This window comes from Polypterus senegalus, chromosome 1 (assembly GCF_016835505.1).
Source record: "Polypterus senegalus isolate Bchr_013 chromosome 1, ASM1683550v1, whole genome shotgun sequence".
In the NCBI taxonomy this organism is placed as follows: Eukaryota; Metazoa; Chordata; class Cladistia; order Polypteriformes; family Polypteridae; genus Polypterus; species Polypterus senegalus.
The window spans coordinates 293,742,759-293,814,847 of NC_053154.1; positions in this window are offsets into that span (position 1 = coordinate 293,742,759).

A 72,089-nucleotide genomic window follows, 5' to 3' on the forward strand; every position below is an offset into this window, starting at 1 on the left:
GTAGTTTATTTTGTCATTAAAGTAGAACATCATAAAGTTCATCTTAACATTGTTTAATTTATTAGTTTCTCAAATCCCATCGTAACTAAAGTAGCACGTTATATACTTTGTTTTGTATTTGATCTTCTATGTGCTCTATGTGTGTGAATCACTGCGTGCTTCCGGGTTTTGTCTTCCTCTGACAGGACAGAGAATCTATTACATTCGTAATATTACAGCTCTCTGAATAGTTAAAATACTGAGATGTACACTTGATATAATTTTCATGATGATAGGAGTTAAAGCATGTTATTAAACATTTGAACACGGTGGCGCAGTGATTGTGCGCAACCTTCGATGAATTTATTGCAGCAGTACTGTCTCTTTCAAACGTACTAACCCCCAATTCCTGTCCTTACCTTTCTTTCTCCAAATACCCAATCGCCAGACAATCAGCTCTGTAATAGACCTTAAGCCATCTGTAAGCTTATAACGCTGATTCTTAAGAACTTTTAAGGAACACTGAAATATCTTCATAGTGCATGTTTAATTATTCTATCCTTCACGCCAGTCCCAGTGAAGCATACGGTAGGAGCGCCAGATCCTTGCTAGCGTAGCGACACTGTGTCCTTTAATTATTAACAATATAGATTATTTAAATGAAGTTCAAGTTTTATTTGTATACTATAATAAACATATTATATATATCTTTAAAATGATATCATCATCATATGTAAATATGCACTTTATAAAGTGGCTCTGGTTGTGCAATATAACTGTAATTCAAGTTTACAGTGAGGCGATTGCACTAATAAGTACAAACAGTTCTACATGGAGTGCGTTTAGAGCTCTTGGGATGAAATTCTTTCTGAACCGCAAAGTCTATACAGGAAAGGTTTGAAGCAGTTGTCGAGTGAGAAGCAGTTCAAATAGAAAGCATGGCTGATGCAGCGTGTGCTTGATGTTGTATACCGATAATTCTCTTTCTGATCAGCTTCTCCAAGTGGTGCAGTGAGAGTAATATGGAAAAAGATGTGGCGACCGCTAACGTGAGCAGCTGAAAGAAGAAAAAGAAGGTGCAGTGAGAGTAACAAAGCTAAAGCAGCTATGGTATTTGGAATAGTTTGGTCATTCTGTAGACCATTATATTGTTACAGGTTAATTACAATCAGATGCTTTAAACTAATAAACAATGTGCAGTTAATTTCAGTTTATTTATAAAGCCGCATCAGGGATGTGTATCTGAAAAAGAAAGATAGACCACACAGGAACAGTAGCACTGCTTTGACGCTGGGTGCCGCCAGTCTGCAAAAGCGAGCGTAGAACTTGCGTACGACAGGGTATGAGGTATAGTGGAAATGTGCGTGGCTTTACAGCAAGTTTAGGTTTTATACATCGCGATTTGAATGTGGAAATGTTCTTACACAACATTTCTGTGCAGACGCACCGTTTATACATGAGGCTCCAGATATGTAAAGATACAGGAACTGGAAAAAATAAAGGAACAAAATGAAGAATAATATCTTTAAAATAAATGTAACTTTAAACGCATATCCTTATTCATTACTAACTGCTCTCTAATTAAAAAAATGTTTTAGTTGCAGGTAGAAATCCAACTATGATTCAAGTCTTCTACAGAAAATTAATTCCCACTGCTTTATCTGTAATGATGTACTTAAACATTGTAGCATTCTGCTCTTAATCTGATATTATACTTTAATATACCACATTGCATTTACCTACAATATTATATTTATTTTAGTTTAAGTGAGTATTCTGTTTCAATTTCCTGACAAGATTAATTCAAGGGAAAAATATAAAAGTAATGAAGAAACGTAGTCCGATCTGAATAAAAATAAAATAAAAAAAAACACCTACTATAGGGGCCAAAATAGAACTTTATTCAAATAAAAGTAAATACATGAGGGCGCGCGCATCATCACGTGTGCTTAGCCTACTCTGCGTTCACCGTAAAATGCAATATATACGTTTATATTTGCATATGTATATTTTTAATATTAATTTATTATTATAATATATAAAAATTATTTTTTTGAGCAGCTGGGATGGTTCCCCCCTGGGAGTTGGTGCCCTACGCAGACTGTGTATAGGGATTGGCGGTACTGTTTATAGTACATTTTCATACAAAGCATGAAGCTCAAAATGCTTAAAAGATGCCAAAGAAAAAGTTACAAGGAGTAAATACAAATTAGATATAGATAAAAATAAGAATGAATAAATGACATGCCCAAAACAACAGATAAGAATAAATCATTATGCATTCTAACATAGATATGCAGGTAATAGAAAAATTAGATTTAGACTTATATATACTGTAGATTAGTTTTTAAGTCTCTACATATAAGTTTTATGCTATGGTCACATGGTTGGAAGGACAGAAAAAAAAATTTAAACTTGAGGTGGTGAGTTCCTGGAAAAAAACCAACTCAGTACAAAGGCAAATGATGTGAAAAACATTAATGGCAAAAAGAAAAAAATCCTTTTGCATAATTTAAAATATGTGCATAATGTGGAAAGTGCATGCTTTTTTGCTAAAATACTGTTAAACAGATACTTTCAGAGCAATCAACACACATCATAAGCAGGGAACTAACACCTCATGTCGGGCTTCTTTTTGAAATGAAGACCTGCCTCTTCCTCTCATTTATTTTTTAACTGAATATCTGGCTCTTCTTCTCATTCATTGGTCAAGAGTCCTGTCTTCAATTCAGAAAGTCGTTCCCATTTAACACTGGACACAATTGGCATGTATTACATAATATTTTTTTTCTCTTTCTGCCCGAAAACATCAGATTATTTTTTTTCTCGGCTATCATTACAAACCATATGGGGTAAGTAACTTATAAAAAAAAACATGTAATTGTTTGTTGGAGTATTCTTTTATGACCTCAAAGACTCAGGTTTGCTTTGAATTGAAACTAACGAGTAATTTAAGGAACACCATCCCCATCCTTGTCAAAACTAGCATCTAGCATTCAACAGATACTCTATAAAAATAACACATGAGAATCACACTTTGCAGATCTCAGCTGTTGTACTTGTCTGCCATTGGCATACAGTAATGTCCTTCTTTATTTGGAAGTGGGGTGATTATACATATGAGTGAGCAAAACTGAACAATGAAATGTGAATGTGATTACAGTCCGATTGTCACAAGCATACATTTTTCAGGAAAAACATGCATTATTGATTCTTACTCTTGTAAACTGTGATGAACAATAAAACATTTTTCTAAAATACAGAATCCAGTGCAGCGCTGCAGGAGGCCAGGGTTTCCCATTACAGTATTCAATGGAAGATAGGAGGCAAGTGTGGTTGGGATGCAAGGTCAGTTTAGAGGCACACCTCTTTGAAATAAAAGTGAAACTGGAGTATCCAGAGAAAACAAATGTGAAAACTCCAAACAGAAGGTACCATTACTGTTACCATTAACCTTAAATGCTTGCACTCTCTGGTGTGCACTTCTTAAATACAGTGAATTACATTACAGATAATGATGTTTTACTCTAGATGTACTTGCTTATGATTTAGTTTCCTAAAATAAAGTTGTTAATAAAGCAAGGTATTATAATGTCTACTGTACCTGGCATGAACCTGTATTATATATGATGCCAAAATTAAAACTAAAATATCTGTCTCCATTTTCCTTACTATTAAGTGTCATCAGGATTTTTTAATTTCCTTGTATTTTGCCAGCAAAATAATAATTGCTAATGTTAAACCTGAGTGTGCTTCAATTAGGACTCAAAAGGTTATGGCATGCAATTCTCTTGTATAGTCAGGTCCATAAAAATTGAACTGGATAAAGACCATTTACTTTGCCATTTGATTGCTTCCACTAATTAGTTCTTTCTGGCCCTTAATCTCTTTAATAGAGGCAAGAGCAATATCTTTGCTTGGGTCTTCTACTGGATAAATGCCATGGCCCTGTTTCTCAAGGCAATGGAACCCAGAGGTATGAAAATGCAGTAATCCAGAGGAGCTAAAATGTGTTTGTAGCAGACAATTAATTTGTTAATTCCCCTAATTTCTTTCTTTTACTCTCTGTGACCTTAAAAGCTCAAAATTCACTGCCTCATATAAATAGAAATAAAATAATGTCTTTAAAAAATCAAATACTAATGTCTAAAATAAAATAGCATGTCCAAAAGATATTTTGATAAAAATGTATACGTGCTTTAATTACTGCTGATATTTAACTATTATATAAGAAAATACTGTAAATGGTCAAATGTAGATGTCAGATCAGGTCACCTTTAAAATCGCTTACTCCAAACTTTATATCACATGAAGACAAAATCCTTGCTTGCTCAGTATTCTCTAGATTCCATAATGCCTTGAAAATTAAGAGAACCAAAGGAAAGTGCATTGCCAGTTATTACAGATTAAGCAGATATACACTCTTCTCACTACAGCCACTGTTTTAGTAGAGTGAAAGGACAGATGAAAGACCAAGATCTGGTTCTACTTGAGGGACCACACCAGAGTCCCAAAGACCTCCCAGCATCCACAGGGCATTACACCAAACACATGTACTAAAGTATTTCATTATTGTTTTGATGCACCATTCTAGGAGATTAGATGTAATGAATCCAATTGAAAGTTGAAATATCTACATTCATTCCTGCTTAGTTAGAGGTATGCATTCTGATAATTTTATTATTAATAATTATATCAAACCCAGCAACATCAACAGCTGCAACCTTAAACTTGTGATACCTGCTTCCACAAACTCAAAAATGGAAACAGGTCTCAAAAAGCCAGAACTGCTATCCTCTTTGCAGGACTGCATCAAACTATTAGACCTCATCACCTAAGTCTGCCTAGTGCCAAACTCAAATGCATGGAATACCTGCTTTTATGAGCCTAAACTTCCCTGCTACAAAAATACAAAGAGGAATAAGGAGAATGATGTAGTCAAAAAGATCCATGCAAAAAGATCAATTTACTGTATAAAGGTAACAAAATTGAAAACAGAATCAAAGTCAAAAGACTTTTTCACAAGTTTATTATCAGAAGATACAGAACAAATGAAATCACATGAAAAGGTTCAAAGAACAATCTCAGACAATTAAAAAAAATGCTTCTGACAAACTCTGGGGAAAAAAAAAAAAAACACAGAAATGAAACAGTTCTCTTAATGACAGGGTGCACGATAAATCATAATTTTAAAGCCAAAGTTAAGAATTTGATTAAGATTTAGAAAACTGAATGTATGGATAATGTTTGGACAATTTATGAAGGATTTTGGACTGTGTTATTATACATTTAGTGGAATAGGTGTTTGTCTCTTTAAAATAATGTAAGTTATGAATGGAAAAAGTGTACCCATGCGTTTGCCTTCAGGCTTTTATCCCCTACCCTAAACCTAACCTCCACAGGTAGCTGGAAAGACTTGGAGATAGGTAAAAAAAAACAGTAAAATAAAGTCAAGGCTCCAATATCAAAAAAAGAATGTAACAAACTAACCAAGATTCCTTTAACAATAAAAATTTTATTAAGGAAGATTTTAAAAAAAGAACACCTAAAACAAAGCAGGAGAAAACAAACCAAAACAGATTTTGCGAAAAACAAACTAATCCAAATTAATCACAAATTCAAAAAGCAGTGACTTCAAAAGTGAGTGAGTGTCAAAAGCCAGAAATCTCAAATCCAGGGGTCTTAACACGTTGCTCGCAAGCTACCGGTAGCTCTCAGCCCCTTTTCAAGTAGCTCACCAAAGGGTTAATGAATCCTACATAAATTTGATTAGTCAAATTAGTCATATCTTTCCAAAAAATCATATCATGACCTTTTTAACACAAAATCAAGGTCCACAATCTGAATTGCAATCTGTCTTTTAAATGTGGCATACACTTAAAAGAATATCCGGATTCAAACTCATCAACACCTACAATAAGTAACACTTTATTTTAAATATCAAACAAAGTTGAATTCAATTGTTCTCTCATTTACTAGCTAATGCGGAGTTAAGGAAAACACCCCGAAGCTGGGGAGTGGGTCAGGAAGGCCCTGTGCCTCGGCCAGCTGCCTTTTTCTCAGATTTGCGCAAATAAATCAGTACCGCAAGTGAACTATAATACATAGCAAAATGAGAGAAGTTGCAAAATGTTCAAGCAAATTATAAAAAAAATACTGATCTAAATCCGTTAAGTAGTTCTCTCGTGAAAAGCGTACAGAGAGACATTTTATTTTATATATTAGTAAACCTTCAAAATAATGTGCTGTTAAAGTCTCGACAGCATTCTCAGCATTTCTGGAGCTTAGTAGAGCCAGATAACTATAAGAATCTTAACCAAGCAGCTCTGAAAATGTCTGCTTTGTTTGGGTCTCCATACCTCTGTGAGTCGGCCTTTTCTGACATGAATGTCATGAAATCAAAGTTCAGAACAAGACTGACAGATGAACATTTAAATGACTCCATAAGTGTGAACTTAAGTGGCTACACTCCACCATACACCTTTTTTGTTGACTCCATGAAATGCCAGTCATCTCACTAACTAAAAAACACATTACACATGCAACTGGACATGTGAATTCTTTTGTGAAGTGAAACAGTAACATGTAACAAAATGACAAATGAATAAGTAATATCTGTGTATTTGTAACTACATTTTTTTTATTTTGACAGCATTCATGTTTTAATTCAATAGTGTGAGATACATTAGAAAATGCATTAAGACATACACAATGCACTTGCAGGTGAACTAAATATTTTTTGTGATGTTTTAATTCAAAATGTGAGTTGTGGACACCAACATTTTGTAAATGTTCAGGCAAAACAAGCTTATTCAGTTTGTTTGGGTTGAAATAAGCTATGAGAATAAACGTTAGAAAACAGGAGTAGCTCTTGACCATTTTCATTTTGTAAAAGTATCTCTCAGGGGAAAAAAGGTTGGAGACCCCTGCTCTATTCCAAATATAAAATTCATAAGAAAGAGGAAACAAAATCACAAATGCAACACTGAAGTGTCAAAGTAATTCGTAACAAAGTACTTTCTCTTATGCATTACCTGGCATAATAGTAGCCCAGCTGCTGAATTTGGTGGCCCTGCCTCCTTTGGTGCAACAACAAGGAGACAGGGCAGATAAACCAAACTAAAATGCTGAAACTTAAAAATAAAAAGTGATAAAACATACTGTCAAATAAATAATACAGAAAGAACAATAACAAAAGTAAAAATGCAATACCCAACATTGCATTTAAAAAGAAACAAAAAAAGATTAAATAAACAAGAATTTAATGAGCCAGGGCAGCAACCCTGGCTGGAACATCACAGGACTGTCTTGTATTGGTTCCGGGAGAATGTGAGCATTTAACACCTAACTGGTTAGAAGTTGCCACTGGTAGGCTGAAAAAGACACAGATGGTAAAAGTATTACACTTGTCTACTAATAAAAAAAGTAAGTAATAACATTTTATTATCTTCCTTATACTTTGTTTTTTTTATTTACATAGTTATAGATCCTTGTATTTCTGGTAGATGTAAAATACAAATAACATTTTTATTTGGCTACCAATCAATGATCAGTAAGCCGTTATGTCTGAATATATGTAAAATATATGTTTTCAAATTGGAAAATAAGATGTTTTATGATTGAATCACTTGTAACCTTACAAACATTTAGCTTTAAACAGCTTGAAATTCTGCATTAAGGTGGGTTTGTTTAAAACTAAAAAGCTCACAATGCATTCTTTCACCTTGTGATCTTGGGCTGGCAATTCCCCTAACAATTACAAATCAGATATTTTTGATGACATATACATTTTGGATCAAAGCATTAATTAAGTATCTCTTTATCTGTCTCTCTATCTATCTAATGCACAAGACATCATTCACGTAGCTTTCTATTTTCTGCTACTCGCTTTTGTGAACCTGCTGCTCAGTATGACAAAATGATGAAACCATGACAAAGACCATCCATACTTGTTTGTGTTTTTTAACAGCTCTTAACATATTAAGCAATGAACAAATATAAAGTAGATATTTAGATATGTAAAATAAGAAAGGTTTGAAGTATCCCTCAACACCCCAATTCGTAATTTTTAATTAAAAAATGAATAATTTTTTTTCTTCAATTACCAGATACATGCTAGGGGAAAGAAACAAAATATAAAATAATATTTAAGTTTTTTTAAAAGCCTCATGTCATTTTATTTGAGTTACATAGCCTTTACAGGATGTCTAGCAGCACTGAATACTTCAGAGCACCTGAGGCACTCTTCTGTAGAGTGACAGCTGTCAGCTGCACACGCTGTGAAGCACACTTTTTTGAGATGGAAAGGAATAAAGACAGCTGCCTACATTTACTAATATTATTAAAGACTCTTTGCTAGTTATGGAGGGGAGAAATATATTCATACATTCTAAAAACAGAAACAGGAACATTTTACAGGATGTTTTAAAATGTTACTTTTACGGACTGAAGCACTACTGTACTTTCTTTAGACATTAACAGCTCGGCAATAAAATGTCAAGTGTTTTGGCATCTGAGATTTTATTTGTCTAATTTCCAATCTATGTAAGAATGATGTCCATTAATTCTTACATTTAATAAGAAAACGCTGCAAGTGCAATAGGATGCTTTTTTAAAATTGTTAAGTGTGCAGCATACAAAAACATTTAAAGCTGTAAAAAATCTTATATAAGTTAAATGAAAGCAGCAATTATTTACTTGAGTGTTGCTCTGTCAAGGCATCAGTTCAAAGAAAAGCAAACTAAAGGAATTAACAAATACACAAGTTTCCATGTGCCATCTGTGAAGAACATGATACCACTGGTATTTAAGGGATTCCTGGGGGATTAGATATTCCTTTTTAATTATCATGAAAAGATTTTCACTATGAAATGATATAGGATATTATGGACAAAAAACTGCAACCTAGCTTCCAGTTTTTCATAAGATTTATTATAAAAGATGGATGCACCCCTTCAAAGAGTGTAAACTAATATTTTGAATTCAGTGGGTACTATGATCATTTATGTAGATGCCCCAATCCTCAGCCGCTGCCGCTGGTGTAGGGAGTCTGCAACAGCCTGTAGTAAAAGAAGGCTTGTGGCAAACTAAATTAATATTTTGAGACATTTCAAAATCTCTTGCAGCCTTGCAAATACTCCGAAATGCAATGTCTTTCAGATATCCAAAAGTCATTTCAAAATTTCTCAAAATACTACTTTATCTTCTAAAGCTTTTCCCACTGTTGCTATATTAGTCTCCTCCGATCTTGTCTGTTGTGTACTTTCTCGCCTGATAATCTTTACTTCCTTAGATCCTCCTTCACACAGTCCCTCCACCTTCTTTTTGGTTGTCCTCTTCTCCTCCATATCCATGATTCTTCTTCCCACATTATTTACCTCTTTTCTCATTACATGCCCTTACCACTTAAACCTTCTTTAGTGTATTTTCTTAGAAATTTCCTGATGTCTAACAGTACCTCTAATTCTCTCATTCCTGATATTATTAAGTATTGATACTCCATGCATACATCTTAACAAACTTGATTTTGAAGCCTCCAGTTTCCTTTCATGCATGTTTTTAGCTGCCCAGGGGCCTCATGTATAAAAGGTGTGTACGCACAGAAATGTTGCGTAAGAACGTTTCCACGTTCAAATCGAAATGTATAAAACCTAAACTTGGCGTAAAGCCATGCACATTTCCACGGTACCTCATACCCTGTCGTACACAAGTGCTCGGTTCTGCAGACTGGCAGCACCCAGCATAAAAGCTGTGCTACTGTTCCTTTGTGGTTATCCTTTCTTTTTTAGATCAACATCCCAGACGCGGCTTTATAAATATACTGAAATTAACCGCATATTGTTTATTAGTTTAATGCATCTGATTGTAATTAACCTGTAACGATATAATGGCCCACGTAATGGTCAAACTATTCTAAATACAATAGCTGCTTTAGCGTTGTTACTCTCACTGCACCTTCCAATGTGCACTGCACAGCGGAACATCTTTTTCCATATTACTCTCACTGCACCACTCAGATTATTCATATCACTGTATCTGAGTAGGAAATCAAAGATCTACAGAAGCAGAGAAAGAGAATTATCAGCATACAGCATCAAGCACACGCTGCCTTAGCCATGCTGTCTATTAACACTAGAATTACCAGAGCCTACGAAAAAAACTCGTAAATCTGTCCCACCTTAAATCGCTTCTTAATTCCCTTCACACCTCTCCGCCAGCGTCCTTTGTCTTCTAAATGTGCTGATAAAGAGATGGTAGACGCAGCATGCAGATTACTGTAGAAACGGAACAGACATGAAATGCGTGTGTTCCAAATAATGATCTATTATTTTCACTCTAAAACTCCACTTCACTCCCAGATACTCAATCAAGGCATGGGCTTGGAGAAGTTCATGCACGTTCTAAATTGGAGGGGGGATGGAATAGCCAGCTGCATCTACCTTCTCTTTATCAGCACATTTAGAAGACAAAGGACGCTGGTGTAGAGGTGTGAAGGGATTTAAGAAGCGATTTAAGGTGGGACAGATTTACAAGTTTTTTCGTTGGCTCTGGTAATTCTAGTGTTAAACTGCTTTCACAAGGCAAACGTTTCCAAGCCTTTCCTGTACTGACCTAGCGGTTCAGAAAGAGTTTCATCCCAAGAACTATAAAAGCAATCAATCAAGTGCTCCTTGTAGACTTATAAGTAGAATTAACTTATTGTAAACTTGCACTACAGTTACAATATTTACATGTATTTACATATGATGATGATATCATTTTAAAGATGAAATGCAGCAAAATATGTTTATTATATTATACAGACAAAACTTTAAGTTCATTTAAATAATCTATATTGTCAATAACTAAACATGCCAGGACATGGTGCCGCAGCGCTAGCTATTAGCTTTGCGCTGTATTCTTACTGGGACTGGTGTGACACTGGAAGGATAGATGGATAGAATAATTAAACACATGCTACAACGATATTTCAATGTTCCTTAAAAGTTTAGAAGAATCGGCGTTCTAAGCTTACAGATGGCTTAACGTCTACTACAGAGCTGATCATGTGGCGATTGGGTATTTGGAGAAAGAAAAGTAAGAACAGAAATTGGAGGTTAGTATGTTTGAAAGAGACAGTACTTCTGTACTAAAGCATTTCATTGAAGGTCACGCATGGCGCAGCAAGCATCTGAGACATGAACAATCACTGCGCCACCATGTTCCCATGTTTAAAAACATGATTTAACTCCTATCATCATGAAAATGATGTCATGTATACATATCAGTATTTTAATTATTCAGAGAGATGTAATATCACAAATATAATGGATTCTGTGTCCTTTCAGAGGAAGAGAAAGCCGGTTTAAGAAGCACGTAGTGATCCATACACATAGAAGATCAAATACAAAACAAAGCATTTAACTTGCTACTTTAGCTACAATGGGATTTGAGAAACTAATAAATTAAACAATTTTAAGATGAAGTTTATGATGTTCTACTTTAATGACAAAATAAACTATATGTTTAAAGTGGAAATTTCGAGATTAAAGTTGACAGTTTGTGCTTTTTTCCCATTGTGTGCCTTTCTTCTTTCTCTGTACCCTAATAAGCTTTCATATGACACTCAGACAGTGGGCTACAACTCACCTTTTCACAGCGACTTTGATATGTGACAACTTCTTTTTTATTTCGGGCACTGTGCGACTTTGTGAACTTGAGCTCTCGAGTTTCACCGAAACACTATGTCACTCGATCGACTTCCTTTTGTTGTTTCTACCACTGTTTAAACCAACAAATAGTATGTTTTTCCTTGCCTCCACGTAGTATTCGCTGAAATTCTTTTATTTTCCCTTATGCTTTTCCCATTGTCTTTTCACAGAAGGCTGATCTTATAGGCTATTTATATTGATTTGCATATTCAAAGTGGCATAATTCTGGGAGGAGTTGGGGTGAGACAGCAGGCGCGTGTACAAGCATTACTTTTAACGCTGACTGGGATTTATGTAGTGGAAGAACGTGGAAGTTGGCGAATGCACAGATTCTTGCATCTGGAATTTTTTGTGCGTAAGCATATTTCGGCTTTTGTGCTTATGTCATGTTATAGTGCGAATTCTACACACGGCGTTATGCATGAGGCTCCAAGTCTTTATCTTGAAAGGCAATGCTGGTCTGACCACTATTTTATACTCCTCCACTTTTGCACTAATTCTTTAGTTATATAATACCCCCCATACCTTTTTCCAGTTTTTCCAATCAGATTGCATTATCTAGTTTATTTCAGAATCAAGCTCTACATCGTTTGTTACTGTTGATCCTAGATATTTGAACTTTTTTACTCTTTTAAGCTTTCCTCCCTACAGGTGACCTTCATTTTGTTCTTTCTCTTTAAATATTAGATATTCTGTTTTTTTCCTAATAATCCTAAGGCCTATATTCTCCAAAGCTGTTCTCCACTTCTCCAGTTTCCTTACCATGATATTATTAGAGATGCCACATTACAAATGGCATGCAGCATAGGGCCTGATCTATTACTCCCCAAATAGTAGCATCCGTAACAAGTGTAAAAAGATATGGGCTTATTGATGATCTTAACCTTAGTGGGAAATCCATCAGTTATTCCTAAATTACTTCTTCCTTGTGTGTAGGCACCTCATGTCCTTAACTATCTTTAAATGCTTCTCTGCTACTCAATTCCTTCTCATACATCTCCATATTTCTAGCCAGTTGGCACTATCAAGATATCTACAGTGCATTTAAATATGCCCAAAAATGTATTTCAAGATACCTTAGATACATTTTTAGAGTATCTGAAAATATTCTGTGCATTTCTGTCTTCACTGAATAGAAAATGTACAATCAATTAGTATAAAATGCTAGTAACACATTAGGTACTGTACTTCTTACTCATTTACTATTACAGTATGTAACTTGGCCTTAACAAACAGTTCTTTATGTCTTCATAGCACTTACAAAACATCAGTAAAGTGTTTCTTCATGTCTGCAATGTGACCTACTAACAGAATATCACTTTAGAGTTGTCTGAGATGGCTTCACTGAGACACATTTCTTTTGATATTACTTATTTACTACAACAACAACAACATTTATTTATATAGCACATTTTCATATAAATGATGTAGCTCAAATTGCTTTAAAGGATGACAAAATATATACAAAATAAAATTAGGCCGATGGCCAGGGAGGACAGAAAAAACAAAACTCTTCAAATGAGTGTCTGCTTATTATTTCAAGAGCTAAACTTAAAAGAAGTGGTGAGGCAGCTTTCTGCTATTATGCACATATATTCAGGAATAGCTTACTGATAGGAATTCACCAGGTTAATACAGTGGAGCATTTTAAAAAACTGCTAAAAACATATTATTTTAACATGGCTTTCTCATAGCTTCATTTTAGTTTATCCTGATATTCTGTGTATGCATTTAATTATCATTATTATTCATGGTGGCTCCAAAATCCGTATTAACCCCTACTTTCTCTGCTGTTCTTTTTCTGGTTTACTGTGGTGGCGATGTATGATGTCACCACTACCTGATCAAAGCACCGTAATGTCCCTACATTGATGGATTGAAGGCCAGAGGTCCACATGACCATCATCATCAAGTTCTTCCATGTGAAGCCTGAAAACCATGAGGACTGATTGAGATCATTTATGTTAGGTAGAATACCTAAAGAGGGCTGGGTGGTTTCGTGGCCTCAGAACCCCTGCAGAATTTTTTTTTCTCCAACCATCTGGAGTTTTTTTTTCCTCTCCTCCCTGGCCATCGGACCTTACTTTTAATCTATGTTAATTAGTATTGCCTAATTTTATGTTTTGTCTTTTGTCTCTTTCTTCATCCTGTAAAGCACTTTGAACTACATAATTTGTATGAAAATGTGCTATAGAAATAAATGTTGTTGTTGTACAAATCTGTAATGTCACGCCGGCCTTGCAAAGCATCATGGGACGCTGGGAACAAAATGTGTCCACAGTAAGAGGCTATACCTTTTAAGCATTAATTGCAATGATAGGCAGATAACCAGTAAAATAACTGACAATTTGTTAATATCAAACTGAAAATTATATACATTAAAAAACTAGAATAAGGTTATAAAGACAGTGAAACAGAGAATACTAGAAATGTACAACCATGCATTCTATGAAGACAGAAATTCTAATCTTCTCTTTGGCAGTTGAAACTTATCTTTTTATATTCTGAGATCCTGAACTAAGATCAATGCTCATCCAAATGGAACAAAAGTTTTCAAAAGAGTTAACACCAGTTCAATTTGCTCTTTTGAAATACAAGAAGATGGGAAACAAACTCAACACTCTGCATGTCATAAAACCCACAACTTTCCCTGAGAAGTCATACCTAGAACCTGCTTCATAAATAGGCATACAGTAATTATAGAAAGATTTGGCAGTGCTATGATAACAGAAACATACCCTCATAAAAACAGCCAAAAAGATTTACAATAACAGCTTTAATTTCATACCAAACATGCCATTGAATATGTTATGCATGTCACTGAAATTCTTAAGTTCCAATGAACTGTGAAGACATAAAATTGATTGAATGTCCATTTGATTCACTGCTGGGACACTTTCTAGAGCAAAGGGGACTGCGTAGAGACGTTATCCAGGTCTTCAAAATTCTTAAAATCATTGAGAAAGTAGATCAAGCAGAATTCTTTCAACTAAACAGTAAATCACATACTCTGGGACAGCAGTTGAAATTTTGAAAAAATGCATTAAGGACTGAAGCCAAGAAGCAGGCTTTAATCAGAGAGTTGTGGGAATCTGGAACAAACTAGTGGGACATTTTGTTAAAGCAGAAACCATGACACCATTAAGAAGTAGCTGGATGAGTAATTGGGACAGTTTAGCTGTTAGTTGAACAAATGAGCCTAATGGACTTATTTGTGTCTACTCGTTTATTAAATTTGTTATGCTCTAAAGTAACTTATTATATGAATCTTTTGTGGCTAGTAGAAATTTGATAAAACAAGAGACAATAACAGCCTACAGTTCAGATTGAAATCAGCTATTTTAAAAATGACACTTTATTTTGTAGTGTGACATAAACTGATGTACAGTAGTTTGTTCGTCATACTTACAAATTTTTTTTCATACAACAGTGCACTCCGAGTATCATGTAAACCACAGAACTCCAGAGCATGATGTTTTATGTATTTTTCTGCAGATAGTGGATATGCACATTGTTTAAAATGCCACCATTACCACCTGTACACTCTGCAGCACATTCATCAAGTGACACAGAGCACAGTTGGGTTGCATATTTTCAATACAAAGTGAGATGGCATCTCTCCATAAAGGAATTGACTGCCTGCTCCATCAGAGGTGGTCTCTTGGTCAGAGTGAATACCTTCAAGTATTCTCTGTGGCGTGGAAGCGTAGCGGAGTGGAATATGATGTCCTGTTGGGCTCAGTGGGTTAACACTTGCCAAAGTCTGGCTTGTGACAAAAGCCCATTCAAACAGTTAGAAACATCCATAAATACTGCATTTAAATCTAATATCCACTCTGAGAGTGAGATTCTTACACGTTGCAGAGAAGCTTTGAGGGCGGAGAAAGTGTAGAGGCCCAGTTCCACTTCGTTATTCAATACCTCACACATTTTGTTTTTTAAATAACATATATGCCCCATGTGTTACAATTTGAGTTTTTCTTTACATGCTTGCCATATTTTGCAGTTTTCTTGTGAAGCTAAGCTTATTTTTAATTGTCATTTCAAAAAAGATTTTTTTCATGGATGCTGACTTGACGTGCATTGTGTGAGCTGATGCTACCCCCTAATTGGAAGTTGATATGCTGCCGTTTTATTTAAGATGTTGACATGCTATTAATAGTGTCCAGGTTTCTGGATAGTGTTTTTAAAAAGTGGTTGTCTGGTAGGTAGTAAAAATCTATTTAGGGAGTTCAAGTTTTTGCATGTTTTTTTAATTTACAGGTTTGATTTTTGTCTTTGTGTTCTCTTTCATTTCCTGATGCTTATGCCAAATCATGTCTCCACTGTTTCCTCGTACTTCAGCAATTAGTCCTGCAAATGCACACAACATATCTCTTCTTGAATGAATAGTGCATTGTAGGGATTTATACAGCAACATCTACTGGCATGCATTGGTACTGCAAGCCGCCTATGTTCAAATAACAATGGAAGTCAAAAAACTTAAAAGGCACAAACATGCAAGAAAGAGAGAACGATCCTTCAGTTTTGTGAACCTACCATCTGATTAAATTCACTTCTGAGTTTGGTGGTAAAAAATTCAACCATTTTATGATGGAGTTATATTTTAAAGATGGAAGGAGAAAAAAAAATAAAAACAGCTACTGGGACAAAAGCAGAGAAGACCTATAACATTATACACAAGGTCTTTTAAATTGAGAAGGTTGCTCACACGAATCTTGAGGTCTAGATTTAACATTGTTATTTTATTCATGAAAGTTTATTCATTTTTCATTTTGCAAATGTGACTAGTTAAATATACACATATATTACAAAATGCAGTGTTTGACTTTACTATAATGTGTATTTATCACCTCCCAGCTGATGCTTATTTTTAAACCGTAATGCAAGCAATGTTCCGGAGTACACTAACCATGACTGTTTCTCATTTTGACATTCTGAAGCAATTTAAGCCAACCAATTTCACAGGCTGAGCTTCTCTGAACACTTCAGTTTTCACAGGTTGCACATTCTTTAGAGTGGAAGAAATAGGGTAATAGAGGGCAAAGGATTTTCTTTTACTAGTTGTTTCCTGATACAGTTTGAGGAGGATGCTTTATTGCAGGAGGATTTTTTATATATAATTTATCTTGGTGCATTATTCTCCTTTAGTAAAGAATTCAAGACAACATGTGAGTCACCACAATACATGTAAAAACAAACACTGTCAGCTGACAAATTGTATTTCGCTTTATTTACCTTTTCTAATCCAGTGGCTTGCCATTTTATATGAGGCATGCCAGAGTGTTTCACACTTTTTCCTAGTTGAATGGCTTTACATAAATCTGATATATCAATATGTTAAACCATATTACTCCATTCAGATTCAACACAGATTTAAAAAATACTATTTCAGTATAAAATACGGCAGTTGCTAAGACTTTGTAAAGTTTTAACTTAATTGTATTACAGAGTTATAATTGCATTTTGATTTTTTAACGTGCATATTTAAACGAAATAGCAATATTTTTGTCTCTGCATTTGTTAACAAGATGACAACTATAAAGTCATCGTACATTTTTTACAGTAACTTTAAAATCACTTTGAAGTTTTTCATCTACTTGACTTTTAGATAAATAGTTATTTTTGGTAGCTATTCATTAAAAAACATAAGAATATTAATTAAACTACCTGCAGAAACAGAACGCTATATACACAAAGAGTTACATTTAATTAAGTGTCATAGCTGAATTACAGGTACAGTGCTGCTTATAGATTTGTTATGCTTTTTGTGGCGTTTCCACATCTTGCCTTATAGTCTCACAAGCCCTTTTTCCCCAAGTCGTAACATTTTATTTTTGAAATGTGCTTTTTACAGTTTTCAAAATAATCACCAAAGTGAAGAACTGCTTCCTGTAAAAGCCTAGTACAATAAATGCACAAGCTTATTGTACAACCTCTTATCATTGTTCTTAGTATGAAATACATTTTTTCCCTGATACTATGAAAGCTTATTCCCACTTTTATTTAATTGCCTTATTTTACAAATGATTTATTTTATCTGGAGATATACACGTCCTCCTAGTTTGATTCTAGCTCTACATCACATTCAGCCAATATACATTTATAATATTTTCTGGTGATACTGTATTTGTGTACTTTGTGAATACGTACAGAGCATGTGTTAAACATTAAGATGCACAGTGGAAGAACTTTGGTAAAATTAAAATCATATGATAAACAACGTATTCAAGGAATCAAATTCCAAATTTGCACTAGATACCACTTTTTTCAATTTTGAAGCAAGATTCTATGCAGATGAGATAAAAATAAATGAAGAAAATGCACGTAAAGTTCTAGGATTTAACAGCATTTGGTACCATGTGAGAAATATCCTTGGATAGATTGTCATAGTATCATATAGTAAGGTGACACACTCACACTAGGACAATTCATCATTGCTAAACAAAAACAGCAATTTGTATAGTGTTATGTTTGCCAAAACTTGTCAGAAAGAGAAGCAACTCTGTTAAAATGATAATCTATCCGGTGGTGGCTGGTGATAAAATTATGGACAGAGGCGCAGCTTTTGAGGAGACAAACTGAAGCAGCATTTATGTATTATATAGTGCCTTTTACATCTGTCTACCTATGTATATATCTGTCTGGTCATTTTGTATGCTCTTGTGATCCTCATCATAGTGTTAATGCACATCTTGACCTGTCTAGTAGCAGACCCATAGGGCAAATCCTGGCTAAAATATATTATACCCTTTCCCCTGCCCAATCTCATGCCAGCTTTCCCATTTCTACTGTGCTCCAAAACTTCAGTCTGTGACATCCACAGTCCCCTTATTCTTCCCATAACTTGCACTGTAGAGGTGGAAAGGAACAGGAACACCTGCCTCCCATATTTTATACTACTGTACACCTGTCTCTAAATCGCCCAATCTGCGAACTTGCCCAGTTCCTGATTCAGCTAAAACCCACACCATAATCTCCACAACCCCAATTCTGTAATCTTCTAATAATGTGCACTTCCGTCTGTCCAATACCACATCCAATCCAAATCTTACTCTGCCTCTGGTAACAGAGTGCCCAGTCCTTGGCCATATCCACTGTATTCCATAAATCCACATCATTTAATCACTACTTCTCTGAAGTCTTGAATCCCAGGTTATCATTTACCACAACCACAGAGTCATTGCCATCCTAATTTTATTCTATACTTGATGCCAGTCTGCCCAGTCCTATGCATGTTTGCCAGGCTTACCTCACCTCGGCAAAAATTCACATTATAAGATCCACAGACCCCCACATTTTAAAGCATAACTTGCCTTCCCAACCTCTCTTGTACTACACCCACAGGACAAGTCCTACCTAAATCATATTCTGACTTTACGATCAGGATACCTGTATTTCCTTAAACATAAATTTTGCCTTCCTTTTCTTCAGGCCTGAAAATTTCTCAATTACTTTTTGATTAAATTGAGTCTTTTCACTAAGACTGCCAAAAAATATGAACCTCATACTATTGTCTTTATCAGTGTTCCCCAATCTTCTTTTCTGTAGTGACACACTTTTTGTAACCAAAGTCATCCCAAGGCACACCACTATCTTACTAACCACAGCAGATTAACTGTCCAAATGGGGGACTACCAGAGAAGCCGGTAAAAAAGGAGCTCTGAACTCAGCATTCACAGACACGGGACTCAGCGAGCACTGTGGTGGCATCTTCAAGCTGCTTTGCCCCTTTGTCCTCCCCTCTCTGCCTCAGAGTGGACTTGTACACCCATTCTCCACCAGCGCTGTAAGGCTCGCTGGCAACCACACACCCAGGGCAGATGGACTCTAGCAGCCTGGAGATGTGTCTGAAGTGCTCTAACATGGCTATCATAGATCTGCTTTTAGGCCAGCTTCTGCAGGTAGACCTATCCTCCTCCTCCTCAGTCAGGTCTCGACTATCTGAGGAGCATGTCCTTCTCAGGTTCAGACACAAGTTCACTACACTATTATTTTCATGGCGCACCACTGTGCTACCACATACTGGTTGAAAAACACTGCTCTAGGTGACTGTGGATACATTCATGCCAATTGCATTTTTCAGAAAGATGTTTTAGGTCTCGTACCCCTGACATTGTCCACAATGCTTCAGTACCAACACTCTGAAATAGCAAACAGGGAAAGCAAGCTTACACAACATCCAGTAAGCCAACTTTGTTTGTCATGTTTATCCAGATCAGAATCATAAGGAAGCTGAAGCCTATCCCTGCAAGTATCAGGTACCAGTCTGTTACAGTTTTTGAATATTTATTGTTGTTAAAAAATTCTATAAATATAAAAAAATTTAGTTTTTTGTTTGCTAGGCCAGAGGTTTTCACCATTCCTTGTCTCCTTTTTAGATGTGTGTGTATTTTTTAGAAATTATTTGATATTTTATGCCTTTTCTCCTTTTATGTCCACTTCGGCTGAAGCCTCCCTAAAAGCCTAGCGAAAGACCTATATTGTTTCTTAGACTTCAGATAAATCAAAGTCAAGATGTTGAAAATAAGCTCACTTTTAGCTTTTTGAGCTAGCAGTTCAATTTTAACTTTAATTGAATGATTATTCTTTTCATTTATTTCTTGAAGCCACTTGACAATTGTCAGATTATAGGAAGTCTACTTTATCTATAATGGATATAATATATGATTAACTAGTTTTCCATTTTATTTTTGCATGAAGGAAACAAATCGAGTATCCTATATGATCTTATGATTTTATTCTTGTTATACCCTTAAGGAGTCCATACTGATTGAACAAAATCAAGAAGCACACAAATACCCTAGACATTGAGGACCATTTCCAATGTATCCATCCATTATCCAACCCGCTATATCCTAACTCCAATGTATCTGATCATTTATGTTCTGAGTGATTTTACAAGGTACTCTGTAAAGAATGCAAAAGTTTCATTTACTATTTGCATTAAAATTAAAATTAATAAAGTCAAACTTGTCTGGCAGATGGCATTTACAGTATTAGACCGCCATGGCCACCAACAGACTGCTCTGGTACTTTTTATCATTTTCAGTATGGGATATATGTGTATTAATTTGCTTGTGATATGAAGGAATGAGAATCTATCTATTATCATTGTCTGATCTGTATGTAGAAACCTGGAGACACGAGGAAGTGATGGGTTTTAATGCAAAACTGGTTTGACAATTTTGCAAATGTCATGGGGATGTTCGATTACTTATTTCAAAGTCTGTCACAAAACATGTAGCAATTGGTCTGTATTGGCTGGGAACAGTTGTCACAAATTTATATGAAGTCTGCCACTTCACTTTCACTACTGGCATACTGAGTCTGTTCTATCACTCAACTTGATTTTCAATGCAGAGATAGATGATGAAGGTCACCTGAGTAGTGATGTAAGGTAGTGATCAAAATATGATCTGGAAAGTTCTGATCTCATGTGGTTTTTAGCCATTCACACTTTTCAAAAAGAAATGAGCAAGAAAAAAAGACAACAGACTCCAGGCAGAGAGGATTAGTGCTGAGCATGTTATTTGAATAAGAGTGTAGTAAAACTGAGAACTGAACAGCTGTAGCAAACGTCAGATGTCTTTGTGAATGTTGCGACATCATTTTGTGCATGCACATTTCTAGTTGACACCCATCCATTATCCAACCCTTTTTGCATAAAATAATGATTTGCAGATTGATCTGCACACAAAACAATTACACATTACAAATGTATTCATTATTTCCCTTTTAGTGAAAAAAAATATATATAGATAAACTTTCAGGTTGCTTACAGATTATGTTCTCAGACAGGACTCCAAGGCAGGTCTTCAGTTTAACAGCACAGAATTATGGGAATATATTTTCCTGTTTATTACAAATACTGTCTTCCTTGGAAGTAACTGCTATTAATATTTTAGCAATAAATGCATGCTTTTTGCACATTTGCAGCTTACAGCTAGATATTGGATTATACTACACGAGTAACATGAGATTTTATTGTTTTTCTCATAAATGTTTTTCGCATCATTTGACGTTGTGCAGCAGAGGTCACCATTAGGGTGACTTTTATATGATAAACTTCTTTGTCTCATTCTGCATGAAATCATGAGATTAATTTTTTTTCTCAGACACCGCTACAAACTACATGAGATAAGCAGCATATAAAAAATATTTTTAGGTGGAGTATTTCTTTAATACACATTGACTGTCAGACCATTTATTACCAGGATGCTTCAGTATACGTCTGTACATATATGATAAATAAAGAACTCCATCAAAACTTGTAAAAAATGTAAACAAATGTAGTAGAAAGCTGCAGTGTCGAAGTTGGAAAGTAGGTAAGGTTCCTTTGAGAGAATATGAATTATGGGCTAGAACAGTGATTCTTGACCTTTTTTGAGTCACGGACCCCTTTAAGAATCTGATGAAAGCTATGGATCCCCTTCCCCAGAAATCTTCAAATAAATATAACTTTGCATGCAGTGAATATATTGAATTTTATTTATCGAGATTTGTGCATATATGATATACACAATGTATTATTAAACTTTAAAGTTAACAATCTTTAAAAACACTCCTTTTTGTGCAAAAAGTAATGGCCAGTCATTATAATTATGAAATACAATCCTCTTGTGCAAATTAAAACAGATCTACTACAACTACATTTTCGACTAACATTACTAGTATTACCACTACATCTACTCTAAATCAACACTACCGGGCTGTATAGTGAATATAAATATAAATTTTTATCTGACCCTCACAAACCTCCTGTAACCCATCCATGAACCCCTAGGGGTCAACGGACCTCAGGTTAAGAACCCCTGGGCCAGAGAGATTATGGGAATGGCAGATTGGAATAAGAGGAGAAAAAAGGAGTAATCAAAGAAGCAGTGAGTGGAGCTTTATGTTGTGCACCTGTGTTTGGGTTGTTTATGATGTATAAGATGTGATAAAAGCGATAGTTTTATTATCAACAGTACCTATGCCAAAAACGAAAAGAAAGTGTTAATTTTTTTTTTGTTTGTTTTGTTTTCACCAGCAATACAACTAAAAGTCTATGATTGAATAAAAGAAGTTAAAGGATGGCATCTCACAAAGTTCAGGCTGAGAAGAACATAAAACATTTCTTTGTGCTGTCCACAATACATTTGGTAGTTGGTGAGTGTTTGCACTCAGTGGACGGCAGAATGCCCATGCAGTGCTGTCCCGACAGTCTTGACAAGCTGGATGCCTTGTAATGAAGAAAAACGTTCAGAACAGCTATCCACATCAGCACCAGAGATAACAGGTCCCACATCATCCTATTGATTGCCACTATGTCATTATTATTTATGTCTTTACTGTGCGACAACATAATTATGGACTGTCTATTTATAGCACTTTTTTCCACAAGCTGTTGCCACCCAAAAAAAAAAGTTCTATGCCTATCCATTAGATGGCTGCACTGTAGTAGGTAACTCAGTAGCTCCAGCAAGCTGGCTGCATCTACCATGTGGTTTTATACTGACCTAGGATGTCTCTTGTATGTTACATTTTCACAGGCTCAATGAGATACAACTTAACTCATACATCGCGTTCAAAGTGTTTAAGTGATGTAATCTTTACTAAAGATGTGTGATATGGCACAGTTGTGTTAAATACAATAATGACTTATGGGTAATACTTTAATGATTCCTATTCTGTTTCCATGAATCAAAACTCAAACTAAATGGAAAAGTTTTATTCCTTAAAAGTTTCAGACATCTTGGAGGCTACAAAAAATATATGTAAAGTGTGTTTTCTACATAAAATAAGAAAGTAAGTCAATTCTTCATGCTGGTAAATATGAGTTAAGATGTATCAATTTTCTACCAGTAATTATACAGCTGAGTGGTTCTATATTTGCTTAAGCTCAAGTCTACTTTAACCCACAGACATCCAGTGGATTGACTGAAATCAAATGAAAAAACACAACCTGAAATACTGCTTGATTTTTGTAAATGTTGGAACTAAAAATATTTAGCAATGAAAATAAGGAAATAATGATTCATTTTTTAATGTTTTATGTTCCAGGATGTGTCTTATGTATACTTTCCAACAAGAAATGTAATTTTACCATAGCAATATAATCATATTAAAGGAAACCAAACGTTTTAGGAAACATGCAATTTTTTAGAAGTTTCTTTATTGTGTTTTCTTCTTCCCTCAGCTTTACTCATTATCTCCACTTAGGCTTTAGACATACAGACTTCAGATTTTCAGGTTAAATTCAAGTTTGACAAATTAATCATCCAGTCACTGTTATGGCTATCCAAACAGAATGGAGAATCAATGTCAAGTAGCCTGTTTCAACACAATATATAATTCAGGATTTTACTTTTTGATAAATTATGTATATACCCACATACTTAAAAAAGTGTTGTTTTTTTCTTGCTTAAATTATATAAAAGTAAATATGTTCAGCTACCTTAGATAACACTTGCACAGATGGCCGTAAAATGTGAGTTTATCAGCCCATTTTCACAACATAAACTTTAAAACTGACTTTTCTCATTTGGAAATTGACAACATTTTAAAGTGAAAATTTTAAAGCTACTGGCATATTTACGTTTCTTTAATTTTACAAATAAATATTTTCCATTTCTTTCAATGGGGAGATCATAGCCATATATCGTAGTGGCAGAGCTGTCATAGAAGGAAAATAAGGGCATGACAGAAGCTTTTGCTGTCAGGCAGAAATGGTGCTGAAATCAAATTACTGGAGAAATGTAAATATATCAATCAATTCACATTTAGTTATTATGTGTAGATGATAAACGTATGTATTATGGAATGGTGTATTTTACCGTCACTGTCTTGTTAATCTTTAAAATGGCTTTAACCAGTTCTCTGATTAATTGAGTCCTATATAAGAATAAATTAAATTTAAATAATACTGGGCTTATCCCAAATCTCCTTTAACAAAAGTACACAAGCTCCTTAGTAAGGCAAATATAAAGACAAACGGTGAGGTAAAAAAAAAGTCCCTTTGTTGTTTTGAGTGTGCATTTGCATATAGCTTTTGTTCTTTGCTCTGTGTGCTACCTTATTCTTTACAAGCCTGAAGGGTGGGGTCCCATGTAATTAAAGAGAAGACCTATTGCACCTTTGCAGCTTGTGTATAATAACAATTTAAATTTGCCTCCATGTAGTGTGAATGTGCTTGTATTAATGGCTTTTTACTCCACTTAAACTATTTTAAACAAGTTAATAACATGCACTTCCTAGCATGTGCCATAACTAAAATTTCTGATGGCAAAAGTGGGATGTTCAACAATATATATCTGCAGCCATTGTAGATAAATCTTCAAACCAAGAGTGTATTTTAACAGCAATATATAACAGTAACTTTACTGAAGGCATTGTAAACCTATATCCAGTGAATTCAGAAGGTATTCAGACCTCTTTACTTTTGGCCCATTTTATTGTGTTGTGGATTTAATTTTACATGGATACACTAACTCACCAATAGTGACAAAATGAAAATGTGCTTTCAAAAAAAGGATTGTAAATGTAATAAAAATCTAAAATGTTTGGTAATGTTACAAATGTGATATAAAGTTGATTCAATCAAAAGTAAAATCTGCTAAAAATCTTCACTCTCTATTTGCATCAAAAGCCTAAAAGTTGTACTGCTTCAAAATATGGCGGATTTGAATAAATGTCTACTAACAAAACAAAACAAAAGTTACTAATTACTTTTACTCAATCAAAAGCACCATCCTGTACTCTTCTTATCACGTTCTGAAAAATAGAATCTCCATCACTCCATTCTGTTCAGTCGTGGTTTGGCTCTGTCAGTTAATTTACAGATAATTTCATTTCTGGCTGCACAACTTTTTTTTTTAATGGTGGTAGGTCCTGTCCCTCCTTCAAATGTTTACTACTATTTCTCTGTCTGTCTGTCTGTCTCTCTCTCTCTCTCATGACAAGGGCCACTACAATCTCTTTCATATTCTGTGAAGCCTTCTTTGTAGAACTCTGCCATCAATCCGATGGCACTGGGACTAAATTTAAGATCTGTGAGCAATGGGTAGCATTTATTCACTTGGCCAGGAGTGGGTGTAGATAAACGTTCTGTCATGATTTATTTAATTTTTTCTACACTGTATACATTTTTTTTTCTTGCAGTAGTTTGTGATTTGTTGTTGTTTTTGTGTTCAGAGAACACATAGCTTTCATTTGTTTCTCATTTTTGACCACTGTTTTCAGTTTACCACATGCAGCATCTTGTTTTCCTGCAGGCACTACCATTTTATATCTCGTTGCTATGTCACAAGAAGCCATTGCGAGGGGTGCAGTTTCCAGTTGTCACGCATAATAATAATAATACATTTTATTTATATAGCGCTGTTTGTGACTTTATTCACATAGTACCTTGTAAGTCAGATGCATGTGAACAAATTTATAGATATTCTGTAAAATACTTTTTTTTTTTTGCATGTGCATTCAGTTCTTTTTGTAGTTTAACAGCTTAGTGAGTGGTTCCTTTGAATTTGATTCAAAAATTGGGTTTTGCTGTATGATTATTTTTGTCTTTCTGGTTCCGACACCCCACTAATTTCTGTTCACATATTCATCTCTTGCATTTTGACCTGATAACTTTTCATCCTGGCAGAACATCTCTGAAGAAAGTGCTTCATCAAAAGTAAATAAACTATGAACAATATTCTAATCAATTGTCACTGAAATATGCACATAGAAAAAAAGAAAAAGCGTGTGTGCATCTGTGATGCAGTAGCATTAAGTTTTTGATTTATTTTAACTGATTGTTCTAATGAATTATTGCAGGCATTGTTGTCCATGCAATATACACCTAGCAGCTTCTAAAGGCTGATGCTTGATGGTCATTACTTGTTAAATTATTGTTTTTCCTCTCTTGTAGATTCTGCTGTTTCTGAATCCACTTAGGCTTTTTGCCCAAATCATATGCCTTTTAGAGGAAAAGGCAGAAATGAAGTTGGTAGTGGGATGGAGCTTTTGCAGGAATGGCAGAAAGCAGGAGGAAACAGGATGGAACTTTCTCCGGTGTGGGATTTGTAATTGAGCTCCTCTGCCACTATGTCACTCCCACAGTTCTCTCTACAGCCCCTCTGTATAACTACGCTGGCAAGTTTTCAGTCTAACTGCCTACAGCTCTGTGTGAAGCTCCTTCTTGAAACCATTCTGTCACACTCTCCAAAAGAAATAACTTGCGACTCCTACCTTCTACCATTCTGACATACTCCTCCAGTTCAGCTCAGGATTTACAAATGGCAAAGAGCCAGCCGAGGCACCTGAATGATGCAAACAGGTTAAGTTGTTCTCATTCTGCTGTGTTATTATCAACAATATTTTTTCATCTTTCTGCAGAGTCAGTGTGTTTCATTAAATCCGACTCAGAAAAAGCTAATTTGTATTATTGCTGACACTTTGTTCAGTTTTCAAAGTTTTTTTTTGCTTGAGGCATATATTTAAAGATAAGATTACAAAAAAATAACAACGAATCTGTTGTAATATGTCTAGCCAAATGATATTGGTTTATACTAACAATAAGTAACATCAAATACACATTCTTGGATGTAAATATGAACTCAAATCATATTGATTTACACTAACAAAGGAGTTAATATAAATCCCTTTTAAATTAAGCATATATTAATAGTGGGAGCTGGGATATAATATAAGAAATAAATCATATGTTCAAGCTTCATAAACATGGCTCAAAGATGTTTACAATTTTGAAACTGTATTTTTTTAGATTAGACATTAAATATTTACAAATGTTACATCTGAACAGTAAGTTGACAGTAAACATCTGAACAGTTTCTTATTCTATTGTTGCTAACAATTACAATAATTTATACCCCTTGAGGGTCCCCTTATTTAAAAAAATTCTTTAAAAAAACTAACAATCTCATAATCAATGATATTGTCCCCGTTGGAAGATCTGCATATAAATACTTCCCCAAAGCCATCTGTATTCATATTTTCCAGATTATTTTGTTAAATTATTCAAGCATCTCTGACTTGGTAAGGTGTTCAATATATGTATATACAGTATGTGTGAACATAAACATAATAACAACAACAATAGATAAGAAAATGGATTCAAAAACATCCAGTATTAATGAATTACAGTCAGTGTAATCAGTGTTAATACTGCAACAATTAAAGTCCTACTTTATAGGGGAAAACACAAGAATATGTACCAGAATAATGTCACCCCGTAGATCTGGCTTTGAATTGTCACATTATATACATTTGCTCAGTGTGATTTTTCTGGTGACAGTAAATGAAAAAAACTATATATCTTGTGATGTGTGGGTATAGACTTGCACAAGAGAGAAGAAGGCGAGTCCAGACTTCTGAGAATATTGGTTTTGTTGTAAAAACAGGAGCAATTGCAAAGCATTTATTCAAGCAAGAGCGGTCACTTAAGTACTCATACAGCTAGCAGTAACACTGGCGGTCATTCTGCATTTGCTCTCTTCTTCAGATTGAAAGAACAGGTAGCCTTGCTACACAAGAGAGAAGACAGAAAGTGACCACTCGGCCAGGTCAGCAGCCGTTTTTAGATGTTCCTGTCATCAACCATCAGGCGACAGACATTTTACGTGTTGAGCCTCCAAACTTACAGTTGAACCAGCATCAGACAACAAACTCCTGCCTGTATTAACAGAGTTTCAGTGGAGTTGGGGGGTTGTTGAGCACAGCTGTGGTGGTGCCAGGATAGCATAATGTATGCTATGATGTCAGGAAAGGCACCAAAGAGCAATTTTTCAATTTGGGTGATTGATGGAAGTACCCTAAACAGAGAGCTAAATAGTCATCTTTTTTATTTTGTTGTATGATGTCTGCAACCTGGCATTTGTTCATACTCTAAATTATGCTACTAGCATCCAAAAAGAATATTCAAAAGATACAAAAATGCATACATAAAGACAAAAAAAAACAAAAAAAAAACATAATAAACCATGCACAAAATGCTACCATCTGAGGGTACAATCACAGACTTCTGCTGATAGGATTCCTTAAGGGTCTTGTCTCTGATTTTAGTTTTGTTACCAGAGTTAATTTCTTTTTCATAGAAAAATGACAACTAATAATGAACAAATGAATCATTAATTTTTTGTTGATTATTTTTATTATTTGCCTGTTTAGCTTCAATTATGTAAATATATTTTTTGATAATGTTGGAACAAGACTTATGGTTCCCTCAGGGGTGCTATTTAATCTCTTTTTGCCACAGCTTCTTTGCTGTGACATTGGCTCCAATTACAGTGTTATGCAGTTCCTCATACCTCTTGATTTGTTGATAAAATCAGTGATTTTTTTTATTTTTTTATCAATACTTTTGTATTTTCTTGTTTTGGAATTTAGGATTCTGATTAATGGATTTGTGGACTTTTATTTAACATGTAAATGCAAATTTTTCATGATTAGGTTGTTGTCTCTTTTATGTTCTCATTTGAACATTTTGTAATTGTTATTTTGGATCTAGCACATTATTTGAGCTAATATACATTTTTAAATGTTAGGTGTTTTGGGCTGTTTTGGTCTTCTGTCTTTGAGGTACTCATAACATCTACATGTCCAAAGAGATGACCTTCTCACTTTCAGACTATTGATTTCATAGTAAAGAACTCAGTTCCCCTCTGTTTCTAGACTTCTGACCCGAGCAGTGAATCTTCACGTCAGTTCCCCTTGTAAAATTAAAATCAATGATTCTCTCTCCAACTGGTGAGCAAGGACTCCAACCAAAAACACTTGATGAACAACAGAGCACTCAAAGGCCTGTGCATACGTTCTGTTGTGCAGAGATGAGTGTAGGTAAAGTCACTGAGGTGGACATTGTGTCCGTTGGCAATTTCATCAGCAGTAATGGGGTATATGTCAGTTCTGCTCTCTCTCTCTTTTTATATATATATATATATATATATATATATATATGATGGATGGCCAGCCGTTTATCCCGGCCAATATCCCTAAGCCACCAGGTGAAGCCCTCCTTGCAGTAGGGAGGTCACCAGAAGACCAGCTGGGCATCATGGACAATGTAGTTTTTATGCACAGCCCTGCTGGATGCCATGGGGGCCACGAGGGGACGCTGCAGGGAGGAATAATGGATATTTTCCTATGCCCCGGAAGCACACGTGGACAAGAGGAATGGCGTGCTTCCGGGTGAAGAAAAGAACTTGTACCTGACCCGGAAGGGATTGAGAGCCACATGGACTGGGGATGGAGAACACTTCCCGGTCAGGAGATATAAAAGGACTGTGGGAGCTCCCAGGCGGCGAGCTGAGCTGGGTGGAAGGGTGGCAGCGTCTGGGAGTGGAGGATTGTTTATTATTAGTGGCTATTGTGATTTGTATTAATATAGTTTAGGAGAGGGTGCTTTGTGCACTGTGGCAATTGAATAAAGTCAATATTTGGACTTTTATCTGGTGTCTGGAGTCATGGACAGAGGTTCAAGGGAGCGAGAGCGCCCCCTATCTACCACAGTGGCGTAGTCGGCAGGATTCTCCAGCGTCTGTTGTGGGGGACCTGCATACAAAATTTCTGTGGGTAGTGAACCCTGAACAGACAACGGCGTCAGGAATCACCACAACATCGCCAGAACCCAAAAAAAAATCCAAGCCCAGTATGGGAAAGAAGAAGGGCAAGCAGAGCGACAACGCCAGTGGGAGAGCCTTAGGTGCAATGGCAATGAGAAGGAGGAGGTCCGCGTCCCACTGTTTGCACCTTTGAGCCCAAAATAACGGACTTGGACATTCCAAAAGGGAAGGGGGAGGCGAGTGAGGCACCGCTCACCCCGCGAGAAGGTAAGGAGGGTCGGGAAATGGCTGATCGGATTGTCAAAAAAGTATTAATAAAGACAGACCGCAGTTCGCCGAAGGAGGCAACTCGACCCTCAGAAAACTCCAAGTCCCAGAAGCCTCCATAAGACACTCCAGAGCACGTGCCAGAAGTGGACGTGCTCATTGGCTCCCGGTCAGCAGGTAAGACGAACAAGGAAGTAAGTCTCCTGCCGGCCGAAGTAAACATTAATATGGACTTGCGGGAACTCGAACGGTTAGTCAAACCCCTAAACAGTTTCTTACAGGTCCTGAAGACAATCGAAAAGATAATTGAGGAGTTGGGAGCAGCAGCCAGAGAGCCGTTAGAGAAGGTGAGGGCATACGTGCAGCGATTTGGTGGGGAGCCTCCCAAGATGACGATTGCGGTGGTACAGGTGAGCCAAGCCGGTACCGTAAAACAAGTAATAGGGATGCAGTGTAATCTGGGCCCGCTTGTAATGAGTAGCGGGTGCCAATACACTGTGTACGTTCCTCCAGTTATTTTGATAATATTATTCCCCCTAGACCTATTCATTGCAATTATATTATTACCACTTTAAAGGACTGTAAAATGTCACTGAAAATAAATGAAGACAATAGTAGTAAGTACTTTTAGTGGTTAAGATTTATTAACTGAACAAAATAAAAGTGTAGGATACAATATGTAACCATGCTCTCTAAAAATGTGTATCCCTTGTAAACAAAATAGTTTAATAATAAATATGTTTCACATTGGCTATTCACAAAGTAAACAATGATTGTGCAAATGTAATGCCATCATGGACAAAGGCCTATCTCTGCTAAGGCCTTGAGGTAGCATATCTATCCAAATCTTCACACCCAACATCACCCCAATTCATGGTCTAATTCTCAAATAAAGCAAGCAAAATAAAGTAAGAATTAAATAAGACCTCTCAGACCATATTTACAAAATTAAAAAGGGTTGGCACAGTAATAAAACATTTTAAAAATCATGTATTTTGCTACATTTCACAGCACAACATGATCAACACTGGCTCACAATAAGTCTTCTGTAAAAACTTTCTGGATACACTGCTGCTCAGCAGTCTTAAGTATTTTTATGCCTATATAAACATTATTCAAACATTAATACTTTCAATTTTGAATATGACACACAGAATTAAAGTCACTTTAAAACACACCAGATGTCACCACCCAAATATATTAAGATGTACACACTTACCGACTGCCAGGTGCAGCCTGTGCCCAAAACATTGCACCCGTGTCCATTTATTGAGCTTGACAGCTTTCACAATATTTGGGCCGTTGTCAGTTGTTATAGCAACAAGGTCCTCTTCACTGATGTCCCATGCAGACAGCATCGCTCTCAACCCTGTCCAACCATCTCCCCGTGTGATCAGATGGAAAATAGGCCGTCTCGAGCACTCTGTACGCAGCTCCCATTTGTTGTCGATGTAATGAACTGTGAGACTAATATACGGCTCCATTGTGCGGCTGGACCAGAGATCGGATGTGGCTGCGTGCTTAACGTATCTCAATTCAGCAGCAACCTTTTTCCTCTCTGTGCTGTACATGCTGGGAATGATAGTTTTGAAAAATATTTTCGTGATGGGAGTTCGTATCTCTTGTCAATTATTTTCATGAAGTGTCTGAACCCGTTGCGTTCCACTGTAGCAATAGGAGCCATTTCGGCCAGGTCAGCAGCCGTTTTTAGATGTTCCTGTCATCAACCATCAGGCGACAGACATTTTACGTGTTGAGCCTCCAAACTTACAGTTGAACCAGCATCAGACAACAAACTCCTGCCTGTATTAACAGAGTTTCAGCGGAGTTGGGGGGTTGTTGAGCACAGCTGTGGTGGTGCCAGGATAGCATAATGTATGCTATGATGTCAGGAAAGGCACCAAAGAGCAATTTTTCAATTTGGGTGATTGATGGAAGTACCCTAAACAGAGAGCTAAATAGTCATCTTTTTTATTTTGTTGTATGATGTCTGCAACCTGGCATTTGTTCATACTCCAAATTATGCTACTAGCATCCAAAAAGAATATTCAAAAGATACAAAAATGCATACATAAAGAAAAAAAAAAAAAAACCATAATAAACCATGCACAAAATGCTACCATCTGAGGGTACAATCACAGACTTCTGCTGATAGGATTCCTTAAGGGTCTTGTCTCTGATTTTAGTTTTGTTACCAGAGTTAATTTCTTTTTCATAGAAAAATGACAACTAATAATGAACAAATGAATCGTTAATTTTTTGTTGATTATTTTTATTATTTGCCTGTTTAGCTTCAATTATGTAAATATATTTTTTGATAATGTTGGAACAAGACTTATGGTTCCCTCAGGGGTGCTATTTAATCTCTTTTTGCCACAGCTTCTTTGCTGTGACATTGGCTCCAATTACAGTGTTATGCAGTTCCTCATACCTCTTGATTTGTTGATAAAATCAGTGATTTTTTTTATTTTTTCAATACTTTTGTATTTTCTTGTTTTGGAATTTAGGATTCTGATTAATGGATTTGTGGACTTTTATTTAACATGTAAATGCAAATTTTTCATGATTAGGTTGTTGTCTCTTTTATGTTCTCATTTGAACATTTTGTAATTGTTATTTTGGATCTAGCACATTATTTGAGCTAATATACATTTTTAAATGTTAGGTGTTTTGGGCTGTTTTGGTCTTCTGTCTTTGAGGTACTCATAACATCTACATGTCCAAAGAGATGACCTTCTCACTTTCAGACTATTGATTTCATAGTAAAGAACTCAGTTCCCCTCTGTTTCTAGACTTCTGACCCGAGCAGTGAATCTTCACGTCAGTTCCCCTTGTAAAATTAAAATCAATGATTCTCTCTCCAACTGGTGAGCAAGGACTCCAACCAAAAACACTTGATGAACAACAGAGCACTCAAAGGCCTGTGCATACGTTCTGTTGTGCAGAGATGAGTGTAGGTAAAGTCACTGAGGTGGACATTGTGTCCGTTGGCAATTTCATCAGCAGTAATGGGGTATATGTCAGTTCTGCTCTCTCTCTCTTTTATATATATATATATATATATATATATATATAATGTGATGGATGGCCAGCCGTTTATCCCGGCCAATATCCCTAAGCCACCAGGTGAAGCCCTCCTTGCAGTAGGGAGGTCACCAGAAGACCAGCTGGGCATCATGGACAATGTAGTTTTTATGCACAGCCCTGCTGGATGCCATGGGGGCCACGAGGGGACGCTGCAGGGAGGAATAATGGATATTTTCCCTATGCCCCGGAAGCACACGTGGACAAGAGGAATGACGTGCTTCCGGGGTGAAGAAAAGAACTTGTACCTGACCCGGAAGGGATTGAGAGCCACATGGACTGGGGATGGAGAACACTTCCCGGTCAGGAGATATAAAAGGACAGTGGGAGCTCCCAGACGGCGAGCTGAGCTGGGTGGAAGGGTGGCAAAGCGTCTGGGAGTGGAGGATTGTTTATTATTAGTGGCTATTGTGATTTGTATTAATATAGTTTAGGAGAGGGTGCTTTGTGCACTGTGGCAATTGAATAAAGTCAATATTTGGACTTTTATCTGGTGTCTGGAGTCATGGACAGAGGTTCAAGGGAGCGAGAGCGCCCCCTATCTACCACAGTGGCGTAGTCGGCAGGATTCTCCAGCGTCTGTTGTGGGGGACCTGCATACAAAATTTCTGTGGGTAGTGAACCCTGAACAGACAACGGCGTCGGGAATCACCACAACATCTCCACAACCCAAAAAAAAATCCAAGCCCAGTATGGGAAAGAAGAAGGGCAAGCAGAGCGACAACGCCAGTGGGAGAGCCTTAGGTGCAATGGCAATGAGAAGGAGGAGGTCCGCGTCCCACTGTTTGTAGCGGACTTGGACATTCCAAAGGGGAAGGGGGAGGCGAGCGAGGCACCGCTCACCCTTGAAGGTAAGGAGGGTCGGGAAATGGCTGATCGGATTGTCAAAAAAGTATTAATAAAGACAGACCGCAGTTCGCCGAAGGAGGCAACTCGACCCTCAGAAAACTCCAAGTCCCAGAAGCCTCCGCAAGACACTCCAGAGCACGTGCCAGAAGTGGACGTGCTCATTGGCTCCCGGTCAGCAGGTAAGACGAACAAGGAAGTAAGTCTCCTGCCGGCCAAAGTAAACATTAATATGGACCTGCGGGAACTCGAACGGTTAGTCAAACCCCTAAACAGTTTCTTACAGGTCCTGAAGACAATCGAAAAGATAATTGAGGAGTTGGGAGCAGCAGCCAGAGAGCCGTTAGAGAAGGTGAGGGCATACGTGCAGCGATTTGGTGGGGAGCCTCCCAAGATGACGATTGCGGTGGTACAGGTGAGCCAAGCCGGTACCGTAAAACAAGTAATAGGGATGCAGTGTAATCTGGGCCCGCTTGTAATGAGTAGCGGGTGCCAATACACTGTGTACTAAACATGGGCAATATGGCCTAAAATCAATATCACGATAAATTGAGCAGTTAACCTCGATAACGATAAATGGACGATAACCACCCCAAGTGCCAAAAAAACAAACTTTTTTTTTTCATTTGATGGGGCTGTGGCAGGCAGCATAGTTCCTCCAGTTATTTTGATAATATTATTCCCCCTAGACCTATTCATTGCAATTATATTATTACCACTTTAAAGGACTGTAAAATGTCACTGAAAATAAATGAAGACAATAGTAGTAAGTACTTTTAGTGGTTAAGATTTATTAACTGAACAAAATAAAAAGTGTAGGATACAATATGTAACCATGCTCTCTAAAAATGTGTATCCCTTGTAAACAAAATAGTTTAATAATAAATATGTTTCACATTGGCTATTCACAAAGTAAACAATGATTGTGCAAATGTAATGCCATCATGGACAAAGGCCTATCTCTGCTAAGGCCTTGAGGTAGCATATCTATCCAAATCTTCACACCCAACATCACCCCAATTCATGGTCTAATTCTCAAATAAAGCAAGCAAAATAAAGTAAGAATTAAATAAGACCTCTCAGACCATATTTACAAAATTAAAAAGGGTTGGCACAGTAATAAAACATTTTAAAAATCATGTATTTTGCTACATTTCACAGCACAACATGATCAACACTGGCTCACAATAAGTCTTCTGTAAAAACTTTCTGGATACACTGCTGCTCAGCAGTCTTAAGTATTTTTATGCCTATATAAACATTATTCAAACATTAATACTTTCAATTTTGAATATGACACACAGAATTAAAGTCACTTTAAAACACACCAGATGTCACCACCCAAATATATTAAGATGTACACACTTACCGACTGCCAGGTGCAGCCTGTGCCCAAAACATTGCACCCGTGTCCATTTATTGAGCTTGACAGCTTTCACAATATTTGGGCCGTTGTCAGTTGTTATAGCAACAAGGTCCTCTTCACTGATGTCCCATGCAGACAGCATCGCTCTCAACCCTGTCCAACCATCTCCCCCGTGTGATCAGATGGAAAATAGGCCGTCTCGAGCACTCTGGTACGCAGCTCCCATTTGTTGTCGATGTAATGAACTGTGAGACTAATATACGGCTCCATTGTGCGGCTGGACCAGAGATCGGATGTGGCTGCAACGTGCTTAACGTATCTCAATTCAGCAGCAACCTTTTTCCTCTCTGTGCTGTACATGCTGGGAATGATAGTTTTTGAAAAATATTTTCGTGATGGGAGTTCGTATCTCTTGTCAATTATTTTCATGAAGTGTCTGAACCCGTTGCGTTCCACTGTAGCAATAGGAGCCATGTCTTTTGCTATGTGGTAGCCTATAGCATTTGTGATTTCTTGCCATCTTTTTGAAGTTCGCTCATATAGTTGAGTACTAGCAAATGCTTCGGTTATTGACCGCTGCCTGGTGGAGGAAGACGTTTTTGCTGGTCCTCCTAATCTCTTCTCGCTTTGAGCTTTTTATGTCTTGAATTGAATCACATGGTTGTGCTGCAGGTGGTGGAAGAGGTTGGTTGTGTTACCTTGACTTGACGCAACAGTCTTTTGCAGAGTTTACATTTAACAATTTTTTGATCAATATCATCCTTGTTGAATCCAAAATGTTGCCAAACGATTGATGATGCATTTTTTGTTAACAAGCGTCTCCTCTTCCTCCTCCACCAGCTCTACCTTCGTCGCTGCTGCTTCAACATTTAAATCGTCCTCCATTTGTTCACCCGTGTCTCGTCTTGTTACAGGTAGTAGAGTCATGTGACTCCACCCCGTCAAGTCTGTAACGTAGCACAGCGTCTTAAAGGGACATGAACATCGCCAACCTGCACATGCCTTTTCTTTTTTTAAAATACCGAATTTACCGACATGGGCAAAATGACGTCGATGAGAGTCATAAATTTCGGTAACGATAAATTTTTGATATATCGCCCAGCCCTACTGTGTACCCTACAAAGGAGATTGCCATGATGATTGACCGGTGGGAGGAAGGAACGATCAAGCCGGGGCAGCTGGATAGTGCTGGCTCCCAGAGCGAGGCAGTCCTAAAGATGCCGCCACCGGTCTTTTGTAAATCAAAAGGGGTGCAGACATTAAAGGGTCTCTCTTTACTTAATAGAGAGACTCAGACTGTGGACAAGCCCCAGATCAAACAGGAGATTCCGAAAATAAAATGGGGGTCTCCTAATAAGAAAGTAATAAAAGAGAAAGCACCGTTAGAGGCGGCAGGCGTTTCTTTCCCAGCAAGAAAAGGGGCGGACCTAACGTTTCCTAATTGTTTTCAGTTCCGCAGGGGGAGAATACCAGGAGGACAGAGGCAGTGTTATGGGTGCCGAAGGTTGGGCCATATTTGGCGAAACTGTCCTTGGAGAGAGGGGGACAAGCTGTCAATGTGGGATAATATTCCCCCTAGATTCTCCAGGGAACGAGATGTTTGGATCAATCAAGGCTCAACTGGAACGTCCTCTTGGAGGAAGACTTCCCTCTCGGGGCAGGCCGCTCCGAATTATAATTTGTCTCTGGGAGGGGAATACTGTGATGGATGGCCGGCCGTTTATCCTGGCCAATACCCCTAAGCCACCAGGTGGAGCCCTCCTTGCAGTAGGGAGGTCCCCAGAAGACCAGCAGGGCATCATGGACAATGTAGTTTTTATGCACAGCCCTGCTGGATGCCATGGAGGCCACTAGGGGACGCTGCAGGGAGGAATAATGGATATTTTCCCTATGCCCCGGAAGCACACGTGGACAAGAGGAATGACGTGCTTCCAGGGCGAAGAAAAGAACTTGTACCTGACCCGGAAGGGATTGAGAGCCACATGGACTGGGGATGGAGAACTCTTCCCGGTCAGGAGATATAAAAGGACTGTGGGAGCTCCCAGACGGCGAGCTGAGCTGGGTGGAAGGGTGACAACGCGTCTGGGAGTGGAGGATTATTTATTATTTGTGATTATTGTGATTTGTATGAATATAGTGGAGGAGAGGGTGCTTTGTGCACTGTGGCAGTTGAATAAAGTCATTATTGGGACTTTTATCTAGTGTCTGGAGTCGTGGACAGGGGTTCAAGGGAGCAAGAGCACCCCCTATCTACCACAATATATATATATATATATATATAATGTATATATGTAAACTCTGAATTGCAGTCTGATTATTAGGTGGTTACATTCCAGGTAACACTTGTGGGTGGTCAGCCAGTCGCCAAATATCGGCCACATCTTCTCACTTGCAAGGAGCAGCTCATAAATTTGTGATACAGTAATATACTGTATATTGTAAGGTTTCTAAAGTCTTTTGGTACTCCCGAAGAGCGTCCCAAAGTGCGATTGCCACGTGTGTGGAAGACAGTTTTATCACTTACCCGGGGCAACTGCAGGCTACCAGCACTGTAACAGCTCGTCATGAAAGCAATTCCAAAAAGATTGCAATCGCACCATAAGTGCCTGCCATCGATGGGTGATGCAAGGATCATTATAAATGCAGGGAACATAATTACTTGGCCACTAGCCTGGCCATGACCCTGCCTGACTGCTGTGTCTGTGTATAGGGAAGTGGTAGATCCCACTACAATAAATAACCGTGCTGTTCCTGTTTCAAGCGGAATAAAGCTGGTTTTGCTAAAGTACTGAGACTCAGCCACATGTGCAAGACAGGGACTTACATGTCACTATGTATATGTATATTTATATATATATATACAGTGGAACCTCGGTTCATGAACGTTTCGGAACACGTACAAATCGGTTTACGACCAAAAAGTTCGCCAAACTTTTACATCTGTTCATGACCACAGACTCAGTATATGAACAAGCCAGTTTCCCTTTTTGCGCACCGATGACTTCCGCACATGTTCAGTCTCTCCCTGTGCATTTCCTGTGCAGCGAGGGAGAGAGAGAGAGAGACACGGCTGGACGGATTATGCCGAGAAGGCAGTTAAAGAATGCACCAGGCTTGTTTTTAAAGGGACAGATCCGAGCATTGTTTTAACCTTGTATTTCATGAAGACTTTTTTCTATTGCATTTTAACCTCCACTTCACTTCTGTTTACAGCTATCGGTCCGTAGCGTGCATTGTTGCAATGATACTTTTCTTGGTGGTTTATGAAATTACGGATTTTTCAAATGTTCATTTTTTTTCCATGTGCTTAAAACTCAATAAAAAAAAATGTCAGCGAGAGGGCTGGCAGGACGCGGACTGATGTGCTCCCCAGGTCCTAGCGCCCTACGCCCCAAGCCATCGGCAGCCTCACATTGTTCCACAGGGACGCAGATGGTACAGGACCTGTGCCTTTCCCATAGGCAGACCCATACCGTCACGGCGTCCTAGAGAAAGAGGAGGAATCGAGGGGTGAATGCCAGTTCCTCCAATAAGGGAGGACGTGAGGCAGGACGCTCACGTCCGGTTGCTGGCCGCCATCTGTGGGAGCAGAGGGAAACCGTGAAGTCAGCGGAGAGGACAGGAGTGCATGCGGTCCCGTCTGTTGAGCCAACAGCAGAGACATGGAACCCGCGGAGGGGGTGCCAAAAAGGCAAGTCCCTGGGTGCCGGTTGGAGGGGGGAGTGCTGCCAGTGCGTGGCACGGAGGGATGCCAGGAGAGGGTGTCCTAGCAGCGGCTCTGCCCCTTTTTCTCTGTGTGTTGCAGGACCGGACCCTGGACGAGCAGTAGGACCCGCTTCATTGGGGACCTGCCCTCACAGGATGGGCTATTTCGCTGGAGGACTCTTCGCTGGTGATGGGGTGCTGCCACAGCTGGTGGAGGCTACAGAGGTGAGTGGCTCCAACCAAAGGGGCACGAAAACTTTGGTGGGGGTGCCGAAGGATTAGGCCCTGGGGTGCTGGACGGGACCCTGGCGCTTCAGAAGTAGGACCCACTTCGGGGGTGAGGTGCCCTCGCGGGACATGCCACTCCACCCGACGGGTCTTCGCTGGCAGTGGGGTACTGTCGGAGATGACTGGGGGGGCGACCTGGCTGGGATGCCCAGGAGAACCGGAGGAGGACTTGTGCCTTCCCCAGGCCATGTGGGGGCGAACGCCCTGGTACCTTTGGGGGCCACGGGTACAGAGCTTTGAAGCTCAACCCTGTAGGGGCCTGTGGTCACTGCCAGGGGTTGCCCCTATGCCTTTGGAGCCCTGGACCTCAGCACTTCCGCCACACCCAGAAGTGCTGGGGGAAGAGGAGTGCTTCCGGGGATGCAGCTGGCACTTCCGCCACACTGGGGCATGTCAGTGGAAGAGTGCTGGGACACACCTGGAGCACATATGGGGAGCATAAAAGGGGCCGCCAAAAGAGTGCTGTAACAAATGACCGCAGGTAAATTAACTTTAGGTTTTGTACCTTGTGATGACATTCCTGTATAAGAATATTGTATATACAAAATGAAACATTTTTCCAGTATGTTATTGTATTAATGTCATAAAGGTAAAGTTTTTGCGCATAGATTTGTACACTATGTGTAATAAGTGAACCTCTTCATTTAAAAATGTTGTCTTTATTGCTGTGTGATTCAAATCAAGAACAGAGGAAAAGATTACCTGCCATCAAATCTATTTAACTAGCAAAACCTTATAAAGTATTTCAAGCAATAGAGATATAGCTGTGTACAAAAATAATCATTAATACATGTGTTATAAAAAAATAAATTAAAAAATATGTTTTGGTTCTGAAAAGTATATACAATATCACATGTGTGTGCACAGATGACATTTTAAGGGCTCTGGTGATGGTAATCCTCCACTGCTCCAGGGGCTGTCGCTCTGTGATAATGCCTTCTCTTTACTTGCCTATGCAGACCAGAAGATTGACATCTTTTCCACCACTGACATCAGTTCTGGTGTCTGTCCATCTGGACCCGCCTCTTCCTATCAGAATCTCTGCCATTTTGAGCAGGCAGAACAAGACTCCTGTCTGAGAACACATTCACTCTAACGCTACCAACTGTGTTTGTTTTTCAATTTCAATTAAAAGGTGTTTGCCTACAGGTGCCATAACACTCTTTATTGTCACTAATTTGTTATTATAACAAATACAGCTAACAAACTCATCTGTATTTTAAATCATTACCTGAGATTGATTTTTGACCATACTGCCCACTCTTACATCCAAATGAATATATGCGCAGCTTATTCGTTACCCAGATCAACTAATACTGACATATGGATGGGTTCTGATATTAATCTGGTTGTGAAGGACTGTAAAGTACAGGTCCCCTTTGATTTACAAGGGTTTGTGGTCTCTATTCATTTGTACTATATATACTTTATAGTGTTTCATTCATGGTGGACCAACACATCTCTGGAAGGAGGTGGCATTTCTTTGCGGCATGGAAATGATTGCCCGCAGTGAAAAAGAATAGGGTACATGCACACAGGCAAGACTGCGTTGATCTGATTGAAGTTATTGTGTGCCGGTGAGGATGGCACGCTGGTTAATTGGGAAGGCTGTGAGTGTCAGCTGAATTTAACCGAAACATCTCTGAAGCAGAATATAATCTCCGAGTAAAATTGGAAAGGGCTGTGTTTTGATTCTGTTCTTGTTCCTTACCAACCATAGTGAGACCTGTTGAGCATACTGAAGACAGTAAGGAAGATAGAGTGAGGTGAACCGACTTCTGATATAAAGTGAGAAGTGGAATGGCAGTTGGCATTTGATCTATGGATGGTTAGAACATGACAAATGGAATTGCTTTGATCAGACCTCTGATTATGCGGGTGGATGTGTTGAACTCATCAAAGGAAAGTGCCTTTACATGAATCCTTGAAATCCTTAGTTCATTGGGACTTGGTGAGATGATCATTTTAAGGCCTGTTCCATTCTAATTTGCTGAAGAAGAGTCTATTTAAAGTGTTTTTTGAGCAGTAAATGTCTTTTCTGCTTTAATTTTTTTCTTTTTGTGTCTGAGCTATTTTGGTCTTTGTGAGTTATTATAAAGAAGTTCATGCTGCTGATTTAAAATAAAAGACTGTACTCTATTTTAATAAAACAGAGCTGTTGTTGTTGGCATTACAAGTACAGTTGTCTGTGTATCTCCTTTTCCCACTGGTGCTTGGTCATGAACTTCAAGATGCCCAGATTTAAAATGTGCTGGGGTGGGTCCAAAGGCATGGGGCATCACAATGCCTTTACATTTTTCTTGGGTTGAGTGCAAGTACAGTTTAATACTTAAACTTTAATACTTTGTCAAGTTCATATGACAACTATTCTACAAGTTTACAACAGCTTGTGTGTTGGGGGAAATTCATGTGGGCATTTTTAAAATACAAAAGATACAGAAATATGTAATAGAGAACAGGTGGTATAAGTATGGTGCAGAGTAATGCCTAGGGTATCCTAAAGATCTTAATCTGAGCTCTGGATGTTACTTATTTATATGGACAAGCTGTAACCTTATAAAAATTGTACATGGTCCGAAACCTGCGGGATATGTTGAAATGATGTGCAGTTAATTCAAACAGACCCAATTCTCCTTTGTAACAGAGCAGATGTTCTGATAATAAAAATAAAAGTTAAAAAATAAACGATGGAGAAAAAGCAAGGTTCTGGAGTCATTGTTTCAGTACCCTGGGGCCCAAGGGGGTCTTGGTTATAGTCATTCTCTGAACAAAAATGAGACAATACCTTGAAAATGAGTAGCTTATGTCAGGTGCACAATTTAATTTATAATCTGAAAGGTATAATTAGACTACACTTGTTTCAGGATATCAATGCTACTTTATTTTGCATTGTTTTCATTACTTTTATTAATTAACATCGATCTGCGAGCAATCTGTGTTATTCTCATTTACTAATTTTAATAGCTGTGAAAAAAAAGGTAACACGTTAACGTTGTTCATTGTTTACAAATTTCTTTGACATAAAAATGTGGCTATTTTTCATTTCAGCTTTTGAAATATTGATATTGAAATGTGTTTAGTAATTGAAATGTGCTCGTTGTTTATATTTTTATGTAAAGTAGAAGTTTTGGAGAGACTCCTTTTCATGCTGTTTTGTCTGTTTTTAATTTTTGTAATAACCCCCAGTCCAACTTTAAAACCAAAGCTTCAGGCTCAGGAATTCTTTTTTCTTTAACCCTTAAGAAAGTTTGTAAGTTACAGTTGGCAAATCAGTGATACAAATAATACAGCCAATCAATTGAGAAAGAAGTAAAAATGAACTTGACAAGGACATTGTGGTTGAAAATAGCACAGTCCTATGTAATTAGTTTCCGTCACTTTAACATGATGTGTCTTGTATAACAGATATGTAACATATTGCACTTTGTTGAGAAAGGCTTAGAATATTTACATACATCTATCAATATAACTTAGTAAAACTTCAAATCTGTAATATTTACACATGTTAATTCAGATATCTATTAAAATGTACAGTAATCTTATAAATAAATAAATGTCTACGTGTGGAAGTGAGAGGTGGAGTCGGGGTAAGGGCTCGAGGATACACAAGCAAGGCCAGCATGTCGGCAAAGCGAATCCTCCGAAGAAAGAGTCACTCACTTAGCGGCTAATACAGAAGCAAGGTGAGCACATCGACAAAACAGTATCCATTTTACTTTTCCTCCCGACGCTAATACACAAGAGAAGGCCAGCACACCGGCAAAAAGAAACCTCAGAAGAAAGACAGTCGCTTAGCCGCAAATGCACAAGTGAGGCAAGCACGTCGGCAACATGAAACCTCCTAGAGAGAGGCGCCCAGAGTAGTTCCTTTCAATTACCTGACATCTCTATATTTCAATTTTTCTCCGACAATTTCAATAGTTTCTAGGACCCCATGCTTTTTAAAGCATGGGCTTACACAGCTAGTACTGTAATAAAACATTTTGTATGCTTCACTACAGCTGCTTCCAAAAGAGGAATTTACAAGACATCTTTTTAGGAAATGAAGTTAAATATAGCAGTTGTGAACGCTGGCCCGGACACAGACAGACGGACATCTTTGTTTCACCCAACACACCGTTTATTTATACTAATATGTACAAGTTTACCGTGCAGTCACACCCTAGTGCCTCCAGCACCGATCCCCCAAAGTCCAGGCCACACAGTCCTGTGCCTTTCTTTCTCCTGGCCGCCTCCAATCCTCACTCCAGCTCCATCCTCTTCCACCCGACTTCCGCCAATGACTGGAGGGAAGCGGCCCCTTTTATAGGAACCCGGATGGGCTCCAGCTGCTTCCCGGCAATCAGTCCTAGCCACACCCCAGTGTGGCGGAAGTGCCGGCTGCGCACCCGGAAGCCATCTGGGTGTCCCCTGTTGTCTTCCCCCCAGCACTTCCTGGTCTGGCGGAAGTGCTGGGTTCCAGGGTTCCTCAGGCACCTGGGCGCCGCCTGGCGGTGGCCACGGGTCCCTACAGGGCTGGGCTTCCAAGCCCTGTACCCGAGGCCCCCAACATAACCAGGACGGACGCCCCCTCGCGGTCTGGAGGAGGCACAAGCCCTCCTCTGATCCTCCTGGGCGTCCCGGCCAGGCTCCTGCCCCGGTTGGGGACCACACAGTATTTTACAAATGAAGCTTACAGAAGAGTTGGCACTGAAGTGCAGGAAAAATAAAATAAGTAAAAAACACTGCTAGGCACTATGTAATGCAGATAGTGTCCATAACTGGTATTATATAGTGTTCTGATGCTGTGCCTGTCAGTTATGATGTCAAAAATTCTCAATAGTCTGGAGAACTAACCTGATAAAGTTAGCGGTTTTACGATGTGTCTTACAGTGCTTATAAAAAGTATTCACCCTCCTTGAAAGTTTTCTTATTTTATTGTTATACAATATTGAATCACAGTGGATTTAATTTGTCTTGTAGATTAGAATAGATTAGATTAGATAAACTTTATTAATCCCATGGGAAATTTCAGATGCATATAACTGCAGAAACATAAAAAATAAGGATAAAGACTCCCAGGACAAATAATACAGCCAATCATTTGAGAAATAAATAAAAATTAACTTGATGAGTACATTGTGGGTGGAAACACTGAAATGCTTGATAGCAGTGGGCAGAAAGTAGCCCACTAGAGGCATTTCTAACACACTGTGGTGAAATGAGGCTGCGGCTAAAAGTACCCCAAGACTTCTCCTCCTGAAGGGGATGAAGGGAGATTTTTCATTCAATTTTGCCACAATCCTCTTTTACATAATAGCTTGCGGTATGTCCAAGGTTTGCCCTGTGACGGAGGAGGCTTTCTTAATAAGTTTGTTCAGGGATTGTGTTTCTTTTGAGCTTAGGTTGCTTCCCCAGGAGACCACAGCATAGAACACCACACTGGCTACTATGGTCTGGTAGAACATTTCCAGCAGCTTGCTGCACACATCAAAAGACCTGAGTCTCCTTAGGAAGTACTTTCTGCTCTGCCCCTTCTTGTAAAGCATTACTGTATGTCACACCAGTCCAGTTTGTTGTTCACGTGCCCCCCCATGTATTTGTAGCACTGCACCACTTCCACGTCCTCCCGCTGAATGGTGAGTGGTCTCAGAGGTTCCTTGGCATGCCAGAAGTTCACCACCAGCTATATTGTCTTGCTGATGCTGAGTTGCAGGTTGTTGTCCCTGCACCACAAGATGAAATCCTCCACAACCTTCCTGTACTCTGACTCGTCACCTATGTCATCTGAAAATTTCTGTAAATGGCAAGTGCTGGAATTGTGCTGTTGTGTAGAGGGTAAACAGGAAAGGGGACAGGACAATATTAGGGTGTACTCACACTAGTCATGTTTGTTCTGTACTGCACACTTTCATCATCACCATGCCATTCGCCATGTGACTTTATGTAAAGCCAAAACAAGATCTGAACATGGAATTGGGAGCAAGTATGTCAAAATGATTTTACTTATTTTGTGGTTGTTTTGGAGTCGTGTAGGGCAACAAGCGCTCAACCCTCTTACAGATTTATTGAGTGTGCAGCACAGTGTTTTGCTGTTAATCGTGCTGCAAATAAAAGTGTTTCAGACAACAACTAATTAGGTAGAGATCACCTGTCTGTAGTCAAGGGTTTTCTATTGACTGAAATATAAATGTGCCTGTATCTGGAAGGTCCAATTTGTGGTGAGTCAGTATGGTGGCCTAACCTACATGATGAAGACAAAAGAGTACTCCGTGAAAAGGTGATTGAAAAGTACAAGTCAGAGGACTGAGGCAAGAAAACATCCAAGTCACTGACTATCCCTATGAGTCCAGTTAAATCAATCATTAAGAATTTGAAAGAGTCTGGAACAGCTGTAAATATGTCTAGATTAAGCTGTTCACAAAAACTGAGTGATCCTGCAAGAAGAAGACTAGTGAGGGAGGCCAACAAGACCTATGAGAGTTACAAGGTACAGTGCCTAAAATTGGAGGAATCTTCAGACTGTTCAGAGACTGTTGCTTGGGTGCTTCACCAGTTTTATCTGAACTTAGTATTGGACTCGCATTTACACACTTAAAAACCAATTCTGTATTTAAGGGCTCAACTTTTTTTAATTATATATTTATCTTACTTTGTTTGCATTATTTGTATTTAAGGGCTCAACTTTTTTTAATTATATATTTATCTTTGTGTGCATTATTTGTTTGTGTATAGTATTCATTATTATTCTTATCTAATCTTAATTTGTTTTTTCTTTGCTTATAACTATTTTTTTGATGTCTTGTAAAGCATTTTACGTTACGTCCTTTGTATGAAAATGTGCTATTGAAATAAATGTTGTTCACCAGTTGCAGCTTTATGGAAGAGTGGGAAAGAAAGAGAAAGTCAGTGTTATAAGCACACATGACATCTCATGTACAGTTTGTTATAAGGCACATGGGAGAACTCTGAAGTTAGCTGGAAGAGGGTTATTTGTCTGATGACATTAAAATTGAACTTGTAGCCAATCAGACTAAACTCCATGCTTAATGCAAGCTAAACACTATGCATTACCAAAAAAATACCATCCCCATTATGCTGTGCGGATGCCTTTCTGCAGCAGGCCCTGGAAGGCTTGTGGAGGGTAAAATGAATGCACCACATTGCAGGGACATACTCAAGGAAGATGTGATGAAATCTACAAGAAACTGCACCATGGGGCAGGATTATTTTCCAGTAGGATTACAACCTTAAGCTAGATAGATAGATGACTTTAAAACAACTGTGTTGATGTCATGGAGTGGCTGAGTCAATGTCCAGATCTCAATCCAATTGTAGAATTTGTTGTTGGACATGAAAACGCTATTCATTTGAGATTCCCATACTTGAGCAGTCTTGCAAAGAAGAATGAAAAAAAATGGTAATGTGCACGGCAGTATCTGTACAGACTTGAGGCTGACAGGACTGCCAAAGTTTAATTTGCTAAATACAGATTTTAGGACAGGAGTTCTTATGCAATCAATTATTTTGTGTTATATGTGAGGGGGGAAACTTTTCAAGATGGGTGGTGACCATGGTGGCCATTTTGAAGTCGGCCATTTTGGATCCAACTTTTGTTTTTTCAATAGGAAGAAGGTCATGTGACACATCAGATTTATTGGGAATTTCACAAGAAAAACAATGGTGTGCTTGGTTTTAACGTAACTTTATTCTTTCATGAGTTATTTACAAGTTTCTGACCACTTATAAAATGTGTTCAATGTGCTGCCCATTGTGTTGGATTGTCAATGCAACCCTCTTCTCCCACTCTTCACACACTGATAGCAACACCGCAGGAGAAATGCTAGCACAGGCTTCCAGTATCCGTAGTTTCAGGTGCTGCACATCTCGTATCTTCACAGCATAGACAATTGCCTTCAGATGACCCCAAAGATAAAAGTCTAAGGGGTCAGATCGGGAGACCTTGGGGGCCATTCAACTGGCCCACGATGACCAATCCACTTTCCAGGAAACTGTTCATCTAGGAATGCTCGGACCTGACACCCATAATGTGGTGGTGCACCATCTTGCTGGAAAAACTCAGGGAACGTGCCAGCTTCAGTGCATAAAGAGGAAACACATCATCATGTAGCAATTTCGCATATCCAGTGGCCTTGAGGTTTCCATTGATGAAGAATGGCCCCACTATCTTTGTACCCCATATACCACACCATACCATCAATTTTTTTGTTCCAACAGTCTTGGAGGGATCTATCCAATGTGGGTTAGTGTCAGACCAATAGCGGTGGTTTTGTTTGTTAACTTCACCATTCACATAAAAGTTTGCCTCATCACTGAACAAAATCTTCTGCGTAAACTGAGGGTCCTGTTCCAATTTTGTTTTGCCCATTCTGCAAATTCAGTGCGCCGATCTGGGTCATCCTCGTTGAGATGCTGTAGTAGCTGGAGTTTGTAAGGGTGCCATTTGTGAGTAGCTAATATCCGCCGAAGGGATGTTCGACTAATGCCACTCTCCAGTGACATGCGGCGAGTGCTACGCTGTGGGCTCTTGCTGAATGAAGCTAGGACAGCCACTGATGTTTCTTCATTAGTGACAGTTTTCATGCGTCCACATTTTGGCAAATCCAACACTGAACCAGTTTCACGAAACTTAGCAAGCAGTTTGCTAACTGTAGCATGGGAGATGGGTGGTCTCGTAGGGTGTCTTGTATTGAAATCTGCTGCAATGACCTGGTTACTGCGTTCACCAGACATCAACACAATTTCTATCCGCTCCTCACGTGTTAACCTCTGCGACATGTCAATGGCTGTAAACAAAGAGAAACTTGTAAATAACTCATGAAAGAATAAAGTTACGTTAAAACCAAGCACACCATTGTTTTTCTTGTGAAATTCCCAATAAGTTTGATGTGTCACATGACCCTCTTCCTATTGAAAAAACAAAAGTTGGATCCAAAATGGCTGACTTCCAAATGGCCACCATGGTCACCACCCATCTTGAAAAGTTTCCCCCCTCACATATACTAATGTGCCACAAACAGGAAGTTAATATTACCAACCATTCCCATTTTATTAAGGTGTATCCATATAAATGGCCCACCCTGTATATTTATATTTTGAGACAGATAGGGTGCGCTGTCGTCCACTTGAACCCTCAGACCAGACACCAGATAAAAGTCCAATTATTAAATTTATTACAATAATACTGTGCACAAAGCACCCTCCACTCCACAATACTCATGAATAATAACAATACACAGTAACAATAATCTATCCTCCACTCCCAGACGCATTGCTCCATTCCTCCCAACTCAGCTCGCCTGTCTGGGATCTCTCACAGTCCTTTATAGTCCTTGACCCAGAAGTGTTTCTCTCTCTGCTCATGTGACTGTCAACAGTTCCGGGTCAGATAAAAACTCCTATTCTTCAACCCGGAAGTACATCATTTCTTCTGTCCACGTGACTGGGACGTACTTCCGGGCTATAGGGAAAAAAGCCCTTGATCCTCCCTGCAGTGTCCTCTGGCGCGGTCCCCATGGTATCCAGCAGGGCTGTGAATAAACACTCCATTGTCCATGATTCCCTGTTGGCATTTGGGGCACCTCCAAACTGCAGGGAGGGCTCCATCTGGCGGCCTGGGGGTATTGGCCGGGATGAATGGCCAGCCATATACCACAGTATTCCCCCCTCAGTGAAGAACCGTAGTTCGAAGTGTCCAGCCACGCGAGGGTCGTCTTCCTCCAGGAGGGACTTCTTGTCGGACCTTGGCTGTTCCTTGTGAAGAATTCCCTGGAGAACCTAGGGGGAATATTATAACAGTGATCCACTTTATCCCCCGCTCTCCAGGGAGAATTTCGCCAAATGTGGCCCAGCTGTCGGCATTCGTAGCACAGCCTCTGTCCCCCTGCTACTCTCCCTCTGTGGTACTGGAAGCACTCTGGGTTCCACAGCCACCTCTGCACTCTTTTCTATTTTGTCAGGGGACCCCCGTTTCACTTTTGGGATCTCCGGTTTAATCTGGAGGTTCTATTTGTCAAAGAGAGGCCCTTTACTGTTTGTGCCCCTTTCAATTTAAATATAATTGGTGTCGGGGTCTTCAGGATCTGGGAGGCAGCACCATCCGGCAGCTCCCGCTCCATCGACCCTTCCTCCGACCACTCTGTTAACATTCCGAACTCCCTTGTAGGGCTCGCGGTGATTTGGCACCCGCTACTAATTAATCGTGGGCCCGGTTCACACTGCGCCCCTCTATGATGTACGGCACGGGTATCGCTTACCTGTACCACTAAATCAATCATGACGGGAGACACACGACCAAATCGCCGTAGGTATTTCTCCACCCTTTTTAGAGGTGCTTTGGCCATCTCTCCCAGTTCCTCCACAACCTTCTTAATGGTCATTGCCTTCTGAAAGAAACTACGTATGGGCTCGATCAGTTTCTCGAGTTCCCGCACGTCTACAATATTATTTAATTCAGCCAGAGGCAGGCTCAGGCACTCACTAGCCTTACCTTCAGGCTGGGAGCCAATGAGCATGCCCGTTCCTGGCACGTGCTCTTTTGGGCTGCGCACAGGCTTCTGGGATATATATATATATATAAAATCCAACGTCTGTCTGTCTGTATGTATGTCTGTCTGCTTTTTACAAGAGAACTACTTAATAGATTTAGATTGGGTTTTATTCTATGATTTCCTTGAACATTCCGGTTGATTTTGCGACTTCTCTCATCACGTTAAGTCTCATAGTTTGCTTGCAGGAGTGATTTATTCATGCAGATCCGAGACAGAGGCTGCGGGACGAGGGGAGGAGGAAGCATGACATCCGGAGTGGGGAGCCGGGTGGGGCCCTCCTCACTCTCACGCCAGACTCCATTTGAATTGCTCTACCTCTGGCATTATTTTGGAGCGTACCTTGCCTCCTCTTAGCTAGCGATACCTGTTTGTTTATCAAATCTTAAAGTTTGTCTTGTTTCACTACTAAGCGGGCGGAACCATGGGGGACAGCTAGTATTATAAAGTCATGGTGATTGCTACAATGTAATTTTAGACAAATAACTGGCCATTTTGCAGCATGATCAGTCAAACCAGCAGAATGCCACATACTAAATAATCGGTCTTTAGCATGGATTTACTGTAGTGTTGGGACCAATAGGGCTTCCCTTACTCTAGCTGATCATTCACGGCTGTACCTCTTACTGTAATTGTATATTTAATATTTTATGAAGGCCCAAATTTTGTAATAGCAGTGTTTACCCTGGGGGGTAAAACTTTTGACAGTATTATGTTTCAACACTAGTCTTTAATTGTTATCCTGGGGCCTACCTAACTTTTTCAGCTTAATATATACTAAGTTCTAACAGTCTAAAAATTTAAAACTAGTGTTGTTCACTTTTTATAGAAAAACAACAAATTTTGTATGCTTTGTATGTTTTCCACATCTTGATTAGTACAATTTTGTTGTTCGCTTAGGTAAAAATATTTTGATTATTTAATAAATTGCTTGTCAGTAAGCACAAAGTAGAGAAGGACCATGACTTGGCTGCTGTCCCTTCACACTCATTGACATCTGCATCCCTGTCTGCTCTGCTCCTTCATAATTGGCCCTATCTGGAAACACATTTTTTAATTTCCTATCAAATATAAGCCACTGAGGCTGGAGTGTTTGACGGCAATATGAGAGCTGAATAAGAATGGCTAAATAAACAAGTAGTATAATTAACAGGAATAAAGTATCATCTGGGAAATTAAATAAAAACATGCACCCTGTAGGGCCGTGAACTTTTAAAAAGTCAATACAGTGACTTTAGAGCAGTAGTTAAATCTTTCAGTTACAGTTTGGAATTTCAGTTCATCTCCTGTCCCATCACATTTAATGCTAGTGTTTTAACACTCCTGTTTTCTGTTTTAGTACCGGCCTCTTTATAATATTCAAAACATTATAATGGCAGCAATAATGCAGGGTGACAGGGCTCTTGAAAAATAGATGCAATTGCTGACAAAATGCTGTCTTAACATTAAAACTGAATAACACTGAACATATCGATTAGTCAGTCGGAAAGAGCTTGCTGCTGTAGAACATGAGTCCTGCTGGCAAACGTAACATCCATCAAAATGGGTAATGAGGCGACAGTGCAGTACATTACTGTGCTCTTACTACTAGACACATCTGCGTATGTTTTTGAAAGGTATTACAAAATAGCATCCAATAGAAAGCAAAACACAGCATAATGTTATTTAGAGATACAATAAGTGAAAAATGAGGCACTTTTTGATGGAATCAGTTAAGCTTTCCTATGATCCATTCATACATACGCAGTTTATAAAATCAGACTTAAAGTGAAATGTCAACAGAATACACCAGTGATGGGGAAAACGCAGGTTTTACTTCCACATGATACTCTTACTGCAAGAAAACACACTTTCTCAAGAATTTAAATCACTTTGATGCGGGATAAACTGAAGCTGTTCCTGTACTGCTGCAAGTCTCATATGTCATGTTAATATAAGTCTTTATTAATGTCTGCTTCTATAATACAAGAAGTCTTTCCCCAGCTGGAGTTTTCTGCCTTTCAATTTGTTACCAGCCCAGCCCATCCAACTGCAGAAAATCATTTCTCAGGGTGACTTCTTTGAATTGTTCTGATGTGGCAAATTACAGGTGCAGGTTTATTCCACGCTCCTTGTCAACCATTGATAAAATGTCAGAGAATGAGCTGGGCAATTAGGGGACACACCGACTAGAGGCGGTGAAAAGTGCTTTGTGCTTTTATTCAACAAACAAAGTCCAAATCATGCAGTGCAGTCCATCCATTAAATAAACAAAACAATAAAAACAGTTCACCAGTAAAGGTTAAAATGTCCAATAAATAAATAATGAACAATCCGTTAAAAAAGGTTAAAAATCCCAAAAGCAGAAATCTTCTAAAAATAAACGAGCCATAATGCTTCCCTCTAAAAACTGACATCTTGTCTGTTGATCTTCCATCCTTTTTTCTTTCTTCTCTTTTTTATACACTTTAGAAGATTAGCCCGGCTAAAGACAGACACTGAGACACAATGTCCAAAAACATGCATGTTTGTTATTCTTTTAGCACACAGTGCACAAACCCCAATAAAGCTCAGTCATTTCTTCTATTCTTCTTTTCTCTGAGCTCCCCTACTCCTCTCCCACAAGCTCTGTCTTCTTCCTCCCGACTCTGGCTCCCCAAGTGGAGTGAGACTGCCTCTTGTATACCACACCCGGAAGTGCTCCAGGTGTTCCTTTATCAAGTTCTGGTGTCACTTCCAGGTGTGGCGGAAGTGCTCAATGGGAATCCGGGTCCTCTTCTAGCAGCACTTTTGGGTGTGTTGCTAGTGCTGCAGAGTCAGGCTCCGGAAGTGACCAGACTCCCCTTTGTGGTGGCCACCGGCTCCAGCAGGGTTTGGCTTTTAAGCCACAAACCCATGGCCCTGATACAAACCAGTGGGGCTGCCCTCTCGTGTCCTGGTACTGTTGTTAATATGTCCACCATGAAATTTGGAGTATTAACAAAGAAATTGACTAAACTGGACACATCTGCATGTGGATGCACAGACAGTTAATTCCCCCATTAAACCCTGGCTGCTTGAGGATGCTTTCGCATACACTGGCACCTGCACAGGGCCTGAGCCAAAACATTTTTATGTATTTATTAAAAAATGCACAACACCTATGAACCTCTCTCATCTGCCTAGTCTAAGACCCTGTCCATATGGACATCTGAACTGACAGTTTTTCTGACGTCTATACCGTCAGGTCAGCGCGGATCGAATGGCAAGAATTTTTCTGCCCATTACAGCGAAATAGGCTGTCCACAGTCTTTCATCATTCGCACATTTGGATGGCATAAAAAAAGTCTCATGCAGCTTTTTCTTGGCGTCAGTTTCTGCCAAAATCCCTTTGAGCAAGAAAACGTTTTTATTGCATTTACATGTCATTTATTTAACATTCTGGAGGACCAGATATGTCCCATGATTACTAGGTGTTCTAACAAAGGAAATGCAGAAGAAATGGGTAGTAGTGTTTATATGCTTTTAAAATGTCTGTGGGGATTGATCCGTCTCAGCAGGCAATCAAAACTCGAAACTGACATCCGACAGTATTTGAAGAACTTATGTGGAAATTGTTGCATTTCTTGATAGATTACACAAAAGCTTCCTTTCTTCACACACTGTGCAGTAAGAGGGTGAACCCAGCAGTGGTGGCCATGTTTTCTCTGCCTATGTCACCGTATCAGGAGGATTTTTAACACAAGGAGGTCATGGTTCAGGTCTAAAGCCAACTGATCTATATTTTGCGAATCCAATGAAGGGTGAACTTCGAACACCACAAGTTAAAAACACTTTGGACTGCTTGATAACTGTTCTCCACAGGTAAACACACAAAACTACAATCTGGCCTGTACAATGACGTTTAATAGAAGCAAACAAATGCTATTATAACGTCATACTGAAGTCAATTAAGCACCACTACAAAACACAACTTAGACCCCTAGGTTACCCAGAGAGTATTCATTTAGTCACGATTTGAATGCCCGTATGGACAGGGCCTTAAGTAAAACGTGATTTGCAAAGGGCTGCCTCTCCAAGTTATTTCCACAAAACAGAGCCCAAGAACATACAAGTACATTTTAAAGATGAAGCAGCACATGTCTGGAACTGTTGTAATAGCAAATACTCAACATGGGTTCAGCCGAGGATTCTGCTGGAATTCTATCAGGTGGCATCAAAGCAATATGAGGTGCAAATAATATTTATTTTGTTATTCAGAATGTTTTTGACAAGGTACCACATGAAAGGTTAGTGATCACACTTAAAGGGTCAGTAGATGGGTATAAAATTGGCTCAAACACAGGAAGCAAAGGGTTATGGTGAGGGCAACATTTCAGAATTAAATGATGTTAAAAATGCTGTCCCTCTTTTTAATATTTGAAACAACTGGAGATTAAAAAGAAACATGACTGGAGTGTTTAAAATTATGAAAGGAATAAGTACACTAGATTTGTTGTTACTTTACATGGGAACATGGTTAGAAAATTGTGAAGAGCACATTATGCACAATCGTTGAAAGGTTTTTCTGACAGACACAGTGAATAAATTATTACAGAGTAGGACTTTAGACACCTTCAAATCTCTCACTTATTTTGGATAATCTCAGTGAATAGGATGGACAAGCTCGATAGGCTGAATGGTCTGTTCTTGTCACAAATTTTCTAATGTTCTAAAAGTAAATGAGAAAAAACAAATATTCATCAAGCTTATTTACCCTATTCCCGTGTTCTCTGAATTGGCATCTCGGCAGACTCATCAAAGTTGGAGTTTTAATACAGTGCGTCACTGATCAAATATTCATCCATTAGCTGTACTACCCATGTAAGACAGGTTCAAATCTAAGTAATTAATGTAGACCTCAGCAATAACATTTGCAGTATGCTATGCAATGCACATGTCTCTGCTAATGCCATTTGGTGTGGGATTTGTAAAAGCAGTATTAATGTTTGTAATGTACCATTTGTTGGAATGACAAATGCAATGCATTTTATTACTAAAAATGTTTTTGATGTGCCATCTTTTGGAGTGGCAGAGAACAGCAACTAGATGGGCATACACACAGACAGACACCCAGACGTGTATCCTTTTATTGAGGTGGATTCTTCAAATATGTGTGCACTTCCTTCACTCTCATTTAAAGTGGTGGAAGAGCTAATTTAATCCAGACAGCATCAAAACCCTGAATGGGGTGCCAGTCTACAGCAAGCCACACAAACTGATTTTATTCCTGCTGGGCTAACTTAAAGTAAGCCATCGTGATAACTTACATGTGTCAATACTTCACAGAAACACTGGAGCAATGTCCATATTCGGGTGCACACAGAAGTGGCCTGACTTGAACCCAGTACCCTCGGGCTGTAAGGCCACACTGATTATAGCATCTCATCACTACCCTGAGAAAATACCAATTTACATTTTCTTGTTTTACAAGTAATTATTTTTTATCTATAAGTCGGGTCTTCCATGCGTCAGTGCCAGAGGAGAAAACATCATAGGAAGCCTGCATTATTTGTGCGCACTTAGCAGCTTTGAAGTAAAGGAGCAGTTCAAACGCAGTTCAGAGAAGAAGCTTACAAAATGTACTGACATATATTTCAAGAACACTTAGCAAGGTACAAGAAGCCTAGTTCACTTCTAAATTAACATCAAGAGATGATGCTTCACTTTTGACATCTTTCAAACAGCCTTTGATATTAAGATTCAATACTTTCAAGCATTAAAGAATATACATTATACTAGTATACTAGATGTTGACATATTTAATGAAGAAACATGACAAGTAGACAGCAGTAAATTGATTGTGGCAAATGGATAGAAAGTAATGCGTTTCATGAATTTCTGACATAGTTATGTCGACATTGTTAGCATAAGCAGAACAATGAAAAAATGTATAAAAAAAGAATGAACTTGTACCATTATAACATTTTTATTATACATTAACGAAAAGTTATCATTTTATTAACCATACCCAAGCCTGGCCTTAATCAGTTTTAAAGGGCAGCATATGTAACTGTTGTGGGGTACAAAATCTGTACATTTTGGTTTATATTTTCATTATATTATACAACAGATGAATTTAAACACAGGACACTTCAAGGCATATCTTCTTCCCAATTGTGCCTCACTTTTAAAACAGCTCTTCCAACAAAAGAAAGGAAGACATACTGGTACCTAAGGCTATTGATTAGTTTATAATCTGGGCATTTGGGACAACAAGTAGCTAAATTGGTTCACAGCCTGGGAAAGGAAGACATGCCAGTAGGTACTAAGCAACATCAAAAAATGTTTTATTGTTTGGGAGAACGGACAGTGAATTCATTCATCATATTGACAGCCAGCCAATCAGAATATCTAACAATCAATCTGTGAGTATGGGTATATCTATGTATGTGTGTGTTAATCTTAAGAGGCAACAGTAGACCAACCCAGTAAAGAATCTGATGAGTACACTTAACCTTAGGTAAAGGGTAAATAGAGGGAAATACCACGATAATACAGTAACAAATGTCTGTTTCTGAGAACACAAGAAGTTGTGGGATTATGTTTCCTTAATTTTAATGAGTTCTATTTGATTGTCACTGTATTTTACATTATAATTAAAAGTATATGTTGCTGTTTCCAGTAGTTTAGAAAATTTTGCAATAGATGGAGGTGAAAGGTTTTAAAATAGCAAGGGACCAGAAGATGAAATTTAGTCAAAAGAAAACATGCAAGGGTTACAACCTGGCAAGGCAAGGAACACAACCTGAAATTCAAAGCACATTGTCAACAAATTCAAACAAATCTGGTCAAAAGACAAAGCAAAAAATTAATTGCAAATTACGTTTTGAGGGAGTTTATCTACAATTCCTGATACCAGGAACTGAATTTCACTGACCTTTGAGTCACAGGTCATGATCTCCAAAACCAGACCCCCTAACAGAGGACCATCACATCATGGCAGCAAACCCAAACAATGGCTGTGTCTAATGGTTTCACATGCTGCTACTTGCTGTTAGGACTCTATTCTCTATTCTGACCTTATTATTGAGTAAAATAATGTTTTGTTTTGCTTTAAACATGGATTTTAATATTAGAACATATTAAATTCAAACAAATTATCATTAAAATAAAATATTGATATGTAAGTAATTATAATGCTGATAAAAATGTCTTTTGTGAAAAAATGCTACATGATAGAAAAAAAAGTTTTTATTTTTGAATTCAGCACAAAAATTATATAAAAAACAAATGAAATAATGAAAACATATTTTTCTGTGCATACTCGTGTACCTTAGCTACTTTAAACATATATTTTAAAAAGAAAACTAACCTTCGATTTAGAATCTGGGTATATCAAAACTCAGAATGATGTGTTATTAATGTTTCATTTAATATCGTTCAGTACTCATTTTGAGGATTTTCAAAGTCAGAGAACCCAATTCTGGGATTTATTTTTTAATTCTCCAAATAGTTTATGACTTGTACAATTTTTTGTAATGCTTTGGATGCCATTTTAACTTCTTTTTTTGTTAGGTCTGGAGTGTGGCCTCAGAGTTTTTGATCCTTTGTTAATCAGTGTGATGGATTAAAAAGTAGACTGATGGATTAAACGGTAGGCACTCCAGCTCCCCAATCCAAACACAGACAGACAACAGGCACAAGTCCTGCAACACACACATTTTATAAGGCAAAACAACAAAGTAGGGCTCCGCAGTCCCTGCAACACTCTTTGGTGGCACCCACGGAATCCAACAGGAATGTAGCAAACTCCAACTCCGATGGGGCCCAATAGAAATTAATATCATTAAATGTGCTATGTATAAAGTTAAAAATAATTGGCATGTTGTGATAGGCTGTATCACAGGATATTGGGAGACAATGTAATAGCCAACAATAGAAGTTTCATTTTTGCATAGTTTAATTATGAAAATTGGACTTACCTGCAGGGTATGTGAGAAGGCTTTTGGGAGCAAACAGCTGTGGTAGTGATATGGAGGCACACTATGGCTAGAAACGTTGTTGATAGTTTTAACTCACTCACTTTAACTCTCGAGCGCTGGCACTCTGACATCCCAGCATTACTTTGAGCCATGCTGGTGAGGGACATCCATTTGGATTTGTTAGTTGCAATAAACTACCCAGCCAAAAATTGAGGCATGTAAGCAACTTCTGGAATCGTGTGTGTGTGTGTGTTCATGTGTATACCAGTGGCAGTGCGCCTTTACAGAAACAAGACATTTGAGATATAGAAAGACTTCCTCCCAGATCAAGGCTGCAGGGGTGAAAGGTCACAAGTGTAGTCCCTGACTGAATTACTGTATGTTAGGCTGGCATTAATGATTGGCCTGGAACTTCATCCCATTCTATAAAACCGAGAGATGCCCTGCAGAGGTCGTCTTTTGACCATTTGGCACAAGAAAGAGAAGGTTAGCTGAAAAAAATTAGAGCATGATCCTTGTAGAGCATTCCTGTATACATACATATGTTTATTTTTTTTCACTGATATTCCTGTATTTTTGTGCCCTTGACATTTTCTGCACTTTTGATTTTGATATGTGTTTTTTCTGTTCTCTTGATTTTTGTCCTGTGAGAAGGAGGGAGAAAAAGAGTTTTGATTGTTTTTGTTATTTTTTTCATCACTATTATTTTACCAATTGTAAATACTTTACAGAATCACTTTTTTTTGTATATTGTTGTGTATAAATATGTATATATATATATATATATATATATATATATATATATATATATATATATATATATATATACAGAGGTGGGTAGTAATGAGTTACATTTACTTGAGTAACTTTTAAAAAAAATTGTACTTCTAAGAGTAGTTTTACTGCACAGTAATTTTTACTTTTACTTGAGTACATTTGTGAAGAAGAAACACTATTCTTACTCCGCTACATTGGGCAACACTCGACTCGTTACTTTTTTCCATTTACACATTATACTATATTTTTGCCAGAGAGAAGTTGCCAGTGGATCTACTGCATGACTGTTTCACCAATCAGACTTAGCAACAATAATCACATGACTACGTTTCACCAATTAGACGTAGCAACAATAATCACATGACTATGTTTCACCAATCAGACGTAGCAACAATAATCACATGACTCCGTTTCATCAATCTGACTTAGCCATGCAGTCACAGGACCACACTCAAACTTCCTACGTCTGAAGCCTGTGAGAGACTTTTTAGTCATGCGGGCTCCTGTTCACTGCAAGACCCTTGAGAGCCAACTCCTGCTGAAGCTTAACCATCACTTCACTGAGTGAAGAACAAGTACATTTTAACCAAACATGCACAGACAGTCATGGTAAAGTGGGACTTCTTGTACGTGCACAAGCTGCCTTGTTCTAATGTTATTTTCTATCAGCTGTGCTATTTGGAGGGCAAGTGTGTGACGATGCCGGTCCCCTACAGACTCCCTCTTCCCACATGGGAGTCTGCTGAACCCACACCGTTGATAGTTATGATTGAGATGAGCTGACTTATGAGGATAATTCACTGATGAGGCCAGAGGATGGTGGAAAAAGTGCTCAAGTGCTTTTATTAAAAACTAGTCAAAACAAAAGTAAAATCAACAAAAGTGACAATAGTGCAGTGTTCTAAAAAAACAGTACATATATAAATCCATAAAAATCATTGTGAAAAGTATGGACAAAAAAAATCAATAAATGAATCTGTTAAAAATCCAAGGTTAAAATGCAGGCTCACGCCTGGACAAGCTGGTGAGGAAGGCAGGCTCTGTTGTAGGTATGGAGCTGGACAGTTTGATATCCGTGGCAGAGCGATGGCCACTCGGCAGACTCCTATCAATTACGGAGAATCCACTGCATCCACTAAACAGTATCACCTACAGACTGAAGAGCAGCTTCAGCAACAGACTGCTGTCACTGTCCTGCTCCACTGACGGACTGAGGAGATCGCTCCTCCCCCACACTATGCGACTCTTCAATTTCAAAGTTATTGTCTTTTTTTACCTGCATTTTTATTACTCTTTAATATCATTTTTGTATCAGTATGCTGCTGCTGGAGTATGTGAATTTCCCCTTGGGAAAAATAAAGTATCTATCTATCTATCTATCTATCTATCTATCTATCTATCTATCTATCTATCAATCTATCTATCTATCTATCTATCTATCTATCTATCTATCTATCTATCTATCTATCTATCTACCTTACAGTACAAGCAAATAATTGTATATGTGGCAGTCTCTGCCAGTAGCCATTCATCCTCATTTTTATCAGCAAACACCAGTTGAAGTTCATTTTTAAGAGCACAACTGGCTGTTCTCCTCTCTAAATGCAGTATTATATTCTGAAATTCTGTCATGTGTTTCCAAAGCCAGCTCCCACTAGATTATGGCCTCAAGAGGAGCACCAGAAAAAAACAGTCTCAAGCATGATTTTTAATTTGAATTTAATTTGGAATGCAGTTTCAAATATCCGGTTTAACATCTAGCTCTGGTGAAAAACATTGAACTGAACCTGAGCTGGGCAAAAATACATTGTAGTGTCACTCATTCACCCCCGCTGGACCAATTTACATTTGCTAATCTTTGGGATTTGGGAAGAAAATTTGCTGAAGAGAAACAAACAGACACAAACTGAATAGTCAAATATGGCCTTCTCCAAGATCCCCTTTTCTGTGGGGTACCACCTTGAACTTTGGTTAGATCTTATCAATGTATTAGCATTCTGTGGAAATGGAGTGTTGAGAAGGGAAAGAAGAATATCAGTAAAAGACTGCTGAACTGGGACTTCAAAGTTGTTAGAAAAAATTAAATCACACAATATAAATTGCTGTTGGCACTTTAGCAAAGCTCCATTTTTAGAAATCAAGGGTACCATACAGATAATCATTTGACAAAATCTTTATTTTTTTTGGAATGTATAATATGCAGATGAAGATTTGGATTATTAATTTTCTACAATGGATTTCCTCATTATAGATGACTATAATTCTTACAGGATAAACAACACAAACAAGTCTGCTTAATGGAAATTCTTTATTTTGAAAATAGAATTCCTGTTTACGCATATATTTCAATCTAGCTATTAGCTTGTAAATCTTAATCTCATATTTGTCTGTCTGACTGCAGTAAACACCTAATATAAACTAAGTAAATGATTATTGCCCTCCTGCTATTAAGATCTTAATATGTTATTTGTAACAGTTCGCAGTCTTCCAGTTTATTAACAGCTCCATTATAGCATGGCATTCTTAATGAAAGTAGCATTTCTTAAACAAGAAACGGCAATGCTGTTCTCTAATATTAAGCAATTATTCCTTCTATTTTTCAGTTTAGCAACAATGTGTCAATGAACACAGGTGTCTCTCATTACAAAGATCTATGGATTTAGTATTCATAAGAATGATTTGCTGAAAGCCGTGTGTTCGCCTGTTCATTTCACAGATAAATTCATTCCTTCTCAAAATGAACGGAATTACATTAATGCAATTTCATGCAATATTAAGCTGACTGTGCTTTTTAGCATTTTATTTCAATAGAAGCAGTGCTCTTTCTCACGCAAAATACATTAGTTTTCTACAAAAATCAAAGAATACCGAAATAAATAATGGATTATGCTTCATGCTTAAAGTTAGCACCAAGATTTTCACTATCTTTGCACTCAGTTTTTCATTTCACAGGCTAACTCAATGCTGCATCTGATGTGGAAGTGCAATAGAAAGGGTGGGAGAGACGAAAATGTTTGACATGTTGATCGAGTCTTTAACAAAGATATTTAATACATTTGATTTTTTGGGGTAATTAAAAGAAATTAAAACATTACCAATAATATTTTTCAAGATGTAATATTAGGGTGGATGTTTTTGCCAGTGCCATGGACAGAAAGGCATGGTGGGTATCATAAAGATAAATGGGACTGGGAGATAAACAGGTTTTGATAGCAAAGCCAAAGGTCGTAGCCATGAAGGCAGTAAGAACACTCTTTATGGACATGCAGACTGCCCAAGGATTAGTACATGTGAGAGTTGACCAAGAGATGAAAGAAAGGCAAGAAAACATATTGTAACCTCAACATTAGAAATGTTATAATGAGAACAGGCCATTTAGCCAAAGAAACCTGTCCATCTTATTCATCTAGATTGTCCATAATGAAATCAAGTGGAGATTTGAAAGTCCCGAAAGTCATGCTCTCCACCACACTACTTGGTAGTTTATTCCATGTGTCTATACTTCTTTGTTACATCCATGTGTTCTTGTTACTGGCTTTACTTTAAAATAACAACTGAAATCCACTGCACTAAATCCTTTCAGAATTATAAGCATTTCAATCATGTTCATTCTAAGTCAGGGTTTGTTTAAGCCGAAAACATTAGAATGTTAGAACAATCTAAAAAAGAACAGGCCATTTATCCCAACAAAGCTCACCAGTCCTATTCCCTTAAATCTTCCAAAGTAACATCAAGTCGAGTTTTTAAAGTCCCTGATATCCAATGGTCTACCACACTACTTGGTAGCTTATTCCAAGTGTCTGTGGTTCTCTGAGTAAAGAAAAACTTCCTAATGTTTGTGCGAAATTTACCCTTAACACGTTTCCATCTGTGTCCCCATGCTCTTGATGAACTCATTTTAAAGTAAAAATCTTGATTCACTGTACTAATTCCCTTCATAGTTTAAAACACTTCAATCATATCACCTCTTAATCTTCTTTTGCCTAAACTGAAAATTCTCAACTCTTTCATCTTTCCTCATAATTCATTCCCTGTAACCCTGGAATCAGACTAGTCACTCTTATCTGGGTTTTTCCAGGGCTGCTATGTCCTTTTTTAGCCTGGAGAACAAAACTGTACTCCGGGAGATGTCTAAAGAGTGCATAACCGCCTTGGACTTTTACTTGACACATCAAGGCACCATATATCACAACATGTAACACTTAACAGTTACTTACATTTAATTTGATCTACCAATGTTCAGCTCCTTCAGTCTCTCCTCACAGCTCATACCTCTTAGACCTGGAATAAGCCCTGTCACTCTTCTCTGAACTTTCTCTAGTGCTGCTATGTCCTTTTTGTAATTCCCACTTCTTTTAGTTTGCTCACTTCCTCTTCATGTGGTATACTGTCAAACTTCTTCTGAAATTCAAGATAAATAATATGCACCTCTCTAATCATATTGTTTTATTTCTGCTTCATGAGATTCCAGCATATTAGATAAACACAAACTATCTTGTCTGAACCCATGCTCAGTATTTGCTATTAGTCCATTGACTGCTCAATGTTTTTCTTAATAATTGCTTCCATTAATTTAGCTGTGATGCACATTAAGCTTACTGACCTAAGTAATAGTAAGGATCACAAAATGCTAAAGACAAAATGAGATCCAGCAACCAGGATCAATGTGAAAACAAACTTATAACTTGAATTCAGAAATGATCAAATAAACCTAGAAGTAGAGCCTACCTTAATTAGAAACTAAGGAATAGGAGAGTATTTTTTTTATCCATTTAGGGACAACCCATTATATGAACACCACCAGTTTTGTTTTAATTCGCTCCTTTGCTACAACCTCCAGAAGGTACAGAATACATCCCATAACTGAGTGTGCCGTTTTAGTTAGCTTGTTGATTAGGTGGGCCTCTCCTGAAGTGATGTTACCAGCCCTGCACACCACAGCTTAGAAAATCGCACTGACCATCACAAAGTTGTAGAAGATGTGAAGGATGTCATTTCCCACATTAAAGAAGTGCAGTCTCCTCTGTGTTATGAGTCCAGTCCAACCTGTCATTAATGTGGACCCCTAGTACTTGTAGCTGTGCACCTACTTTACATATTCTCCCTAAATAGTGACCAGACATAGAGGCCCCTTGGTGCTGTGAAAGTCGATAACCAGTTCCTTGGTTTTGCTGATGTTAAAATGCAAACAATTTTCTTTGCACCAAGAAACAAAGTTCTCCATCTGACTCCTCTCCTCTGTCTCATTAATACCAGTATTACCATAGACTCTGGCTTGTCATGTCCCTGAAATAAGATGAAGTAGGTTTGAGAAGTGCTAGATGTATTGTTATTAGAAATTTGTTTGTGATTCATGGCATTTTTACATTAAACTTCCTTTTTACAAGTAAATCAGTCAACTTAATATTAATTGTTATTTGTTAGATGGTGAATACACAGATGCAGAAGACAGGACGATATGGAAGAAAATGATTTGCGGTGGCAACCCCTAACAGGAGCAGCCGAAAAAAGAAGAAGCTACTAATCCTTTCTGCTTGCTTAAAAATCTTAAAATGAAGATATCCCCCACACTATACGACTCTTCAGTTCCACCCAGGGGAGTAAATGCTAACATTACTCCAAGTTATTGTCTGCTTTTTTAAAAATTTTTTTTCATTTTTCCTTTTTATTACTATTTAATTTAATATTGTTTTTTTGTATCAGTATACTGCTGCTGGATTATGTGAATTTCCCCTTGGGATTAATAAAGTATCTATCTATCTATCTATCTATCTATCTATCTATCTATCTATCTATCTATCTATCTATCTATCTATCTATCTATCTATCTATCTAAAGCATAAAAAGGCCATAACAGTAATAATCGTTTAACAGTATACATAGATCAATAAGGCTCAGGACATATTTGAAACCAGTGTCAAGTGTCCGTTTCATTAATGATTTTTCATATGTTATGTAATAAACTGTAGAACATTTGTTTTTTAACTTTTATACTATTTTTAATGTTTTGAAACCATATTAGGCTTGCAAACCTACCATATACACTTACCTTTCATGGTTACAGAAATATTCACTCATGTAAATGTCCTGCTACAGATATAAAACATGCATACATTGTCTTTTATGTTGAAAAGTATTGTTATATTGTAAATATCTGCAGAATTGTTTAATGTTTTAATATAAAGGTATCTGTTAAAGTGGTATAAAAAATGACTTATGGTTAAAATATGACAACTGCATATTAGTGCCAGTGTAGGAGGCTTTAATGCTTATATACTTCTGTGTAAACATTACCACTGACTATGCTCTAATGTAGATATTAGCTTAATAGGGGGCTCATACAGGAATTTGTAGAAGCACTGAAAAGTCCACCCACTCTGTTTTCTTTTGCACAGAGTTTGTAAGGTTAGCATCAGCAGGAGAATAATTTTAATTTAAAATATATGATTAAATATAGATGGTAGGGGAGTCGATGCATAATATGCTTTTTTTTTTTGTTGTTTTTTTGAAAGACTGAAGAAAAACGTTTTTCTAATTTGTTAACAATTTCATTTCGCTAAAAGTGATCTCTTCTTTTTTAACTTTTGACTTGCTACCTATTACTACCCCTAAGATATGCCTACTTACACTTTAAAAGATTTTTTTTTTAATTTAGAGGCAACACAGCCATATTACCAATGATTAAGAGAATTCCAAGCCATGAATTAAAAAAAAAACAAAAATTAATGAACTTAAAATATTAAACAGGAAAAAATGTATTATTTTGATCTCAGAATCAATACAATAATACCTTGGTTAACAAACCCCTTGAGACAGAAGCTCCTTAAAAATGAAGTTTGCATAAAATGTACTTTTGTGGATACATAAGTCATTGGGCATCCTCCTTACACAGAACAGTTATTGCCTATAATTGAAAATATGAACACTATAGAATGTGAAGTTATTTTGTGAAAGTGTTTAGTTATTTTCATAATTTTATGAAGTGATACAATTTGACCAGTATGTCACAAAAACTGAGCTATATACTTTGAAAATAAAATGCTGATTGTGGAGTAGGAGCTAAAGAAAATAATGCTATGTAGCAGAATCATTGGCATTAGCACCTGGCCATGAAAACAGCCAGTGCAATGCATGGAAGAGGTAGGTTGTGTAATCAAGAGCACTTATCTGCAACCATATTGAAGGTGCTTCTTCTACCTGTTAGAAACCATTGGTCTGCATACAAGGTCACTGGAGAGTTTTGTTAAGGATCCTGGCTTGAACCGCATCAAAAAGTTTGAGAAAGGTAAAAAAATGAGACAGATGACGTTGCTTGTGACTCCAGCTGAGATGTAAGGCGCTGGCAGTGGCATACAGTAGATATGCAGGCATTGGATGAGGCAGATGAAAGCATGTTGAGGCCAATGAGTTGAGTTGTGTGTTGGAGGGCAGCCGAGGATGCCAGAAGCTATGAACTGGCCAACACCCACACCCCCACCCCCACCCCACTCCACTACCATACCTCGGGAAGATGTTTAGCATTGGTATTCATACTTATATGCTAAATCTGTCTTCAAAAATGAAGTGTCTTATAACAGATTAAAGTCCTATAACATACCTACTTCATTCAGTGGCCTTCTTCAGTGCAATCAGTTTCTTCTGTCTGAGTCAAGTCATCTTATTCTAGGTCTTCTTTAAATATTTAATTTTGATCTTTTCTAATTACATTATCATACCATCATAGTCATCCTCGCATAACAGTAACTACAATATCTGGGTCATTTTAAAGCTCTCTTAATTCTCTTTTTATTCTTCTTCACTCTGAATTCATTTCACAGGTTCAAATATATTTCTTAAGACACTTTTTTCAGAACTATGAGTTTACTCTCCTTCTTTATAGTGTCTTTGACATATTCTCCATTGCAAATTGCAATCTCTTTCCAGCATGTATCCTTAATAAAACTTCATCTTCTGTAGTTTTTTTTTCTCTTGATTTGCTTCTCAACAATATATATTGCTCAAAAAAATTAAAGGAACAATTTTTAATCAGAAGATAGTATCAAGTAAGTGAAACTTCTGGGCTATTGACTTGGTCAGTTAAGTAGCAGAGTGGGTTGTTAATCAGTTTCAGCTGCTTTGGTGTTGATGAAATTAACAACAGGTGCACTAGAGGGGCAACAATGAGACGACCCCCAAAACAGGAATGGTTTAACAGGTGGAGGCCACTGACATTTTTCCCTCCTCATCTGTTTTTTTCACTCATTTTGCATTTGGCTATGGTCAGTGTCACTACTGATAACACAAGGTGATACCTGGACCCTACAGAGGTTGCACAGGTAGTCCAACTTCTCCAGGATGGCACATCAATACGTGCCTTTGCCAGAAGGTTTGCTGTGTCTCCTAGGGCATGAAGGAGATTCCAGGAGACAGGCAGTTACTCTAGGAGAGCTTTACAGGGCCGTAGAAGGTCCTTAACCCATCAGCAGAACTGGCATCTGCCCCTTTGGACAAGGAGGAACAGGTTGAGCATTGCCAGGGCCCTACAAAATGACCTCCAGCAGGCCACTGGTGTGAATGTCTCTGACCAAACATTCAGAAACAGACTTCATGAGGGAGGCCTGAGAGTTCGATGTCCTCTATTGGGTTCTGTGCTCACTGCCTCCACCGTGGAGTTTGATTGGCATTTGTCATGGAACACAAGAATTGGCAGGTCCACCACTGGCTCCCTGTGCTTTTCACAGATGAGAGCAGGTTCACCCTGAGCACGTGACAGACGTGAAAGGGTCTGAAGAAGCCGTGGAGAATGTTATGCTGCCTGTAACACTGTTTAGCATGACCGGTTTGGTGGTGGGTCAGTGATGGTCTGGGGAGGCATACCCATGGAGGGACATAAGGACCTGTACAGGCTAGACAATGGCACCTTGACTGCCATTAGGTATCAGGATCCTTGGATCCGTTGTCAGACCCTTTGCTGGTGCAGTGGGTCCTGGGTTCCTGCTGGTACACGACAATGCCGGCCTCATGTGGCAAGAGTATACAGGCAATTTCTGGAGGATGAAGGAAGTGATACCATTGACTGGCCCCCACGCTCGCCTGACTTAAATCCAATAGAACACCTCTGGGCCATTATGTTTCAGCCCACCTTTCGCCTCCAGGTTGCACCTCAGACTGTTGAGGAACTCAGTGATGCGCTGGTCTAAATCTGGGAGGAGATCCCCCAGTACACCATCTGTCATCTCATTAGGAGCATGCTCCCCCAACATTATCAGGCATGCATACAAGCACATGGGGGCCATACAAACAAATGAGTACGATTTGGAGTTGCTGGAATGAAATTTCGGTAAAATGGACTAGCCTGCTACATCATTTTTTCGCTTTAATTTTCGTGGTGTCTTTGAATTCAGCCCTCTGTAGGTTGATAATTTTCATTTCCATCAACCAATGAGGCATCCTTTCGTTCCTAACACATTACCCAGTCCATATCAGTACAGATATCCAGCAGGATTTGTTTTTTCCCATTGAGATCTGATGTGTTTTCAAAGTGTTCTTTTAATTTTTTTTGAGCAGTTTATAAAATCTGCCACTTTCCTAAACAATATTTCTACTACTTCATGATAACCATCTGCATTTTCTTGTCTTCTTTCATGGAGTTTTCATGGTTTTATCAATATTTTTCTCCATCCACAGTTTGGGCCTTCTTCACTAAAATCCTCATCATGTCTTTCAATTATTGTTCATTTTGACCTTTGAGTACTACATGATCTCTGAAGACTAAAATATTCTTTTTTCTACCTAACCTAATTCCTGTTTCACTTTCTATGATGTTCTTTGTGCAACTTAGGCACTGCGGAGGTCTTACGGGCACAACCAGCTGGGAGAAGACCCCAGGGAAGACCTAGGGCTTGCTGAAGGGATTACATTTTACAGATGACCTGGGAACAACTGTTGCCCCTCCAACCCAGTCGGTGAAAAGTGAATGAATGAATGAATTGTTAAAAACAGAGTCCTTGGCATGGTCTTTTACTAAGAGAAAACACAGGCGTAAATTGGTGGTGGAATATTTATTTACTAAGTATCTATTTCCCTCTTTAGTTTCGATGAACAGTAGACTGGAGAAGCCTGATGTCACTTCCTCCACAAGCCCCACCTCTTCAGGTTTTCTGGAATAAAAGAGCCTGTGACACAGCATGTAGCTGTCACTTGACAGCATAAGCCTGTTGAAAACAGAACTACTGTATTTAGTGATTTAGTGATGGGCAAGCACAATAAAGCCAAATGAAGCTTTTTCCTGATTGTACCAGAAAAAGAGCTGTAGCTTCGAAAATAATGACATCTGTTGGTTTACAGAAATCATAGCGGCCATGAGCTTAAGGCAGCCAGCAGAGGAAGTGCATACATGAGCCCTTGTTGTTCACGGTCTCAATTGGACAGGTGTACTAAAAGACATTTTGATCTTATAATAATCAGGTTGTCATTAAAATGCTGCAATAAATGTACATCTTTGTATGGGTGACAATTTTCTGTGATAAAATAAAGTTAAATGTTTCTTAAAAATAATGTTGTTTCCTTTATAAATATTGAAGGACCGCACTTTACTCACTTATGGTGAATGCCAATGGATTCTTTGCTCTTTCCATCTCTCTTTCAGGTAGCACATTGTCCTTAGAAAAACTGCTCATACTTGGAATTCATATTTGACTTTCAAAGACTTGCAGTTTTTTATTGGTTAACCTGTAGCTAGAAGTGAAGCAGCTCATTTGTATGATGGAATGCCAGGTAATAGTGTTGGCGCCTCATGCCTTGTCTTATGCAACTTGACAGCAGTGTTAACAACAAGAATCCATCAGTAATCAGAGTTGGCAAGCATAGGTGAGACACTACAATACATTATAAGTCACCACTGATTTATAATTACTTTTTCACATCTGGAGAATATGCTGTGAAACAATGTAAAAGACTAATATGTTTTCATCAGCATTTTTGGAATAATTGCAATGAGGTGCAAAGAGAATCTTAACGAGCTTTAAGTAATATGTTTGTGAAACTGAACACAGATAAGTAGGTGTAAAACCTGTGTCTACACTTGTCTAGAGTATTAATAACATCATAAGATCCATTACAGAAAAATCGTATAGGATAGGATTTACTTTATTGTTGGACAACATGTTCCACCTCCACATGTAATTCAGTATCTTCTATGTACAACACAAGCAGTAGTTTCAAATCCCTATTCATAGCAAGGGGAGCAGCACAAAGCTTTGACGCAGTCAAAAGCCTGCTGTTTGAAGCTTTGAACATCTTCAGTCACGTGGTAATGAAGCTTTGATACAGGCTTTGATATACTGCTTCAACACAGTGGGCTTCACTAAAGTGATACAAGCTTGGAAGCCTCAGAGTCAGACGTCCCATCCCTACTTATATTTTCTTTCAAGACCTGCTAGAAGGCAACACATTTCCATTGAGAGTAATTTGTTATATTGACTTTGTTTTATATTTATATATACAGTACTTACATGAATAGCTCTCCCTGGGAAATCCTCTGTTGAATCTTGACAGATATTAGTGAGTGATCTGACCCTGTTTCTGTTTCCCTGAAACTTATGACATCTATTTATGCATCTTCCATCAGCTAAGACAGAATTAATTAGGTTATGTGTTGTCTTCTCTGTGGAGCTCCAGGTCACCATGTTAATATTCTTGTGTGGAGAACACACACTTACACCTTTAAGTTTTTTTTTTTTTTTGCTGATGTAAAATGGATTAATCTCATTTCTTTTTGCTTGTCATGTCTACTATGCAACTCTATGTATGGCCTTCAGACTGGAACAAACCCTCCATGACTCGAGAGAGTTACATTGTGCAACTCCAAGCTCTCTTTCCACTCTCGTTTTTTTCTACTGTTAAACTCAGATGTCAATTGTCAAATATGGACCTTATTAAGATGTGCTTTATAGACATGGTATAACATGGAGGTGCGTCCTAATGCTTACTTAACATGCCATATTTGAACCTTTTTTTCTGCAATCAAGCCCTACACATTGAGTTTACACACATAGTCTTGCAAGAAATCTATACATAGGGTAATATATTAAATGATTCTGGACAGTCTGTGAAATCCTCTTTTTCTTTCCCTTATTGCATTTTCTTTTCCTTACAAGTTACAGTAGATCTGTTTTTACTACTAATGGAATTTTAATTTCATCTGCTCTTCCTTCCCACCGTTTATATAAACTCTTGCTTACTCTGCCTCCCAGCCAAAGACTAGCACTTATTTTATCCACATCACAATGTAAGACAAGGTATCGCCTGCTAACGTATGTAGCAAAGGGTTCTCCCTATTATTGTGTCTATTTTGTGAAATTAGTATAGGAGGGAGTAGGTTGAGGAGACCCTGGAGAGGTGGATATATGAGAGAGGAAAGGAATGAAGATCAGTAGGAACAAGACAGAATACATGTGTGTAAATGAGAGGGAGGTCAGTGGAATGGTGAGAATGCACAGAGTGGAGTCGGAGAAGGTGGATAAGTTTAAATACTTGGGATACTTGGGATCAACAGTACAGAGTAATGGGGATTGTGGAAGAGAGGGAAAAAAAAGAGAGTGCAGGCAGGGTGGAATAGGTGGAGAAAAGTGTCAGGAGTAATTTGTGACAGACGGGTATCAGCAAGAGTGAAAGGAAAGGTCAACAGGACGGTAGTGAGACCAGCTATGCTATATGGGTTGGAGACGGTGGCACTGACCAGAAAGCAGGAGACAGAGCTGGAGGTGGCAGACTTAAAGATGCTAAAATTTGCACTGTATGTTACAAGGATGGATAGGGTTAGGAACAAGTACAATAAAGGGCCAGCTCAAGTTGGGCATTTTGGAGAAAGTCAGAGAGGTGAGATTGCGTTGATTTGGACATGTGCAGAGGAGAGATGCTGGGTATATTGGGAGAAGAATGTTAAAGATAGAGCTGCCAGGTAAGAGGAAGAAAGGAAGGCCTAAGAGAAGGTTTATGGATGTGGTGAGAGAGGACATGCAGGTGATGGGTGTGACAGAGCAAGATAGAGAGGACAAAAAGATATGGAACAAGATGATCTGCTGTGGCAA